This window comes from Manis pentadactyla, chromosome Y (genome assembly GCF_030020395.1).
Source record: "Manis pentadactyla isolate mManPen7 chromosome Y, mManPen7.hap1, whole genome shotgun sequence".
Taxonomy (NCBI): Eukaryota; Metazoa; Chordata; class Mammalia; order Pholidota; family Manidae; genus Manis; species Manis pentadactyla.
This window is the reverse complement of record NC_080039.1, coordinates 7903598-7968122: the sequence shown is the minus strand read 5'-3', so window position 1 is coordinate 7968122 and position 64525 is coordinate 7903598. Positions and strand designations below refer to the sequence as shown.

Below are 64525 nucleotides of genomic sequence, written 5' to 3'. Positions count from 1 at the left end.
AACTGACAAAAAGAATAAATCACATGAACTATATCCTTGGTTTAGATATTACATACCATATTAAACCATGAAAAGTGCAACAACTGCTTTTTTATGAAACCAAGAGCATTTGCTTCTGGGTAACTAGCAGTATTGAATTCTTTCTTAATTGTCTGAACTGAGTTGTGTTCTGTGATAACCATATCAAAGGCACATAGTGCTGTGCTTTAGATTTATCCCATATGCTCTGTTTAATACTGGATTTATGTAAGTGTTCTACTGCACACTACTGAATTGGTGTTCTTTGCAGTTAGCAGTGAATAAAATTTGCATTTAAAATTGCTAAAATTAGTGTGATTTTCATTTCACTTTTTCCTGGCAGCAAAGAGTAACAGACATTTGATTGTTCCAGTATATTTTCTTCCACTCTACTTTGGTTGCAAAACAACAAATTTATGGCAAGAATTGATGGGACCAGTTGAAATGTTATTTGATCGTAAGATACTGCAATGCTTGTACTACCATATCTGGTTGTTTTCCCTTGAGAATGTTTCTTTTTAGGTTGCATTTATTTAAGTCTGTTTACTTCCTTCTGGAACTTTGATCCAGACTTACTTTTTCATTGTCCTGTACTTCCAGTTGTTGTTATTATCTTTCTGTTTTTGTTTTTAGACTTGTGTCTCTCCAGGCCTGCCTTGTCTCTGACTTTGTGAGATGTATTTCATCAGCCTTTCTGCCTTCTCCCTTTCATCTACCTAAAGACCAGAAGATTCTTCTGAGTCAGTTCTCTGAGGACTAATTGATCACGAATGCTTTGCAGTTTCTCACCTGACAAACATCTATTTAAAGTGTATTCTTTGCCACAAAAGTTATTTATATTGTCTTAACATTTATAAAGTCTTTATGTTAAGATCATTAATGCTTGTCCTTTCCAACCTTGAGTTACACCCCAGGCAAAAAATATGGAGACTTTGGGACTTGAGCTGCTGTAACAGCTGAAATAACTGGACTGGAATCCATTTCAAAAAAGGTATCATATCTTCAATGTGCTGTTCTCGAGATGAATGATATTAATGAGTTCCAAATCAGTGACCTAGTTAAGGCTTGTGCTTCATAAGACACGGAACTGGTTGTGTTTTGTTTTTGCATCCTTGATCTTAAATCCTTGTTGTACAAGTATGTGACAACTTTAGTAAAGAAAGATGGAAGGCAGTGAGTGTACTGGCTTCATAACAATTTGTCTATTAGTGTTTTAGCTTCTCTGCTAATCTCCTGTTTTATACAGGTACAAATTGTTTTATGTTTTAAGCGAAGATTTACTTTCGTCAAGCTTAAAACATGGAGCAGTCTCTGTCTAACATTTTAGTATGCTAATGTTTCTGAAATACACATTATTCTCAACAAGTGAATTGTCCTGTAGCTTCAACTGTCAGTGATTCACTAAATTAGCTTCTAAGGGGTGTTTTAGATGGTTGTAGTCTTGTCTTGAGAACGTGGGCCTGGAAACTGGTTTTAAGACAGGCACACTTGTCTTTGGCTTCCACTTGGTTTGTTTTTAATTTTAAACTTGTAGGTTGCTGTGGTCTGTTACTAATTATTGCAATTTGATGAAATCCTTGTTAAATTAAAAACCAGGGATCAGTGGTGTTTACTAGATCAGCTTAATTGTTACTGTCACCTGTGTTGAAGTCACCAGTTAAATCATACAAGTATAGTCTACACTTGTTTATGTATTACAGTCTTCTCAGAGAAATAATCAAGGAGTATACACTGATCCTTTTATTGTCTTGGGGGTAGGGAAGATGGAGGTAATCTGTTGTCTTGCCAGTGGGTTTCATCCCTGGGTAAGTTCACTATGGATTCAGTGTGACCAAAGAAACTGACAGCAAAACGTTCTCTGGGGTGAAAGGGTTTATTACCCGGCTTGTTCTCTGGTGGTAGGTCGAGCACTAGCGTCTCTGCCTCCACCCAGAGCACTGGGCCAAGTTCTCTATGTAACGCAATGATAGCTTACTGTCTAAAGGTATGGAAGCAGCAGCCCAGCAACAGGCCAGTTACATCATCAGTTGTTTTGAATACTAAAAATTAAACATAAGATTTTAGAGAGGGTGACATGAAATGTCTATAGGTAGGTACCTTCTTAATATATCTGGGGGTTAAGGCAACCCTATGCTGTAGGCAGCTATTGGTAAATTCTGTAATTCTCAAGAATATTCACTACATACAGGTAAAAATTAATTTTTTTTAATCCATGACATTTATTTGTAGTTAAAACTAATTGAAGTGAGCAAACCATTTTAGGTTTTACTGCTTCATTGTGTTTTCTAATCGCCACCACTCTGAGTTCACTTTTCTCCTAATGTTGCCAGACTAGAGCTTGGAAACCAAGAAATCTTTTACTGTTGAACTGCTTTTTTTTTTTATTTTAACTCTTTCCTGGTAGGTGGCTCTTGCCACTGGCTAAACCTTTTGTGAAAATGGAGTGATTTCAACAATATTAAAGTTAAACTGAATAAATTCTTATGAATTCAGGCCAGTCAATAAAAATGTTAAGATCTATTTTAGCCAGATATTACTGATTAACAATATTGTTTTATTGGGGTTAAGTGAGTGGTCAGTCCTTGTACCTAATCAACAGGCAGATCTTTTCTTGGAGACCTTTTGACTTTTTCAAACTATGTAATACAGGCTTTTCACATTGTTTACAGAATTATAGAAAAGTTTCTGTCCTAGTAATGGGGCAGTAAAGTTTTAGACTTAAAAAAAAAAACTAATGTGTTTTGCAACACCATGGATGAATATGGAGGGTATTATGCTCAGTTAAATAAGCCAGGTAGAGGAAGACAAATACCACAGGATTTCACTTACTTGTGGAGTATAACTCCCAACAGAGCAAAACAGAAGAAAAAAAATACCAGTAGGCTAATAGACACCAAGAAGGGACTAATGGTTACCAAATGGGAGGGGTTGGGGATCATGGGGGTGTGGTTGAAGGGAGGGGTCTAAGGGGCACTATAGTCCACAATCATAATATAGGTTGGTCACAGGAACAGTAGTACAGCATGGAGAATACAATGAATGATTCTGTAATGTTTTTCAGTGTTGATGAATAGCGATTGCACTAGAGGGGATGAGGACTTGATAACATGGGTAAATGTCGAACCACTGTGTTGTGTATTTGAAACTAACATAAGATTGTATGTCAGTGATACTTTAGTAAACAAAAAAACTAATGTTTTGCTTCCTTGTTGGTATATTAGCCTGATCAAAGTGACGATTTTTATCCTGATAAATTTCATTTATGTAAGATGAATAAGTTCTAGAGATTTGCTGTACAACTTTGTGTCTATAGATAACAATACAGTATTACACTTCAAAATATGTTAAGAGGGTAGCTCTCATGGTATGTGTTCTTAGCACAATAGAAATAAAATGTTCTATCACATGTATAGCCCTACCAAAAAGAACTCCACCATTTTATAGTCAATTGTTTTGCTTACTTCTGCAGTTGAACTTTGTTTCAATTTTCTTTCATTCTTTTAGCTCTGCTGAAATAGTTTCAGCTACCCAAAAAGTTTTCCTCCTGGTTGTTTTGAAGCATAATGTAGATTTGGCTTTTGTTAACCTAGTTCTTTTCCTTTGCTCACTGCTTATTTTCCAGTGTTTAATTTTGAAAAAATTTAAACATAATAGGAAGTTGAAATAATTGTGCAATGAGCATCTGTATATCCACCACCTAGATTCTACAATTAACATTTATTATACCTGCCTTATAAATCCTTATTTTTGATGCATTACAAAGAAAATTGCAAACTTAAGTACAGTTCACCCTTAAATATTTCAGCATGCGTCTTGTTAACTAGAAGTCAGTGTTAAAAAGTTTTTTTTTTTGCTGTTGTAAAGTTTCCACGCACTGCAATGCATGAATAGGTGTTTGATGCAGTGAATTTTGACAAATGACACATCTGTGAAACTCAAGCTCTTATCAAGGTAACATTTCCATAACTCAAGAAAATTTCCCCATGCTCCTTCCCAATTCCTGCTTCCCTGATCCCCACCCCTATTCAACCACTGTTCTTCTGATATATCCCCCATCATAGATTAGTTTCTATTTTTCACAGTGTATGTAAATGAATCAGACTATGTGTACATTTGCATAAGGCTTCTTTCAGCATAATGTATTTGGAATCCCATCAATGTTGTGTCAGTATTTCCCTTTTATTACTGAACAGCATTCATTGTAAAGATATGCCATTGTTTGTCCATTTTGTTGATGGACACCGGGGACATTTCCAGTTTTTAGATATGAATAAAACTGAACCTTTTTGTACAAGTCTTTATTAGCATTTGTTTTCATTCCTCTTGGAATGGAACTGCTTGGTCTTTAAGTTAGGTGTATATTTAGTTTTTTAAGGAACTGCAGAACATTCTTCTAAAGTGGTTGTGCCAGTTTACACTCCCACCAGCAATGTATGACAGTTCCACTTTTCATCCTGGTCAAGATTTGGTGGTGTCATTTTTTTTGGTTTTAGCCGTTCTGGTGGGTGTGTATAAGTGATATATTGTTATGGTTTTAATTTGCATTTCCCTGATTGTGTTTAGCATTTCTTCACTTGTTTATTTGCTAGTTGTATATATTCCCTTTTGAAGTATATTCAAATTGTGTTCTATTATTGAGTTATAGGAGTTCTTTGTGTATGTTGGTTACAGAGCTTTTTCAGATATTAATTTTGAATCGTCCTGAATTATCTAACCAATATATAAATGTTGCATACCCAATCATGCTTAAAAGAAATTAGGCAAGGACTTGGAAGTGAGTTATTTGACTGAAAGGGAAATAAGCTATTCTGGTATGCCTACCAGTGCTCTGGTGGCCTAAAAGTTAATATTGATTAGTAAAATATAAGACAGTATAACGTAAGGAGTCTAAATTAACGAGGGGAAAGCTAATTGCTGAAAAGTCTATTACTACAAAATCTTAAAAGGAAATGTCAACTGATACTTGAGGAAATATTGCCCAAATGTACCCAGATTATACTAGTTTAATAATGATCCGCTTGATCCAGTTTACATGTGTTCTCACCCACAGATTCAAACTGTTCTGTATAACATGTGTCATATTTGGGGTACTCTTTTAAGAAATTTCCAGGAGAAGGCCTGTAAGTTTTCTCCGTGTTGTAAGCTATAGCTTTATAGCTGTATTGGTCCTGTCATATCATCATCTCCAAGTTCTTTATAAATGCTATTCAATGCTTAAATGTTCAATAGTCACAGCTTGGTTTAATGGGAAACACAAGTTAGAATGATACTTATTTTCAATCATGTATTTTTTCAAATATATTGGAATGGGGAGGTCTCCTTTAAGTGTTTCTGCTGTTTCAATGATAGTGTAAAATGCATTGTTTATAAGTGTTTATTAATAATAGGTGGCTATAAATGATTACATTGGAAAAGGAACAAAACAGCTTAATCTGAGCAGCCGTACATTTCAGGGGAAAAAATGAAATGCTCTATTTCTGTTTATACTGAAGCTAAAAATACACAAAATCATTTTATTGAACAAGATATTTTTGAACAAATTTAAGGATGACACTGAATTTGCACTTTTTACAGAAAGTATTTAAAGTTATAGTTACTCAAGGAGGTTTTAGTTTTCAAAATGGTATTCTGCAAAGCCAAAGTGTGATTTACACAACTACATTTGAAATTTTCCATGTTCATGGTTAAGCTCAGGAGATACAATTTTAGCCTTAAGTTTGATGCAAACATTTTCTGTATGGTGATTTGTGATTGAGGTCTCCAGCTAGGCTAAGAAAGTGAATGAAACACCACTGATTTTCTACTCTTCTTTATCGTCTATCAAATGTTACCTCCAAACTACATTGTTTGTTTCAAATAGGAAGAAACTCTTCATCCTCAATTTCATCCCTGTGGAGAAATATTTGAAACAATCCTGTGAAAAGTTTAAATACTGATATTTTCTTGAATACTGCCGCTGGTGCACACTCTTATAAGAAGGACAAAATTCTTTCACTTGAGAAGGGTGTGTCTGTTTATCCTTGTCTGAATTAAAATTTCCTTGAAAAAGTCTTTGTGTTTAGGTTGAAATAAGAGAACATACAGCTTTACTTTTACTATCCTAAAAGAGTAATTCGAACAGTTAAAAATTTTTAAATGAATGACTTGTCAAATTGGATTGCCTTTAACATTAAAACCACAGACTAATTAATGTGTTAACCCTTTGGGTTTCGAGGTTTCCTCATGAACTGACACAGCATTCATTTTAAGTGCCATTGGTTCCATTGGTCCTATCGGACACTTGAGAATTCTGCCTCTCTTGACCAAGTATACTAAATACAGTTACCACTCTCCTTGTTGGGACTACAGGCTACATTGCTTTAGCTATTTAAATTGATCACTTAATACATGTTGTAAAAGGAAATCCTACAAGGTGTGACCACAGAGTGATCAAGCTGTACTTTCATGTGACTAGATCGTATACAGGAAATACCTCGTCCAAACGTGATTTTCAAATGACCTGAAAATTCAGCTGCTGCCGTCCTCCTACTAGAGTAGCAGCCTACTTCTGCTACCAAAGATTCCTGAGTCCAAAACTCTCCCTTCCATTTTTCTTTCACAGCTGGGCTTTTCTTCCTGCTGGAGTCTAGTCACACAGTGTCATTCCTTATGGATCAAATAAGCTTTGGGTTGCCAATTCTGGGTTTGTTTACATTAGCCTTTGAAACTGGGAATGTGTTTTACTGTTAAACACAGATGTTTCAAGGGTTCACTCAGGGTCTTTCACAAATCAGTGGAGGTTCTATACCTAAATACCATGTTTTCTCATGTCTCCTCCTTGGGAGGCTATAAACTTACTCTGGTAAGGCTCCCACATTTCAAGCATGTTTGATACTAGCTAGATTCCAGACTGCAAAGAGGAACAAGGACTCTTAAGGGTGTTGGAAATTTTTGTATTGTGATTTTTGTGGTGATCCCAGGGATATATATAACTGAAAATTCAGTGAATTATACCCTTTTAAATGGGTAATAGTAATTGTAACCAGTAAAGTTAAATAAGTTGATTTCTCAATATTAAGTTGAGAAAAAAAGGACTGGATGTCTCACTGTTTTATAGTGGTGCCTATCAAAATGCCTTTTGTGTATTATCACTTGAGCCAGAAAAAGTAGAACTCATTTTGATCACCCAATTTTTTACCTAATATGGATCTAAAATTACTTTTGAACATTTCTAGAAAGTTAATCATATAAGATGATGATTTTCTACCATGGAGGATATTCAGAGGTTATACTGTGGATTTTGAAAGTCCTTCCAAAAGCAGAAGTCCATGGTGATTTGACTAACGCCAGAATTTGAATATGGGTACAGCTTCAGGTAAACTGCTCTAAATAACAACGTTCATCTGGGTGTGTAAATTCTGGCATGTTTATGAAAGTATCAGTCCCATTTATACCCTCACTTCATGTGTTTGTTTCAAATATGTGAGGCTAAAATATGACACCAGATGTAGAATCTAGATTTCTCTCATACCAACCAATTTTCCCTTTTGTTTCCTCTCATAAAGTTTGGGAAAATTCATTTATTAGATAAAACTTGGAGAAAACAATCCTTCCAGTAATTGCTCAAATGTGCATATTTAGAAAAGCCAGTCAATATTTCATAGTTTAAAATGTAATCGTATTATGTGTCTAATGTGTTCAACTAAGGAATATGTGATCACTAGGGGAGAACTTGCTATGATATGAAATTCAACCTAAATATTAACAATTCATAGCTAGTTTTCATATACTGTTACACTTCTGAGTTTTGTTGAGGGGGAAAATGATGTTGATAGTGTTTTAATCCAGAAACATTTTTTCCCCGTGGGAAGCTCCATGTCATTTTGGTCAGCTAAAATGTTTGACAGTTTGGTGGCCTTATGTTTTAAAGTGCCTATCCGTGCTTGTCCTTACTTTGAAAGCTTTTCTGTTTCCTTGCTACCACCATGTAAGTACCTCAAGTTTATCCCACAAACATCCAAAGGCTCTTTTTTACCTTGTCTTCCAAAGGTTAGTTTTAAAGGTTGATTAAGACCAGAGAACTGCCAAGAGGGTTTCTAGGTTGCAAGGGAACCTGTGGCAGTGAGTATTTTGGGAATATAATGAACTTTGTGGGAAAAGACATAAAATGGCCCAGCCTTTCTTAAATGTATGTGCAAGTGGTTGGCCACTTCATGCTAAAATAAAAGTCACACTGCCATACAGTCATTCAAGTGCCACTAAGGGCGATGCCTTTGTATGTGTGTGTGCATGTGCTGAGGTACAGCTCCTGGGATGTTAGGTTGCCTTGAAAACTGCTCATAGATAAAGTCAAAGGGAAAAATATGCTGCTAATTAGTGAAAATGACCTTCACACTGCAGGCCATTGTTACCTCTTCATCTTTTTTGGCACTGCAAGGTTGTTTGGAATTGTAAAGTCTTTTTGACAGTAAGTGATGAGGCTAAGGCAGATGTGCAACAATCATGGATTTATGAAGGTTGATTATAATGGTCAAAAGTTGCAGGCACATTCTGTTATTACATAAATTGTTTGCCTTTCATTTGTGTAATAACAGGAAGCTTCTACAGAGCTTTCACAACTTTTCACAGGTAAGGAAACTACCTTTTGGTATAAGGGCATTTCACTTAACTTAATATTTAAACAATTATTAATATGTTCATGTCTCAAGTACCATAAGCACTGATGGTATAGTTTCAGAAAAAGACCGCAACTTACAGACAATAAATGAAAACATATACAAATCCACTCTAGAGTGGGAATAAAACAAATATAATGAGCTTGAAAATCCTAGAACATGGAGGAGCCAAGATGGCGACATGAGTAGGGCAGTGGAAATCTCCTCCCAAAACCATATGTATTTTTGAAAATACAACAAATACAACTATTCCTAAAAGAGGCGCCAGAGAATACAGTACAACAGCCAGGCTACATCTACATCTGTGAGAACTTGGCATCTCAGGAAGCGGGTAAGATACAAGCTGCGGCTGGCGGGACCCAAGCGCTTCCCCAACCCCAGCTCCCTGGCGGGAGGGGAGGAGTCAGAGCAGGAAGGGAGTGGAAGCCCAGGACTGCTCAATAACCAGGCCTAGTAATCCACACCGGGAGCACAGACACACATTGCATGGTGCGCTGGATACTGGGGAAACGGGATAGTAAAATCTGCGAGCGGGTCCCTGCAGCCGGCTCCCCTGGGACAAAAGAAAAGCAAGTGATTTTTGAAAGTCTTAAAGGGACAGGGGCCTCACAGCTGGATGGAAATGTCACGGCACACTTGGCCCAGCAGGCTGGGAATCCTGAGGAACTCCAGGCACCCCAGCCCCCTGGGAGGCAACGCAGCCCCGAAGCCCCTCACGGCAAAAGCAGCCTGCTGTTCATTCCCCCTCCGGCTGGCCCCACCACAGCGGCTGAGCAGCCTGAGAGCAGCTGTGCCCACAGCAGCCGCCCAGGCCAGTCCCAGGGCTGCCAGTGGCGAGCAGCTTCTTGGCACAGAGGCACGAAGGGGTGCCATTCTTGCAGGAGAGCACACTTGGCGTGCCTCCTCTCCCTGCAGGGCTCTGGGCTACCCAGAGGGCTGCTCCCAGTGTGCGGGGAACCAACACAGGCAGCAGAGAGGGGCAGGGCGGCCAGCAAGCAGGAAGGGACTTTGTTCTCCCAGCTAACACATGCACAACCTGCCTACGACTACCTCTATCGCCATGAAAAGGCAGAAGAATTTGGTGAGTCCAGAATCACCCAGACAACCCCTGAGAGAGGAGGGCCTGGGGAGACATATAACCAATCTTCCTGAAAAAGAATGCAAAATGAAGGTCATAACCATGCTGATGGACCTGCATAGAAATATGCAAGAGCTAAAGGAACAAGTTAGGAGGAAGAATACAGAAATAAAAGACTCTCTGGAAGGACTTTTAAGAGCAGACTGGATGAGGTGCAAGAGACCATTAATGGAATTGAAATCAGACAACAGGAATACAGAGAAGCTGAGGCAGAGAGAGATACTAGGATTTCGAGGAATGAAAGAATATTAAGAGAACTGTGTGACCAATCCAAACGGAACAATATTCACATAATAGGGGTACCAGAAGAATAAGAGAGAGAAAAAGGAATAGAAAGTATCTTTGAAAAAATAATTGCTGAAAACTTCCCCAAACTGGGGGAGGAAATAGTCTCTCAGACCATGGAAGCTCTCAGATCTCCCAACCAAGGGACCCAAGAAGGACAACACCAAGACATAATAATTAAAATGGCAAAGATCCAAGACAAGAAAAGGGTATTAAAGGCAGCCACAGACAGAGAAAAGTTCACCTACAAAGGAAAACCCATCAGGCTATCATCAGACTTCTCAGCAGAAACCTTACAGGCCAGAAGAGAATGGCATGATGTATTTAATGCAATGAAACAGAAGGGCCTTGAAACAAGGATACTGTATCCAGCATGATTATCATTTAAATATTAAGAAGGGATGAAATAGTTCCCAGACAGGCAAAAGTTGGAGGGATTTGCCTCCCACTAACCACGTCTACAGGATATTTTAAAGGGACTGGTCTAGATGGAAGCACTCCTAAGGCTAAATAGATTTCACCAGAGAAAATAAACTCACAGCAAAGAGAGGATCAACCAAATACTAACTAAAGGCAAAAAAATAAAATCAACTATTCACAAAAGCAATCAAAGGGAACACGAAGAGAACAGAATAAAACACATAACATAAAGAATGCAGGAGGAGGATTAGTAAAGGAGAAAATAAAGAATCATCAGACTGTGTTTCTAATATCTTAGTAAGAGAGTTAAATTAGATGGTTAGATAGTAAAGAAACCACCCTTGAACCAAATTCAAAAATACATCAATGTATACATTGATACACCATGATCAAATGGGATTCATCTCACAGATGTAAGGATGGTAGAACATTCGAAAATCCATCAATGTCATCCACCACATTAACAAAAAGTAGGGCAAAAACCACATGACCACCCATGATCATCTCTATAGCTGCTGAAAAAGAACTCAACAAAATTCAACATCCATTTGTAATAAAAAACTCAACAAAATGGGTATAGAGGGCAAGTACCTCAAGATAATAAAGGCCATATATGATAAACCCACAGCCATCACCATACTTAACAGCGAGAAGCTGAAAGCTTTTCCTGTGAGATCAGGAACAAGACAGGGATGCCCACTCTCCCCACTGTTACTCAACATAGTACTGGAGGTCCTAGCCATGGAAATTAGACAAAACAAAGAAATACAAGGCATCTAAATTGGTAAAGAAGACATCAAACTGACATAATTTGCAGAAGACATGATATTGTACATAAGAAAAACCCTAAAGACTTCAGTCCAAAACTACTAGAATATCTGAATTCGGCAAAGTTGCAGGATATAAAATTAATACACAGAAATCTGTGGGTTCCTATACACTAATGAAATAGCAGAAAGAGAAACCAGGAAAACAATTCCATTCACAATTGCATCAAAAAGAATAAAATACTTAGGAATAAGTCTAACCAAGGAAGTAAAAGCCCTATACCCTGAAAACTACACGACAGTCTTAAGAGAAATTAAAGAGGACACTAACAAATGGAAACTCATGCTATGCTCTTGGCTAGGAAGAATTAATATTGTCAAAATGGCCATCCTGCCTAAGGCAATCTACAGATTCAATGCAATGCCTATCAAAATACTGACAGCATTCTTCAATGAGCTGTATTCTTCAACAAACTGGAATAGTTTTAAAATTCATATGGACCCAAAAAAGACCCCAAATCACCAAAGTGATCCTGAGAAGGAAGAATAAAGCAGGGGTGATCTTGCTTCCCAAATTCAAACTCTACTATAAAGCCACAGTAATTAAGAAAATCTGGTACTGTCACCAGAACAGACACACAGATCAGTGGAACAGAATAGAAAGTACCAAAATTAAACCCAACATATGGTCAGTTAATATATGATAAAGCAGCCATGGGCATACAACGGGGAAATGACAGTCTGTTCAACAGATGGTGCTGGCAAAACTAGACAGCTACATGTAAGAGAATGAAACTTGATCACTGTATGACCCCATACACAAAAGTAAATTCAAAATGGATTAAAGACCTGAATGCAAGTCATGAAACCATAAAACTCTTAGAAAAAAACATAGGCAAAAATCTCTTGGACATAAACATGAGCAACTTCTTCATGAACATATCTCCCTGGGCAAGGAGAACAAAAGCATAAATGAAAAAGTGGGACTATATCAAGCTGAAAAGCTTCTATACAGCAATGGACACCACCAATAGAACAAAAAGGCATCCTAAAGTATGGGAGAATATATTCATAAACGACAATCCGATAAAGGGTTGACATACAAAATATATAAAGAGCTCACACAAATCAACAAAAATAAAAGAAATTAATCCAATTTAAAGATGGTCAGAGGATCTGAACAGACACTTCTCCAAAGAAGAAATTCAGATGGCCAAAAGACACATGAAATGGTGCTGCACATCGCTAGTCATCAGAGAATTGCAAATTAAAACCGCAATGAGATATCACCTCACACCAGTAAGGATGGCCACCATCCAAAAGACAAACAACAACAAATGGTGAGGTTGTGGAGAAAGGGGAACCATCCTACACTGCTGGTGGGAATGTAAATTTGTTCAACCATTGTGGAAAGCAGTATGGAGGTTCCTCAAAATGCTCAAAATAGAAATACCATTTGCCCCAGGAATTCCACTGCTCAGAATTTACCCTATTAATGCAGCAGCCCAGTTTGAAAAAGACATATGCACCCCTATGTTTATTACAGCAATATTTACAATAGCCAAGAAATGGAAGCAACCCAAGTGTCCATCAGTAGATGAATGAATAAAGAAGATGTGGTTCATATACACAATGGAATATTATTCAGCCATAAGAAGAAACAAATCCTACCATTTGCAACAACATGGATAGAGCTAGAGGGTATTATGCTCAGTGAAATAAGCCAGGAGGACAAAGACAAGTATCAAATTATTTCATTCTTCTGTGGAGTATAAGAACAAAGAAAAAAACTGAAGGAGCAAAACAGCAGCAAAATCACAGAACCCAAGAATGGACTAACAAGTTACCAAAGGGAAAGGGACTAGGGGGTAATGGGTGGGAAGGAAGGGATAAGGAGGTGGGGAAGGAAGGGGCAGCATGATTAGCATGTGTAATGTGGCAGGGGACACGGGGAAGGCTGTACAATACAGAGAAGACAAGCAGTGATTCTACAGCATCTTACTACACTGATGGACAGTGACTGTAATGGGGTATGTGAAGGGGCGTTGGTGATGGGGGAGTCTAGTAAAATGTTCCTCATGTAATTGTAGATTCATAGTATCAAGAAAAAGTACGAGAACATCCTGGTGTGCTGCCTGAATCATTCCATCAATTAACTCCTTTACTTCTTGAACATTCCATTTTTAAAAATCATTGCAGCAATAACTCTTTTTCTTCTTGAACATTCCATTTTCAAAACCCCCTACCAGCTCCTTTTTCTCTGGACCACCATGCAGCATACAGATAGAAATCCTAGGCCACATATCAGCATACATACCGTAATATCTCAAGTATGCAGTAAGCCTAAACTATGCAGACTTAATTCTCCAAAAATATTTATATTTTTACAGGTAGGTTCTTCTGACCTAAATGGTCATTTTATCTTCAAACCAGGTACCCCAAGTCCTGTGAACTCTCAATATTAGCATTGCAATTGTGCCACAGGGGACGCTGTAATGACAATTCATTTTAGCAAATCCTCACATCTTGTGAAGTTTCTTTCCATTGAAGTTATTCCTGCTCCTGCTCCCTTCAAAATGATTTTGTAGTTACCAAAAGTTATGAAGGGCCATGGCCAGAGCAACCAAATTCTATCAAGTTTCATTGGATGAGTTCTCACCTCTACAAATATCCTCCAAAAATCTATGCAAACCAAATCCCACAACTGTTGGAAAAGTTGATGGAAAAGATCACCAGAAATACAGTGAAGATAGCATTTATCTGTACTAAAGTATGTCCACATTGAATTGGGGTATTGGGTATTTGGTTCCCAATGGCTGGTTCTATACCAACAAAATTGATTTTTTGGAACAAATTTCTAGATAAAGCAAGCCAAGGAAACCATCTAAAATGCCTATAAATTTGAGGCCCAGACACAGGGCGTGGATTGGAGGGAGCTGACAAGTAGGTATAATGAGGTTATTTAAATGATGTGAACAATCACATCAGCTTCTATTGGCTATGTCTATACAAGCAATGTTTATTAGCACTGTTCTGAAAACTCTGTCACCAAAATAATATCAATTTTTCTTATGTCCTTTTTAACAGGAAAAATACATCTGCTCTTAAGTACTTTTTACCAGATGAGCTAACAATCTAAGGTCTGGGCCACTTAATACCACTTGAGTTAGTCAAACCATTTGAGTCTCACCCACAAGGCAATATGAACATCAAATGATTTTATTTTCTTGCTAATGTATCAACTTAATTTTCACCAAAATTCTCAGCTTTGCAGGAGAGGTTTTGCACTGTAATAAGAATTATAAAGTCCTTATTGAAAGAGTATTTGATTATTATTTAAGTCATTCAAAAGGCAGAGGGTCTAGTTTTTTGTAAGTTGTTTAATCAAATTGTGGAGATACTTAGATGTTTAGGACTTCATTGAAATAGAGTAAATTAGGTCAGAGTGGAATGAAAAATGAATATGGGAAGCAGAAAATTTCCAAGATTCCCATATAACCGGACAGAAGTATAACCTGGAGTGTTTATCTCCCTGTAAAGTTTGGCATCTTCCAAAAATGATTTTGAGTTTGCAGTCTTTCCCTTGTGTTCCACAGGACTTAAAAGTAGAGGAGATATTTTAACAATGGCCATTTTCTAATATAATTAAGACATTTTCTTTGTAGCATTTTTACCTTTACTAATTATCAGGGAGACTTTGATGAAGCAAATGAATACAGGTGTCTAGGAGTGATAAAGCCAACAGTAATGGAGGTGAACCATGTTATATTCATTTAGACAAAGAGTAAATAATTTTTGTGCCACTTACCATTATATTTGGTGGAGTACATTTTTAATTTTGCATTTAAATGCATATGTCATTTTGAAATTTGTGCATTTCACAGCATTTGGGAAAATGAACAAAAATATATGTGTTGGTCATCCCATTTCCACATCTGCTATGTACAACATATATATGCTTACTAATGTATAAGTTTATGGTATAGAAGATTTGGATTTATTGGCAGCTGTGTGACTTGAGCAAGTCATTATGCTTTTCTGGGTGTGTTGTTTTTCCTATTTGTAAAAGAAGAGGTTAAATAGAGTAGATCCTCTTAAGGTTCTCTTTTAGCTCTAATTTTTTGTTTATATAAATTTACTCTCAACATGGCTCATACTCTTTCTGGGGTCAGAGGACATACTTAAGCATTGGATTTGAAATACCTTTCTTGATAGTAGCTGATCCAGAGGGTGGAGAGTGGAACAGAAATCTCTTTCCCTTCCTATGTTTTACTGAGTTAGAGTTAATAAAAATGTTGGTGTCACCAACATAGAAGTTAGGGCAATAGCTGTTCAGCTTTAACAAATAACTGGCCCAGTCCCCAACATAGCTAGTCCTCCACACAGCTAGTGACGTTTTAAGCCCAAGGTACAAAGATAACCCTGAGAAGATCTGAAAAGGAATGTACTGCCCATGAAATAGGGCACTTATTTCTTTGAGTAGTAGAGACTGGCTGCTGTGATTCGTACACATTCTCTCTTTAGAACATAACTGGGAGGTGACTGTCTAGACCCTCTGCCTTTTGAATCACTTAATAATCAAATACTTTTTCAATAAGGACTTTACAATTCTTATTATAGAAGTTAGGACAGTAGCTGTTCAGCTTTAACAACTAACTGGCCCAGTCCCCAACATAGCTAGACCTCCACACAGCTAGTGAAGTTTTAAGCCCAAGTTACAAAGATAACCCTGAGAAGATCTGAAAAGGAATGTACTGCCCATGAAATATGGAACTGCTTTCTTTCAGTAGTAGAGATTGGCTGCTGTGATTTGTATACATTCTCTCTTTAGAACATAACTGGGAGCATGACTATACCTAGCTACCCTTTTCTGACAGGTTGATAAGCTGCCAGAACAATTATACTTAGGTTATCATAAGTATATTGCATTCAGGAGAAAGACTCATCTTTCTCTTGTGATGAAATAGGGCCATGTATTAGGTTTTGGTGCCATCAATATTAGAAATATAATCCAGATTCTATTTATTATTCAGAGTGAATTTGCCCATTGGAAAAGTTGGATCTGTTACTTTAGAAAACTTCCTTCTGGAAAGCAATCTGTTTTTTATGTCAGGGAAATTTATGATAGCAGTACTTAGCAAAGCAAGAGAAAAGTTGTATTTTTGAATAAATGATCATTCAGATATGAGCAAGAAATTATTTTGGGACCATGTCTTGCCAAATGGGTCTTGATTCAGCTTGTTCTCTTAATAACTTTTCCCTGGATAGATCTGAGCTTTATTTTTCAACTCCCTCTCTTCTCCGACCCCTGCCCAATTTGTCTCTTTTTCATGTGGACTATTTTGACCATCAGTCGATGAAGCTAGGCTGGAAATGAGAATCAATTCAAATAACAGAAACTACACTGTCAAAAAATATGTTTTGGGGGCATATTTACATTGTTTTAAAATGATTCATTTCACTCTCTTACTAGAAAGTAAACATGAATTTAGATGGATTTCTATAGCTGTTGACATTTACAAGAACAGAGTGACACTAGCTTTCCTACTCTTCTCAGCTTTACACTATTAATTTAATCTCCAGAATGCAGACTTAGGGCTGTTTCAGGTCAAATGTTAGAGTGTAAATTGGGGATACTTTTCTGCTAATGTTGGAAAAGCCACCCCTGTTCAGTAGGTTATCACACAGTTGTTATTAGGTCTAATGTGATGGCCATACACATTACAGACTTCATTTCTAACCTGCATTTTTATATAATGATGAGGTACTCTTAAGCTGTATAAAACAATTTGTTTGGATGTATAAATGCAGAATTCTTTGAAGACTGAATTTGGTTCATGTTTATAGTTCTAAACATGGCTTTAGAACTATAGGGTTCTTTGTTGTCTGGGCCACTTAATACCACTTGAGTTAGTCAAACCATTGGAGTCTCACCCACAAGGCAATATGAACATAGGGTTCTTTGTTGTCATATATGTAACATAAGTTTACACATGCAATTCCACTGTCTCCAATGAATATTAGAAGTGCAACCTCAATCAGGTTATCTAGATGTAAAATTGTTTTGTTGCTTTTATCAGAAAGCAATTAATTAAAATGAAGGTGCTCTTTTTATATTTCAATACCTCAACAGGATGTTATTTTTCTTATAAAAAATTTCAAGTCCAGGCTTTTAGAAATGCTTTTGAAAGCAATAATGATTAAAACTATCAACAGTAGATAGGACCCTATAAATATATCAGCTAGTTATTTTTTCTTGCCAATATATGAAATGTAGTGACTATTCATTAGAGTACAGAAGTTTTTAAAAACAGTACACATCCTAAATACTAATCTCAATGCTATCAAAATGTAAAATGTAAGTTAACTGAAATACAGAAACACACAGATTCTCATTGTCCAGTTTCTTGGCTTTTTCTCTTTGTCCAGTTCTTTTTCATCTCCTTTTCTGGTGACTTAAGCAGCTTTAAAGAAAAACAAATTTATTTTTATTTTGAAGGGTGGAACACTCTCGTCTGACTCCATCAAAAAGAACAGTATACTAAATATTCTAAATTTAGGCTATTGAAGGCCTTTATCTCTGCAGGTACTCAAACTTTCAGGTGAACAACTAGTGCACAAGAGCACTAAAAGGATGCTGCTAATGTGAAAGTGTTACCCACTCAAATGAAGAGGTTTAATCACTTTGTGGCAATAGGATCAAGGCTCCTTTGGCTTGAAATGCACTAACCTTCAAGTGAACCAGTGCACACTTCCATGTATGCCTTCTGTACCAAGGCAACATGTTTCTATAACTTGATGCAAAAATATACCACAAATTTAAAAGGGTAGGCAGGTCACTACTGTGAGATTGTTTTTATGTTGTACTTGAAATGACAAATACCTTGGTCATCAAAGGAGTGATCCATTGCAAGAATAATTCTGCCTTGAGCCTGAGAGTAACATACTTATGATGGCACAATTGTACTATTAGAGGTGAACAGCAAGAATTACTTGGCATTTGGTTTAAAAATTAAAATACCTCATACAATGGAACAGTGAAGTCCCATCTGTACTGAGCAGGAACTCTATTCAGTGTCATAAAGATATGACAGAATGCAATTCCAAAGTAAATATGGTTTACAAAGTCCAAATTGCTAAGAAACATTTTCTCACACTACTGCTATAAATCTCTCTAGAACACCCCCTAGTGTTGGATATTCAGAGAGATTCTTAGGCAAAATCAAAGAATTTCATGTCTCAGAGTGAAGGCTTCATACATACATAGGCTCATCTCAGGGTGAAGGCTTCACACGAGTCACCAAGCAAAAGGCAAATCACACAAGACTTAAGCACGAGGTGTTTCAGCACAGCCGCTGCAAATGACAAGTCCAACACTAAGAAAGCACCATTGTAAAGTGAGGCTACCATGTTCAGGTTTCACTGGAAGTGTTCTTATTTCTCTAATGGACATCTTTGTTAGAAGCCAAGGTGCTCATTACGCTAATAAGAACTTTAATGAACATCTGTAGCACAGCTGTCTCTACCTCCTGTCTTGCTATGGTTAAGAATAGCAAGTCAGGTCACTTGTGGCACGGCAGACAGAGCGACTGCTAGAAAGAATTAAATGGGAACCTCCACACCCTGCCACCAATGAGTCCTGGAGAGCCTTGGGGAACCCTAGCCACATAAACTATATTCTGAGATGGTAGGAGACCCTGTTACCATCTCTGTGGCACATTTTCTTTCTCTGACATGGTAGGTCTTAGTACTACACCAGGAAATTTTTTGGAGCAAGAGCTGCCTAAGCCATGCCCTCAGAAGGGAAGCAGTAAGGCTGGGAGCTTTCTACAAGTTTTTCCCTTCCTAAGTGCAATGCATTAATCACAGTCTGCTGCTCACAGATTCCCAGGTAGATGCAAGAACATAATGGGGGGAATCGTGAGAAGGGAAAGCAGGGAATGCAGGATATTTCTCCCTAGTATTCCCACAGGGAGGCTAGTTATGGTAGGCACATAAACAGAAGACAAAGAGCTATGTATGCATGGTTGTCCTCTAACTGTCTATTGGTGAAGCTTCTGGGTACACAGCATATCAGGAAGTCATCTGGGCTTTCTCTAAATTAAAAATTTACAGCAGTTAAGCTTTAAGAAGCCTCAAGTCAGTCTGAATGGGTTTTCTACAGGTAAGACTACCATCAACACCAAAAGGGTTTAACGAAGACCTGGGTGTGAGGCATGATTGTAGGTGGTCTGTATCATGTACTTGGTCCTTACATTTTTCTGATTCACAGCTTGTAACAGGAACCTGTGAACCTGAAGACAGTGGAAAACAAACAGATGAGGCAACTTCATGTATCAAATATGAAGGAAAAGCTGAATAAAAACCTGTAATTCATGCCGGCCAGCCCTAAGCCTTTATTTATGAAGAATAGAGAACAATAATCCAAAAAGTGAGTATCTTCAATGGTAAAAATAATACAGATCTGCACCGAATATGTAAACTACAAAATCCTTTAAAATTATCTTAAACTAAAAAAAAAGAATGTTATAGGAAAGATTTCTATTGGTTTACCTCCCCCTCCCAAAAAGACAAAACCAAAACCAAAACACTATTTACACCAACACAAGGTGCATGCGTATATAAAGAAGTAAATACATGCAATTTTCAGCAACATGCATTCACTTTAAGTTATTTTCATAACTTAATCTTTGGTTCATCATTTAAATTGTCCCTTTCTGGAACACTATCTTCCTTAACTTTTCTCTATCTTTCCTTTTTTGTTTCTCTTCTTCTTTCCAGTTTATCCTCTCTTCTTCTCTTTGTCTTTCTCTTTCTATTTCTTGTCTCCTCCTTTCTTCTTTTTTTCTCTCATTCTCTAGAAAGAAATATCAACACAAGCCTTCAAACAAGATAATCATCACCAAAAACTCAATCCCAAAGGTATGATGTGCACCCACTAAAATGGATCATCTTTCCTTCCTGTGTTCTACAAGTGGCATTCTATCTCCTTTACCCCCTCCCCACCCCATTCAGAACATGAGAGAGAATTAAGACCAAGGCCTGCTAGTGGCAGAGTCTCCTACTGCTGCCTTGTGCTATTTCCAGAAATTTTCAAAAAATCAAGAGAGTGGACTCTCTGGGTTTGCAGAGTGAATCCCTGGTCCAACAACCAGAGTGAAGGAAAAGGCCAGAGAGTGAAGCCAATGAGCTAAATCTTTACAGAATAATGGTAGAAAAAGAAACTATTTATCCTATAGTATCCCAATGCTCTTACATTTACAGAATGCAAACAATATATAAAAGTATTGAGAAAACTATAAAAACAAAAGGTTTACCTACTTGTCTTTTCAGGAAACTCAAAAGTGGGGTTGTCTTTTTAGCTACATAAATGTAAACATATTATTAATAATACTTATCAACCCCTAGAAAGGATTCCATTTTCTGACATTCCCTGACAACCACCAAGGTGGGAAAATAAGACCCCTTAACAGAAAGTTCACAGCTATACTGTCAAACAGATGTCTTACAGTATTCTATTTCAATTGTGAAGGTTTAAAATACTTCTGAAAAAGTGAAGAAATTCAAATGAAAACAGTACAATTATTTCAAAAGAGAAATTCCCAGTGTCAGTGAGAGTTAAGCACAAAAGATATTCTATTTTTTTCATATGTCACTATAAATTTGTTCAACTGGGAAGAAATTGGAAGAAGGGACTAAAATATCCTTTTGACACCTATTTCCATTTCTGTAAATTCATTGTAACATTAGAGATAAGCTTATACTATGCATCCATTAATAAAAACCAAGTTTTAGAATAATATTTATTTCATTTTTCAATATTCTGAACAATGCTATTTAGTCTCAGAGCTAGCGTTTTGAAAACACACTTCCTTTGGATGAATTCCTAGGAGTACAAATCCTGTGTCAGAGGCTATGCTTAGGTTTAGAGCTGATACATTAGCAACAGTGTATTAGAAACCAACATCCAAACTAGAATTTCTTAAGTGGTTTTCAATTTTGCAGTACCTCATTTCATTTTTTGATATTTTCAGGTCAAGAAAAAATTTTTAGGAATGTGAGTTTATTAGAAGAAAACACCAATTGATGTTCAAAGGCTTACCAAAATCTAAAGGTCCCGTGAGTCTCTTAACTTTTTATACTTATGTTCATTTGTGTGGCACTAAATTAAGGTCACAGAGAATTTCTCCCCTCTTACCAATGCATTCTCATCCTGTGAGGCTGGTATTATCATTCTCATTTTACAGTAGAAGAAACACAGTTTCAAGGAACTTAGTGCCTTCCCAGTGGCCACACAGCTAAGCTAGGATGGAAGTGGGAGTCACACAGGTCTTCTGAGGAAAAAGAATGCTTTAACTCCTCCTGCCCACTTACCTATTAATTCTCTATTTTTTGCTTCCATTTCCTCTAGCAGTGTCTCTGGAGTAGATGTTATTTTCTCATTATCTGCAACATAACATTCCAAAAATGTTCTATATTCTGGATCTAAATAATTGTTTTAAGTAAACAAAATAGGAAATATTACCTAGGATGTTTATCAAAGGTGGTAATTTTCTACTTCACTGAAGATTGAAAACCAACCTAACCATACCCAAAAGATAAACCTTTTAGAGCTTTACTGGTCACTTAACTCTCAGAACTCCTGATATCCACTAAGGGAGTGTGGGACTAACATGGGGTCAGGGAAAATGAGACACAGCACATTAAAACAGAACTTCCAGGGTTGTTAGTTGGCTTTTAAAATGCACTATTCCTACTAATCAGTCACACTTATGGGAGAACTGAAAGTCAGTTATGGGAACTTCAGAGGGTACTATGTATAAGCATGTAGCAATTCCTGTATGGGTATATCTCAGTTTAAGTGAACTCAACAAATGCAACTCAGTTGTTCAGCAAAAAGATAAATTGGGTGTATGTCCTAGCTGTGGCACTGGAGGTGATGTTAATTCCTGGAGTTCTTTCCTAGATATGTCTGACATCAGAAAGGGTAACAAACCCGAGTCACCCTATTGCTTATACTTGGGAGTTTCTATGCACTCTGGAGCATGTTACTTGATCTGGTCTTCCAGGCCTGAATCTGTGATACAACCAATAAGCAATGGTGTCTTGAGTCTTTTGTTTTTTCTACAAAATAACCATTATAGTAGTAAATAACAAAAATAAAATTAGATGATTCTAAAATAGCAGTGTGATACAAAAAATACTGCAGCTAAGTCCTTATCCAACATAACAAATTATGGAGAGCTCAGAATCTGGATCCAGTTTACCTTAAAAGGCAATTATTAGTTTTTCAGTTCCTGTATTTCAGTTAAATGTAATTCCTAGGCATGCAGTTAACTGCATATTTAAAACAGAGAAAATAGGACTGGCCACTTCATCTACTTTATGTTAACTTACTTGAGTACAGAACATTTTCTATCACAGCTCTCAATGGTAATTCCTCCTCTTTATAAGAATAATGGAAACCAGAAGTCAAAAATATTATCATAAAAATGGTAATAAAAGGCGTTAAGGAGTTGCTATACTTTGAAACATCTGAATTTTTCCACTGTGTTCTAATCAAAATACCTAAGCTGATTTACTGCTCAAAAGACAGCAATAGATTGCTTAATTGTGGAGGAATGAAATGCTACCAGCCAAAGAGAGTGGAAATTATAGAGGAACCCCACCTACATTCTAACAATTAAGCAAAGTTTTCATCAGTGAATTACATTTCTCATGAACTTTATTCCATGTTTCACTATTTAAAAGACTGGAGTCCAATTAATTCCCACAAAGGTAATGTATTTTCAAAACCCAATGCAATAGCTTTACATAACTAGAACTATACTGTACCATCATCGATAGTCCCAACTTTGGTAACTCTTTTCTTAGTCTTCTTTTTTTGCAGCTTTTTGGAAAGGTGCAAATTCTACTATAGCAGGATATTCCTGACCTGTTTAGAAAAAATACCACACTTGCTACAACAAAGAAAATATCAAAGGTGGATACAAGAGTCAACCCACTGTTTTTCAGGCCTCTTTGGTGGTGGTCATCTTAATAGGACTTCTCCACAGACATAAATAACACTCACATAATTAAAATAAGCATATTACCAAAGGAAGTCCAAGTTCATACTGATAACATAATGAAAAGATACGGCAGGGAAGTAAAATATTCATTTAAGTTGAACTTTGAAAGCATGATATTTTGATACATAGGGGAAAAACTACAAATTAATTTTAATTTAAAAATATATCAGAAATCTCTAGAATAGGCAAATCTATGTAGATAGAATGTGGATTAGTTAGAGCTGGGGGTAGTGTTGGTGAGAATGAGGAGTGACAGCTAATAGGTATAGGGTTTCTCTTTGGAGTGACACATGTTCTTAAATTAGAGTGGTGAGAGTTGCACAACACGGCGAATATACTAAAAAATACTGCACTGTACACTTTAAAAGGGTGAATTTTGTGGCATATGAATTGTATCTCAATAAAACTGTTATTAAAACATGCACTAGGAGCCACTAAAAGCATGGGCAACAAAAATAGATAAATTGGACTATATCAAAAATAAAAACTTCTGTGCATGTAAAGACACAATCAACTGAGTGAAAAGAAAACCTACAAAACAGGAGAAAATATTTGTGAATCACATATCTGATAAAGGTCAATATACAGAATATATAAAGAACTAGAACAACAAAATACCTACTTAAAAAATGTTCAAAGGACTTGAATAGATATGTTTCCAAATATAGTATACAAGTAGCCAAAAAGCATAAGAAAAGATGGTCATATGCTCAAGCATACGCTAAGATTAAAATATTACTTCACTAATCATTAGGGAAGTGCAAATCAAAACCACAATGAGCTATCCCCTCACACCCATCAGAATGTTTACTATTGAAGGAAAAAAAGCAACAAGTGCTGGTGAGGACTTGGAGAAATTAGGGTAAATTAGAACCCTCATGCATTACACTGTGTGGGAATGCAAAATGGTGCAGCTGCTCTAGAAAATAGAATGCTGCTTCCATACAAAATTAAAAACAATTTACCATATGACCTAGCAATTCCACTTTTGGGCAATGTTCAAAAGATGAACAGATGTTTGTACACCCACACGCATAGCACCATTATTCACAACAGCCAAGAGGTAGAAGCAACCCAAGTGTCCACTGATGGTTGAATATACAAAATATAGTATATACATACAGTGGAATATTACTTAGCCTTAAAATGTAAATCCTAACACATGCTACAGGATGGATCAACCTTGAAGACATTATACTAAGTGAAATAAGCCAGTCCCATAAAGCCAAATACTAATGAGTCCACTTACATGAAGTACCTAGAATGGTCAACTTCATAGAGAGAGAATGGTAGTTCACAGGTAGAATGGTAGTTGTCAGGGGATGGGAGGAAGAGGAAATGGGAAGTTGTTGAATGGGTATAGTTTCAGTCTTGCAAGATGAAAAGGTTCTAGAGATTGGTTATACAACAATGTGAAATGTACTCACCACTACTAAACTGTACACTTAAAAATAGTTAAGATGGTAATTTGTGTATTTCACCACAATTTTTAAAAATGCAAATAAAAGGGAATGAGGTAATGACACATGCTATATAAAATGGATGAAACCTGAAAACATGCCAAGTAAATGGGGCAGTCACAAAAGGCCACACGTTGTATGATTCAGCTTATATGAAATGTCCAGAATCCACAGCTAGATTAGGATCTACTGAAGCTGTAAGTGGAGGAAAGAAGGGGAGATGACTGCTAATGGATGTAGAATTCTTTTTTGAGTGATGAAAACACTCTGGAATTATATAGTGGTGATGGTGGCACAACTTTGTGAAAGCACTAAAAACCACTGAGTTGTATGATATGTGAGTTGTATCTCAATTTTAAAAAGTGACTACTGGAAAAAATACACCAGATCGCTGCTATAGAGTAATGTCATACAAGATATGAAACGCTATGGTCAGATCATTGGCATACAGAATAAGTCACAATAAAATAAGTAGAATTGACCAGAAGGTATCAGAAGGCAGTCATGGAAGAAACATGATTTTGGAAATTCTAGTGAATGCAGAATCAGATTAGCTTAATAACTGATATACGTGAGAAGAAATAGATAAACCAAACTGAATCAGAAGAAAACAGTGGAAGATAAGCTGAGAAAACAAAAGTGAGGCCAAACTGTGGAGCCTTCTGCCTAGCAAGCTAGGAAGGAGTTTGGATATTTTTCCCACAACTGTTATATTTAATGAGTATTTCAAAAAGACTAATTTCATGGCAATTTAATGGACTGAATTACGTTGAAATGGAAAAATTGAAAATCCCGTAAGCTTAGATACAGTGGTTATTAATCATTAGGTGATGACAATATTAAGTGAAAGTTTTGGTAAGCCTAGGTGAACAAGATATTAAAAAACAATAAGATGAAAAGATTCATTATTTGTTTAATGTGAAGAGGAAAAAGTTAAACACAGCTCAGAATACCAGGAAATCACTGTCTACTGGAATAAAGTCTGAGTGGAGAAGTTGGTAGTTTGGGGAAACTGGCGGGGGGGGAGGATTAATAAAAGCTGGATAAACACAGTGGCAATCCTTCAACTTTTATTGACATGTTTCCTGACAAAGATTTCATTTTTACAAACTCTGAATTGATACTGAAAAAAACAACAAAAAGACACATCATTCACCTATGATTGCAAAGCCAAAAGAAAAGTGGAAAAATGCAGTTTAGACATTCTCTGGCTAAATGTTGTAAGCAGCAGATAATAAATAAAAGGAGTTGGGCCATACCCTTCAGACTCCTGGACACAAAGTGGGAGATCACCAGGTTCAGTGTTTTAATGAGGTACAACAAAATGTTAAACAGTATTCCACCTGGGAACTATTGGCTTAAAGGATTTGAATTGAGTTAACAAATGTTGATCCTTGAACCAAGATGAGAATTATACATTTAAAATTTGTCATACAAGTTTAGAGAGTCATTTATCAGTATTATTGCTGAAACTAGTAAACAGATCACCTAATCCAGGGCAAAAAAATTGTCATAGAAGAGAAAAGAGCAGCAATTTCATTCAGTTGATCAAACTACAGAAATAGCAGGTTAATAAAAGTACTGGACGGCTTCATATCTTAGAAAAGATATGAAAGCATTAAGAAAAAACTGTGAAACACTGTAATGCAATGTTAAAACATACAAATGATAAACTCCCCTTCAGTTTCAAAGACACACCTTTATTGTCAAGGAATACATAACCGTCAAAGCGATCCCTGAACAAAATAATGTCCTCCTGGTTTTTAAAGTTCATGTATGCTCTGGTGTACATATGAGGATAAAGACAGCAGAGAGGAAAGCAATTCTGTAAATGTGCTCGCAGGTACCTGGCTGAATTACAAGTATACATACATTAAAGAGACAGGCTCAAAAATCAAATGTAAAACGGGATAAAAAAGAATGGGAGAAACTATTTTTCATTTACCCTCTTCCCTCTTTTATTTATTTATTTTACGTAGTATCATTAGGAAAAAAACTCAAAGTAATCATGCTCGGGCAGAGGCTGAAGATGTTCCTGAAGGTGCTCCTTGGTCAAACTGGGAGGTAATCTCCGAATTACCACCTTAAAACTGTGTCAGGAAAATAAAATTAGTACAAAGCAATTTTCTGTCATACCTGAAAGAAAGAAATCACCACCCCTGAAGAAGTCTGGGCTTTAAAAGATTATGAGATCATTTATACAAACCTAGGACAAAATATTCTTTTAATGCTCAAAACTAGTCAAACATAACAGTAACGTGGTTTTTAAAAACTCTTAGAAACGAGAACTGCACGGAGAAAGGAAAATTTCAGGTTCAGTTAACCCGAAGCCCCGCAGTTAACTAGGTTTTCGCATTTTCTGTCGCTCATCTTTCAATAAATACTAGTAGTGTTAAGAAATTAGTAGACCAACCCTGGTCTTTTGAGGATGCCACGAGTTCTTGATTATTTCCCCTCCACCTCCAACACATCCGAAAACAAAATCCTTCCTCTCATTCAGCATAAAGAACTCAAAACTCTAAGGAATACCAAATTCCCTTATTGCTCCCGAAACAGGATGCACCCTATCTGGCCCCAGACCATTAATCCCACCACACTCCCTCGGCCCGCCGCCATTAATATGCACACAAACCAGTCCCACCTGATGGCCCCTTCACTGCTTAGTAATTCTCCCCAGCTAACCTTTCAATTTCTCGTCCTCTTCACCCAGTGCTTCCCCGGCCCATTGGCCATCTCAGAGCTGTGACCTAAACCTTCTCGTCTGGGATTCCCCCGTTTTCCTCACACCCACGCAGGGGCTTCCCCCATTTCGGGCAAGTGGATGGGACAGGGTGATGCGGTTCTCACTCAGGTGAAGGAACAAGAGGGGGAAGCTGGGTGGGAAAGAGGACAGCCCCACTCCCAACCTTCCTCCACGGGTTTGGGACCTGTCCCGCCCTTTCCTGGGCCAACAGCCAGTCCAGAACCTTGCTCAGCGCCTCTTCTCCTTGTTTCGATCCTGCTTGTCTTCCCCTTTTGTGCTCTTCCCCGAAGCCCTTCCGCCTGCGTGTGGCCCGCGGGGGATTCAAGAGGGTTACTCGCTTCTCCTTAGGCCCGTGGTCCTTCTCCGCCTTCACTGCTACGGCTCTCTGCTCTCAACGCCGGCAGACGCGCCTAAATGTAGCTCGCGGCCCACTCGTGCGCCCCCAAGCAGCGCCCCTAGTTCTAAGCTGGGGCCAGTGTTCCATTGGGCCCAGCCAGGACCTCGCGAGACTTCTAGGCGCCCAGGCTTCCCTCTGTGGAAAGGTTCTAATTTCTGGTCTTAACCTCCCGCCTCCCGTATCGCACTGCCCAATCCGCTCGCGGCCCGGAGTTCAGGGCCCGCTCTTCGGACGTCCTTAGTCACTCAGCCATCTCGATTAGGGTGACGCTTTCGCGAACCCCAAATCCCGGAATACAAAGCAGTAACCCATTTCGGGCCGGGCCTTCTGGAGTTGTAGATACCTCCATTTGTAAGCAAATGGAATTCTGAATCTTGGAAGTTTAGTATTTTTCCGATCAAAAGATACATTTTGCGGGCTTCATTTTCCTCAGATAAACCCGATGTTTATCCAAAGTTTTGCCTCACCAGGGAAACAACTAATATTTTTTATCGTTTGTGAAAGTGTGCTTTCAGAAGCTTTAGAATTTATTTTCCTTCCATGGATTAGAATTCACAGATTTTTTAGTTAACAACTTTCACAGATACTTAAAGGGGTGATAATAACCAAAATATATGAGATTTGTTTTCATCACCCCTTTTTTAAGTAAAAGCATTCTATCATGGTAGTGATACCCCACAGGGAGGAGACAATAAAACCTAACTTGGGTTTAGATGGGATCACTCTCCTTCCTGCTTTAAAAGGGACAATTATACATTATTTAAAATAGTCCCAAACTTTACAATCCAAATCTGTCAATGGGCAAATGAATAAACAAAATGTGATACATCCATAGAATTAAATACTACTCAGCAATAAAAATGAACTGATATGTCCATCAATGAGAATTAATCTCAGAATGATTATGCTGAGTGAAAGAATTCAGACACAAGGAGAATATACACTGTGCAATATCATTGCATAAAATTCTACAAAAGGTAAAACTATTTGATGGAAAGCAGAATAAATGATTGCTAGGGGACTGGATGAGGAGAAGCAAGTGACTTCAGAGAAGCTCCAGGGAACTTGCAGCCATGAAAATGTTCTCACCATGATTATGATGGTGGTTGCATGACTGCACACATTCATGTAAACTCATTGAGTTGTACACTTAAAATTGGTGAGTAGAATTTTGTGTAAATTTATACTTCAGTAAAAGCCAGCCCCCCAATTTATAAAATGCAAAATTTGAAAAATATTGCCTTAAATTATAGAGCATTTGTATTTCATCAACTCTAAGATACAATTGAATCTAATGTCACCATTATTTTATATACAAAGAAAGAAAGAAATGATGCCAATTACTCTTTGATACACCATCAATTTCAAGATGTATCCTGATTTCAGAGGTCTTAATATGTGAAAAAAAATCTATTTGAATTAATTGAACATATTATTTCTTTGCTTTTGTATCACATGCAATTAAGAAAAAAGGAAGAGAAATGGGAAAAGAGGGCAAGTGATAAGTAGAGAACTATAGATACAACCACAGAGGTTAGTACCAAGTTAAGGATGCAATAGAAGCCCAAGGAAGAAGGCTGGCTCAGGTCCCCAGTCTCATTTGGTTGACAGCTAGAATGCATTATCCAGACTTTGTACTTTTCTCACCTTTATTGCCAAGCATATGCTTGGGTTAGTTCCTAATTCCTGTTCCCAAGACCAGTCCGCTGTATTTGGGTCTATCACTCACTGTTGCCTCCAATACCTGCCTGTTCTTACAAGACTAGCTTAAGTATCTGCCTCTGACCTGCCATTTGGCTCTGTATTTACATCTTGGTGTATGCCTCGTTTTTGGAGTGCTTGTTAGCTTTTAACCACTGACAATATGTCGGTCATCAGAGTTGCGTGGTGGAAAAGTAAAAGGATTCTGTCTTGGTACTGATGCCCTACTGGGAGGACAAAATAAAACTCAACTTTCATTAGATGGGATCACTCTTCTTCTTGCTTTAGAAAGGAGCAATTATATATTATTTAAAATAGTCCCAAACTGGAAACAATCCAAATATTTGTCAGTGGGCAAATGGATAAACAAATGTGGTACATGCATGGAATGAAATACTACCCAAAGTAAGGTCCAAGGCTCAGTCCTTAGACAAGCTCTTTTCTATCTACAATTACTTCTTTTTTAATCTTACTCATTCTTTTCACTATTCTCTCTTTGCAAAAATTTCAATATTTATACCTCCAGCCCATAGCTCTTCCCAAAATTTCAGGCTCATATTTCCACCTGCCTACTTGACATCTCCACTTAGATATCTAACACATTCAGATTCCTTGAACACATCGAAAACTGAACATTTCACCATTCCCCACACCAACTGTACTAGTTTCCTACTGCTGCATTAAGAAATTACCCAAATTTTATGGGTTAAAATAACAAGTTTATTATCTTAAGGTTCTGAAGGTTTAAAGTCCAACAACGTGTCTCACTGGTCTAAAATCAAAGGACTGACTTCCTTCCTGGAGACTCCAGGAAAGAATCAAGTTCCTTGTCTTTTTTAGACTTTGAGGCTGCTTGTATTCCTTGGCTGGTGGTCGCTTCCTACATCTTCAAAGTGAGCAATGTAGCACCTAATTCTTTCCATGCTTCATCTGTGTCTCTATTTCACTCTCTCTTCTGACTCAACTTTTTACTTCTGAAGACCCCTGTGATTATACTGTGCTGAACTGGATAATCCAGAATACTCTCCCTTTGTTTATGTGAGGTGATTAGCAAACTTAATTCCCTTTGACATAAAATTTATGTCAAAAAACAAAATTTGAAATGGGTAAATTTGAAGATCTAATTGGCTTTATTAAGTGGGCAGCGTGCCATTCAGCAATCAGATGTTCCAATGAGCTATAAAAAAATGGAAGGATTTTATTGGCAGGAGTGTGGGGCAAGGAAATGATTAGCAAAAGAAAATAAAGGATTGTTTGAGGCCAGGACATCTTCTATTATGGGATGGGGGTGGATGGCAGGGATTTTTTTTTGGTATAATTAATCTTCAATTAAATGAGGAACATTACATTTACGAGACTGCCCACATCACCAAGTCCCCCACACAAACCCCATTAAAGTCACTGTCCATCAGTGTAGTAACATGCCATAGAATCACTACTAGTTTTCTTCTCTGTGTCACGCAGCCCTCCTGTTCCCCGCACATTATACATGCTATTTGTAATGCCCCCTTTCTTACACCCCCCATTATCACTCCCTCCCCACCCATCCTCCCCAGTCCCATTCCCTTTGGTAACTGTTAGTCCATTCTTGGTTTCTGTGTTTCTGCTGCTGTTTTGTAACTTCGGTTTTTTCTTTGTTGTTATACTCCACATATGAGTGAAATCATTTTGTGTTTGCCTTCTCTGCCTGGCTTATTTCACTGAGGATAATGCCCTCTAGTTCCATCAATGTTGTTTCAAATGGTAGGATTTTTTTCTTCTTATGGCTGAATAATATTCCATTATATGTATGTACCACATCTTCTTTATCCATTCATCTACTGATGGACACTTAGGTTGCTTCCATTCCTTGGGTATTGTAAATAGTGTTGCAATAAAGATAGGGGTGCATCTCTTTTTTCAAACTGGGATGCTTCATTCTTACGGTAAATTCCTAGAAGTGGAATTTCTGGGTCAAATGGTATTTCTATTTTGAGCATTTGGAGGAATATTCATACTGTTTTCCACAATGGTTGAACTAGTTTACATTCCCACCAGCAGTGCAGGAAGGTTTCTATTTCTCTACAACTTCGCCAACATTTGTTTTTGTTTCTCTTTTGGATGGTGGCCATCCTTATGGTGTGATGTGATATCTCATTGTGGTTTTAATTTGCATTTCTCTGATGACTAGCGATGTGGAGCATATTTTCATGTGTCTGTTGGCCATCTGAATTTCTTCCTTGGAGAAATGTCTGTTTATCACTTCTGCCCATTTTTTAATAGGATGATTTGCTTTTAGTTTGTTGAGATGAGTGAGCTCTTTATATATTTTGGATGTCAACCCTTTATCAGATCTTTCCTTTATGGGTATGTTCTCCCAGACTGTAGGATGCCTTTTTCTTCTGTTGGTGGTGTCCTTTGCTGTACAAAAGATATTCAACTTGATATCCTCCCACTGGTTCATTTTTGCTTTTGATTCCCTTTCCCAGGGAGATATGTTCATAAAGAAGTCACTCATGTTTATGTCTAACACATTTTTTCCTGTATTTTCCTCCAAGAGTTTTATCGTTTCATGACTTACATTCAGGGCTTTGATCCATTTAGGATTTACTTTTGTGTATGGGGTTAGACAGTGATCTGGTTTCATTCTGTTACATTTAGCTGCCCAGTTTTGCCAACGTCAGGTGTTGAAGAGGCTGTCATTTCCGCATTGTATGTCCATGGCTCCTATATCATATATTAATTGACGGTGTATGTTTGGGTTAATATCTGAACTCTCTATTCTGTTTCACTGATCTGTGGCTCTGTTCTTTTTCCAGTACCAGATTGTCTTGATTACTGTGGCTTTGTAGTAGAGTTTGAAGTTGGGGAGTGAGATACCGCCTGTTTTATTCTTCCTTCTCAGGGTTGCTTTGCTATCTGGGGTCTTTTGTGGTTTTATATGAATTTTAAAACTTTTTTTCCAGTTTGTTAAAGAAAGTTGTTGGTAATTTAATAGACATGGCATTTAATCCGTAGATTGCTTTAGGCAGAATGGCCTTTTTGACAATATTAATTCTTCCTATCCAGGAGCATGGAATGAGTTTCCATTTGTTAGTGTCCTCTCTAATTTATCTTCAGAGTTTCTTGTAGTTTTCAGGGTATAGGTCTCTCACTTCCTTGGCTAGATTTATTCCTATGCATTTTTTCTTCTTCATGCAATTGTGGATGGAATTGTTTTCCTGATTTATCTTTCTGTTAATTCATCACTAGTGTATAGGAAAGTAACAGATTTCTATGTATTAATTTGGTGTCCTGCAAATTCACTGAATTCTGATATTAGGTCTAGTAGTATTGGAACGGAGTCTTTACAGTTTTCTAGGTAAAATATCATGTCATCTGCAAATAGTGACAGTTTGACTTCTTCTCTTCTATGAATCTGGATGCATTTTATTTCTTTCTTTTCTCTGAGATCTGTGTCTAGGTCCTCCAGTACTATATTGAATAACAGTACAGAGAGTGGGCAGCTCTGTCTTGTTCCCAATCTTAGAGGAAAACCTTTCAGCTTCTCACTGTTAAGTACAATGTTGACTGTGGGTTTTTCATATATTACTTTTATTATGTTGAGGTACTAGGCCTCTATACCCATTATGTTGAGAGTTTTTATCATGAATGGATGTTGAATCTTGTCGAATGCTTATTCAGCATTTATGGAGATGATCATGTGATTTCTGTCCTTCTTTTTGTTGATGTGGTGGATGATGTTGATAGATCGTCCAATGTTGGGGTATGTTACATCCTTGCATCCCTGAGATGAATCCCACTTGATCATGGTGTATGATCCACTTGATGTATTTTTTAATTCGGTTTGCTAATATTTTGTTGAGTATTTTTACATCTATGTTCAGCAGGGATATTAGTCTGTAATTTTCTTTTTTGGTGGGGTCTTTGCCTGCTTTATTTATTAGGGTGATTCTGGGTTCATGGAATGAGTTTGGAAGTATTCCCTCCCCTTCTATTTTTTGGAAAACTTTAAGGATAATGGGTATTATGTTTTCTCTATAAGTCTGAAAAAAATTCAGCCATGAATCCATTTGGCCCAGGGATTTTATTCTTGGGTAGGTTTTTGATTATCGCTTCAATTTCTTTGCTTCTAATTGGTGTGTTTAGACTTTCTGTTTCATCCTTGGTCAGTCTTGGGAGGTTCTATTTTTCTAGGAAGTCGTCCATTTTTTCTAGGTTTTCCTGCTTTTTAGCATAGAGAATCTCATAGTATTCTATAATAATTATTTGTATTTCTGTGGGATCCATCATGATTTTTCCTTCCCATTTGTTATTCTGTTGATGTGTGTAGCTTCTTTTTTTCTCTTAATAATTCTGGCTAGGGGCTTATCTATTTTGTTTATCTTCTCAAAGAACCAGCCCTTGGTTTCATTGTTTTTTTCTATTGTTTTATTCTGCTCAGTTTCTTTATTTCTTCTCTGATCTTTATTATGTCCCTACTTTTGCTGACTTGAGGCCTCATTTGTTCTTCTTTTTCCAGTTTCAATAATTGTGACTTTAGACTATTCATTTGGGATTTTTCTTCCTTCTTTAGATAGGCCTGTATTGCTGTATACTTTCCTCTTAGAACTGCCTTTGCTGCACCCCACAGAATTTGCGGCTTTATGCTGTCAGTGTCATTTGTCACCGTGAAAGGAAAAATCATGACAGATCCCACACAAATACAAATAATTATTATAGAATACTATGACATTCTATATGTTTGATCTCTGGTTTAATTTGGACATTGATCAATTGATTATCAGGGAGCATGTTGTTTAGCCTCGATGTGTTTGAGTCTTTTTGTTTTCTTTGTACAATTAATTTCTAGTTTTATGCCTTTGTGGTCTGAGAAGTTCGTTGGTAGAATTCCAATCTTTTTGAATTAGTGAGGCTCTTTTTGTGGCCCAGTATGTGATATATTCTGGAGAATGTTCCATGTGCCCTTGAGGATAATGTGTATCCTGCTGCTTTTGGATGTAGAGTTCTATAGATGTCTATTAGGTCCATCTATTCCAGTGTGTTGTTCAGTGCCTCTGTGTCCTTATTTATTTTCTGCCTGCTACATCTGTCCTTTGGAGTGAGTGGTGTGTTGAAGTCTCCTGAATGAATACATTGTATTCTATTTCCTCCTTTAATTCTTTTAATATTTCATTCACATATATTAGTGCTCCTGCATTGGGTACATATTTATTTATAATGGTTATATTATCTTGTTGGGCTGACCTCTTTATTATTATGTAATGTCCTTTATCTCTTGTTACTTTCTTTGTTTTGAAGTCTATTTTGTCTCTTACCAGTACTGCTACACCTGCTTATTTCTCTCTATTTTTTACATGAAATATCTTTTTCCATCCGTCGACTTTTAACCTGTATATGTCTTTGGGTTTGAGGTGAGTCTCTTGTAAGCAGCATAAAGATGGGTCTTACTTTTTTATCTATTCTCTTACTCTGTGTCTTTTGATTGGTGCATTTAGTCTCGTCACATTTAGTGTGATTATTAAAAGATCGGTACTTATTGCCATTTCAGGATTTAGATTTGTAGTTACCAAATGTTCAAGATTCGCTTCTTTACCATGTAACTGTCTAACATAACTCACTATTAAGCTATTGTAAGCACAGTCTGATGATTCTTATTTCTCTCCCTTCTTATTCCACCTCCTCCATTCTTTATATGTTAGGTGTTTTTTATGTGTTCTTCTGTGTTTCCTTTAACTGGTCTTGTTAGTAGTTGATTTTATTTTTGCCTTTAGTTAGTATTTGGCTGGTCTGCTTTCTTTGCTGTGATGTTGTTCTCTCTGGTGATACGTATTTAGCCTGAGGAGTGCTCCCATCTAGAGCTCCCTCTAAAATACCCTGTAGAGGTGGTTTGTGGGAGGCAAATTCCCTCAACTTTTGCTTCTCTGGGAATTGTTTAATCCCTCCTTCATATTTAAATGATAATCATGTTGGATACAGTATTCTTGGTTCAAGGCCCTTCTGTTTCATTGAATTAAATATATCATGCCATTCTCATCTGGCCTGTTAGGGTTCAGTTGAGAAGTCTGATGATAGCCTAATGGGTTTTCCTTTATAAGTGATCTTTTTTCTCTCTCTGGCTGCCTTTAATACTCTGTCCTTGTCTTTGATCTTTGCCATTTTAATTATTATATGTCTTGGTGTTGTCCTCCTAGGGTCCCTTCTGTTGGGAGTTCTGTGGGCCTCCATGATCTGAGAGACTATTTCCTCCCCCAGTTTGGGGAAGTTTTCAGCAGTTATTTCTTCAAAGACAGTTTCTATACCTTTTATTCTCTCTCCCTTTTCTGGGACCTGTATAATGTGAATATTATTCCATTTGGTTTTGTCACACAGATATCTTAATATTATTTCATTCTTGGAGATTCTTTTATCTCTCTCCGCCTCAGCTACTCTGTGTATCTGTTTTCTGATTTCCATTCCATTAAAGACTTCTTACACCTCATCCAGTCTGTGCTTAAGTCCTTCTAGCAATTGTTTTATATTTGTATTCTCCCCCCTTACTTGCTCCTTTAACTCTTGCATATTTTTCTGAAGATCCATCAGCATGGTCATGACCTTTATTTTGAATTCTTTTTTTGTGGGGATTGGTTAATTCTATATCCCCAGGCCCTCTCTTGGGTGTTTTCTGTGTAATTCTGGACTGGCCCAAATTCTTCTGCCCTTCATAGCAATTTAGGTAGCTGTAGGCAGGTAGCACATGTGTCAGCTGTGGAACAACGTCCTTTCCTGTTTTCTGGGCACCTTGCCTTCTCCAATGCCTGAGTTGGTTACCCACACTCCTGGAGTAGCCTCCGGCTTAGTCCCCCAAGCTGCTGTGGGCCCTAGAATGAACCTCAATAAATGTAAAAGGATTGAGAGAATACAAAGTATGTTCTCTGCCCACTGAGGAATGGAATTAGAAATCAATAAATAGAAGAAAATTGGAAAACTTACCAATATATGGAAATCAATATGCTCCAGAACAATCAACAAAGAGGAAATCAAATGGAAAATTAGAAAATACTCAGAGATGAATGAAAATGAAGACAGAACATACCAAAACTGAGGATTCACTGCAAAAGCCATGCTTAGAGGGAAATGTAGAGCCACAAACTATTACATAAAAAAAAGAACCATAGATGGGTGGAATCAAGATGGTGATGTGAGTAGGGCAGTGGAAATCTCCGCGCAAGACCATATATATTTTGAAAATACAACAAACACAACTCCTCCTAAAAGAGAGACCAGAGGATACAGTACAACAGCCAGACAACATCTACATCTGTGAGAACTCAGCATCTTATGAAGAGGGTAAGATACAAGCCACAGACCAGCGAGACATGTGCACTTTCCCCACCCCAGCTCACCAGCAGGAGGAAAGGATTCAGAGGGGGAGGGATTGGAAGTGCAGAACTGCTACATAACCTGCCCCAGTAATTTGCACTGGGAGCACAGACACACATTGCATGGTGTACTGGATTAGAAAAATGGAAAAGTAAAATATGTGAGTGCATCCCTGCATCTGCCTCCCCCAGGACAAAAGAAAATTAAATGATTTTTGAAAGTCTTAAAGGGACAGTGACCTCACAGCTGGATGGAGTCATCCTGACACACTCAACTGAGCAGGCTGGGAATGTTGAGGAACTTCAGGACCCCCAATCACCTGGGTGGCAATGCAACCTTGAAGCCCCTCACAGTGATAAGCAGCCTACCATTTGTTCCCCACAGGAGTGGCTCCACCACAGCAGCCGAGGATCAGGAGAGTGGCCGAGTCCACAGCAGCTGCCCAGAGTCTCCTGTCTGCATGCAGCTGCCGGGGAAAGACCCAGAGGTTGCTGCCAGTGTGCAGATGCTCCACATAGATGAGGCTGGTGCAAGGCATGAAGGAGAGCACCCCTGATGCACCTGAAACTCCCTGCAGTGCCCTGAGCTGCCCCAAAGGCTGTCCCACATGAGGTGGCTAAAAGGATTTACCTAATTGCTATTCCCAGTGTGTGGGTAATCACAGGAAGCAGAGAAGGGCAAGGCAACCAACTATTAGGTAGTGACTTTGTTCTCCCAGCTGATAAACATGCCACCTGCCTGTGACTATCTCCAATGTCTTGAAAGGGTAGAAGAATTTTGTCCAGTCCAAAATTACCCAGGCAACTTCTGAGAGAGAATCTGGGGAGATCAATGTAACCAAACTTCCTGAAAAAGAATTCAAATCATTAGATTAAATATATCATGCCATTCTCTTCTGGCCTGTAAGGTTTCTTTTGAGAAGTCTGATGTTAGCCTGATGGGTTTTCCTTTATAAGTGACCTTTTCTCTCTCTCTAGCTGCCTTTAATACTCTGTCCTTGTCCTTAATCTTTGCCGTTTTAATTATGATGTGTCTCGGTGTTGTCCACTTTGAGTCCCATCCCTTGGGAGTTCTCTGTGCTTCTGTAGTCTGAGAAACTATTTCTGCCCCCAGTAGGGGGAAGTTCTCAGCAATTATTTATTCAAAGACATTTTCTATCCATTTTTCTCTCTCTGTTCTTCTTCTGGTACCCCTATAATGCGGATATTGTTCCTTTAGGATTGGTCACACCGTTCTCTTAATATTGTTTCATTCCTGGAGATCCTTTTATCTCTCTGTGGATCAGCTTCTATTTGTTCCTGTTCTCTGGTTTCTATTCCATTAATGGCCTCTTGCATCTTATCCATTCTGCTTGTAAATCCTTCCAGAGTTTGTTTCACTTCTGTAATCTCCCTCCAGATGTCTGAAATCTCCCTCTGGACGTCATCACATAGCTCTTTCATATTTCTCTGCAGCTCTGTCAGCATGTTTATGATGATTATTTTGAATTCTTTTTCAGGGAGACTGGTTAGGTCTGTCTCTGCAGCTCCTCTCTCCAGTGTTGTCTGAACTATCTCAGACTGGAGTGTATTTTTTTGCCTTTTCATGATGATAGCGGTGGCTGTAGGCAGGTTGTGGTGTGTTAGCTGGGAGAAAAAAGTCCTTTCCTGCTTTCTGGATGCCTTGCCCTTCTCCACTGCCTGTGTTGGTTACCCGCACTCCTGGAGCAGCCACCGGGTTAATCCCCTAAGCTGCTGTGGGCGGGGTCTCTGTCAGAGCAGCACGGAGCCCTGCCGGGAGTGGCAGGCATGCCAGGTGCGCTCCTCTGTGAAAGCAGCACCCCTGTCTAGCAGCTCTGTGCCAGCAGTGGCCTTTGGGTCTGGCCCGGGTGGCTATGCATTGGGCTGGGATTCCGGTCGGCTGCTGGGAGCATGCCTGCTCCCTCTGGCACCACTGCAGGTGTGCACAGGGCTCTCCTGCATGAACCTCTCCCAGGCTCGTCTGTCTCTGCTGCTGCTGGTGCACACATGCCACACCTGGGCTGTTCTGTCGCCACTGCTATGGGCTCACGCAACTCTCTACCTGTCCCCTCTGGTGCCTTTGGCGCACACATCTGCTCCCAGTCCCTTCCAGTGCTGCTGCCTCCGGAACATGCTGCCACTCTCCTGCTACTGGCTCAGTGTTTTGGGGTCCGTGCTGGTTGGAGGAATGACGGGCAGGTTGCTTATAGTGCCATGAGGGGCTTCATAACTGTGCTGCCTCCCTGGGGTTTATGCTGCCTAAAGTTTCCCAGGATTCCCAGCTGCTGGCTAAGTGTGCTGGGATGACTTTGCCCAGCTGTGGGGTCCCTGTCTCTTTAAGACTTGCAGAAAGCACTCACTTTTCTTTTGTCTCAGGGGCACCGGTTGCGGGGACCTGCCCACAGGTTTTGCTTTTCCTTTTCTCTAATATCTAGCACACTGTGCACCTTGTGTCTGCACTCTGGGTTCGGATTTCTAGAGCTGGTTGTTTAGCAGTTCTGAGCTTTCACTCCTTCCTGGTCCCAACTCCTTTCATCCTACTGGTTTCTGGGGTGGGGGAGCGTTTGGGTCCCACCTGGCCGCGGCTTGTATCTTACCCCTTTCTTGTGATGTTGAGTTCTCACAGATGTACATGTATCCTGGCTGTTGTACTGCATCCACTGGTGTCTCTTTTAGGAATAGTTGTATTTATTGTATTTTCATAAATATATATGTTTTTGGGAGATTTCCTCTCAACTACTCCAGCCGCCATCTTCCTGTGATTCCTACTGTATAATTTTTAAAAATAAATATGATTGTATTTAAAAGAAGTAAAAAATGTGAAGTTGTTTTCAACCTCAAAATTTATTTCTGCTCTATGTCTGCTTTGTTAATGGTGGTAGCAGGGAGGTACTGAAGATGATAACTGATTCAAAGATTTATCAGAGAAACAATATTAGAAATGCTGCCAGTTGTCAAGAAAAACCATTTCAATTGAGCCATTAATTTTAGAAGTCAAAATTGCCAGTGAACTCAAACCTGAAGAGTTGGTATTATTAGTTTCCCCTTTCATACTTCAGATTACTCTTGAAGTTTAAAAAAGCTGTCATAATTTTATTTGGTTACATAAAATTTTCACACCCACTTAAGCTTTAAACTCAGGTCTGATTTTTAAACCCAGTCAACTAATTTTATCCAGCAACTTGACTGGTTTGTAGGATCAATTCATAACATGTCTTTGAAGATACATATGATAAATGATAAATGTATTTCACAGTATTTCTTCAGTTTCTCATAGCATATCCTATTCATTGTCATAAAGGTAAAACATCAAAATGTAACATGATCCAATAGCAGTATGTATCAGACAGATAGTAACATTATGGAACAAGATGCTAATTAGTTTCTGTATCACATAATTTTTGCAGTTCTCAGCAAATGAGAGACTAGGTATTTTTAGGTTGAGTATAAATGTTTTGAATAAGTCACTGTGAAAGGTGGCTTTGTGTTCATTATTATTTAGTCATCTATTTGTAAATGTAGATAGATCATGAAGTTTAAAATTCTATTGCTTAATATTTTATTTGGATTATAAAAACATGCATTTATATTCTCTGTTTCTTGTAGATTGATACAGTAAAGTGCTTGCTAATGTAAAAATAACCTCCTGTTCTTGCTATCCAATTTAAACGATTTGGCTCTGACTGGGAAAGAGACTGTACAGTTAAATTCAATAATTACTTTGAATTTCCACAAAAACTGGATATGGAACCTTACACAGTACCGGTGTTGCAAAGCTGGAAAGAGATAATACCCAGAGAGTCAACTGATAAAACAGTATGTGCGGTCTGAAAGTGAGACACAGTAAGCGCAAAATACAGACATGTGGGTGTGCTTGTACACAGTGGTCAAACAAGTGTTGGAATTATTCTTTTTTACTTCTTTTAAATTTTTTTTCTTTTTTTTTCTTCTTTTTACTTCTTTTAAATACAATCATATTTATTTTTAAAAATTATACAGTAGGAATCACGGGAAGATGGCGGCTGGAGTAGTTGAGAGGAAATCTCCTCCCAATAACATATATATTTATGAAAATACAATAAATACAACTATTCCTAAAAGAGACACCAGTGGATGCAGTACAACAGCCAAGATTCATCTACATCTGTGAGAACTCAACATCACAAGAAGGGGGCAAGATACAAGCCGTGGCCAGGCGGTAACCAAACAGAGGAATGATAAAGATGAGACAAATTGCTGGTATAAATTTGATGAAGGAAATGTAACAGTGTAAAATGGATGATGATGAAGAAATGAAAAATGAGTGCTTTGGTGGAGAATACGTCAGACAAGTATTTGATCATATGACGAAATGCGTGTCATTCAGGCAGCAGAAAAGGTGGTGGAATGCTTATGTACTTGTTTATAAACGAATGGACACAATAGACCAAGATGATGAAATGATAAGATACATATCAGAGCTCACATGATCACATCAGATTATGTCACCAGCCATTGAGAGAAGTGTATGGAAGCAAAATGTGCAATTCATGCATAACCAAATGCAGTACAGTGTAGAGTATTTTTAGTTTATAAAAAACTACTTACATGTAATGGTATTTACTTAATTAAGCTGTGCTCCAGGTAAGTCAGGCATTTAGCTTCTTACTAGTAAAGAATACTTTTTATTTCACTTTTAGGATTTCTTATCAGGTATCGATATGTGTTTAATATTTTTGTTTCATTTTACCTTTTTTTCCCATAAAATCATTAATCTCATTTCATCTTAAATATGTGAGCATATTCAGTTCCAGTTACTTCAGAGTCAAATATTTAAGTGGTCATACATTTGAATTGTGTCTATCAGTATCTACAAATACAAAACAGCTTTTATTTTGAATAGTTCTTTTTGTTACAAAAGGATTGCTTTGAAATATGATTTTTTGAAGTGCTAAGATAAGCAATAAAGATTACAAAATTTTATGTAAGACGTTTTAAACATAGAGCATTTATTTAAACAAAAATTTGTTTATATATGTGTGTTACGTTTAAGGACAAGATTGCTTGTTGCCTGAAGCACAAGAAATAACTATGACTAGTATTCAACTTGCAGCTAAATTCTTCGTCCCCAATAGGTTTCACACAAAGAAAATAGTCCATGGCCCTGCCAGTGATTGGTATATAGCTATTCATTTTATTCATATTAGACTTAAGAGTTGGTTTGTTTCATTACTGTAGTGCTTTTTTTTTCCCTATTATTGGAATCCTTTTTCAAATTTCCAATATAGAATAAAAATCTTAGTAGGAATATTGAGAGAAAATCAGAATAAAATTGCTTGATGTGCTTTTAATATTCAGAAATTGGCTCCTGTTTCTATTTCATCTTTTGTGTATTTTATCATGAAAGCATTAAGCTTTAATCTTTGTTGATGGAATTCTGTGTTTAATGAAGATACAAGATCTTAAAATTGTTATACTCTTCAGGTTAAGATTCTGATTGCAAAAATAATGGGGACATTAAGATATCTTGATTTCACAACTATTTTCAGCATCTTTCAGAATACTTGTTAAGGAAATATCACTGAATCAGGAAGAGGCTGATGATAGATTTGCATCTACCTACACATGTTTTCATTTAATTCATTTCTGTAATCGTGGGACTAGACTAAGTCTCAGGCCTAATTAATCCTAAAGAACATCTTTTTGGTTCACAGAAACCTGTTGATTTACTTGAGCCATCAAAATAGAAGCATGTCAATAAAAGTGATACTCGTATATTTTTCTGTCTTAGGTATGATGCACTGTGCATTTTACTCCATCACTGCAAGAATGTACATTTTTGGGCTCAATATGTTCTTGTTAATATTCTGAATCCCTTCTCTGAATATCTTCTGGAGTGCCCTAGTACCGAAGTGAGGGGTGCGTTTGCAAAACCTGTAGTATTTATTGCACATTTTTCATTGCAAGATGGGCCTTGCCCTTCATCTTTTACAACTCTGGGGCCTTCCAGTCAGGTAATTGAAAGCTTTTCACTAATAATGCAATAAGAATAAAGTCTCTTTTTATCAAGATCAAAGAAGTAAACATATTCATTTATTTAACATAATACATGCCTGTATTACTGAGTTGATTAAAAGTATTTCATGTTAATGAATAATGATTATTGGGCAACTTAAAACATAAGGAAAGTTTCTTCTGTTTATTCAGTTATTTGCTGTTATATAGTCAGGTTTCCGACTGTATGTTCAGTTAAGGTTTACTTTTATAATGGCTAATTTTAAATCTTCAAGTCAGCTTTTATTCACATGGGGTATTTTTTGCAGTTTCAACATCATAAAGCTTCTATAGTGAAATCCTCAGTTCTTCATTCCCTTCTGAGATTATATTTAATAATTTTTCTCTTGACATTTCTAAGTAATGCAGCTTTATATATATATATATATATGAGCTTGTTGCCAATAAAATATTTTGTCTTTTACAGGCATGTGAAAACGTAAGCCTGAGTGACCACTTACTAAGAGCAGTCTTAAATCTCCTGAGAAGGGAAGTTTCAGAGCATGGCCATCATTTACAGCAGTATTTCATTCTATTGTAGTGCATGCCAATTTAGGTAAGAACTTCTCACTCGGTTTACTGTATTATTTCATATTTGATGAAAGCATTTAATTGAAGTGATGAGATCTAATATATTCTAGACAGAAGTGGTATTCCATACTTAAAATTTTTTAACCCATTTCATACTTTCTATATAACTCTTTAATGGCACTTCGCATCTTGTACAGTAAAGTATTTTGGTATACTTTTTCCCTTGATAATTGTTCTAACCTTAGTTCAGAAACTGTCTTCCTCTTATTTTTATCTCTTAATGCCATTTTAAAATCTACTGATTTCCAGGCCACATCCCACACATATAAATAAAAATTCCTAGAGCTAAGGAAAGATATGTGTATTTTTTAAAAAGATCCTACTTTTTTGTGCTTGTCAGGCATGAAGTTGGCCTGTACATATGTTTTGCTAAAATTAAGATAAATTAAAATCACAGATAATGTTACATACATTATTCTCTTAAATTCTTCTGTTGAAACCAGTGTCAGTTAAAAATTATAATTTTCAAAAATACCTTTTTACAGGAACCTGCTTTTTCTCACAGCATCTGTGCATTTCTTCTCTGTGGTTTCAGATGCTTACCTAAAAAATTACCCTGCGTTATGCTGTTATACCATTGTATTTTGGTAGTTTTAAGTACTTTTGTCTTCCTCTCCAACTAGACTGCAAAATTCTGTGATCAGGAGTTGGCATAGTAGTACTCATTCACAGCTGAATGAATGAATGGATAGCCAAAAGTGTACATAAGAAATTCTACAGTATTTTCAGTGTTGTTTTAAGTCATTGTTAATTTATTAAAAAAGGAAAGAATAAATGTGTTATAATTGAGTTATAAATTTAACTGTCAGGGATTCAGGTGTTGGTGTCCCAGCAACTCAGAGTTCCAAATTTCTTGAGGTGTAGTCTAGATATGAGGTTTGCAATTAATATTTTAGGTTGTTATGAGGAAATGATTCAAAGAATTAGCATATTTGAAATTTGTTGAAATTTTGAAGAATTAGCATACTGATACATGCCAAATATAAGTAAAATCCTTGTTTTAATCCTTTTTTAATGCAAAACTACAAATTTAAAGATTAAGAAATCCTATTTTATACAGTTTCCATTTTTAATACTGCTTCATAAGCTGCTCACAACTGGCCCCTGATATAATCTAATACCAATTTTCACTTCCATAAGTGAGTATAGATTGAACATCTTAATCTTAAATCCTTATGGCCAGATACAGGTTTGGGTTTCAGAATTTTTTAGATTTTAGGAAGGTAAAACTGCATTTGCCATACATGTGACATCCCCAAAACAGTAAGCATCAGCACCCTACAGTCAATCATATAAATATTTCTGTGATGTATAATGAATTTTCATTCCTGGGCAATCAGTGGTTAATGGATAAGTGAAAAGATAGCCCATGTCTACTCAAGTAGGTTTTTGCCAAAAATGCCATAACTACAACTTTATGAAAAAACTTCATAGAACTTTTTGAATGTCAAATAAATCTTTGTGAATTCTTTTTGTGGTCCTTGGAATACAGCAACATATGAAGAATTTTAATGGATTACGAGTATTACATGATGCAACAGAAAATGCAAAATGCTATGAAATACAAGCGGGGAATATCTGAACTACTCTTAGAGAGTAAGAAAAGACTTGCTAGAGAAAGTGGTGTGGGAATTGGTTGGTAAACAGAGTGAATGGTAGATGGAAAGACCTGGCTCATTGGATTTTGAAAACCATTTTGTGACTGAAAATCGCAGAAGGGACTCGCAAAATCCTATAATCATGCCCTCTCAGCAAGCCTTGTTAGACAGTCTGTGCTTAACCATGAGGGTGTTGAGAACCATTTTAGCATACACTGGTTCCCCTGTATCTGTGGTTTTGAAAGTTTCTGCAATTTTAATTACTGGAAGCCGACCTCAGCCAGGTAAGCCAGTGATTTGATCCTCCTGACGTAGCATCAGAAGGTCAATGGGAAGCATAACACTATGTCATGTGCCTACATCATTCACCTTCATTTCATATCACACAGGCATTTCATTATCTCATATCAAAATAAGAATGAAGAGTACAGTAAAATACTTTGAGAGACCATATTATACAGCTTTTATTACAGTACAATTGTTATGTCCTTTTACTGTTAATCTTTTACTATGTCATATTTACAAATTAAGCTTCATCATAGATATGCATGTATGCATTATATCCACACACACGCACATTTTTGGTTTTTATTTCAGTACTATCCACAGTTTCAAGCACCCACTGAGTGTCTTAAAATTTAACCACCAAGGATGAAAGGGCTACTTTACTAATGAGGTTTACCAAGTCCAAGGTGTGACTTGAAGAATAGCAGGTTAAATTTTGTCAGTGTTGGACATCTAAGAAGACCACAAAACAGTGTGATATCCAAAATTTGAAATCTGCATACAGACACTCATTACTGTAGATTGGGAGTAAGAAGTTTTCAAAAAAGAGAGGTAGAATTAAAATGAGGGCAAGGGAATACAAAGCTAAAGCGTTTCAAGAACAGTAAGGTAGTTAAGTGTGAGAGCTGTTCTTGCACTTCAAACCAACAAGGTTGGGACGCAAATTAAATTGGCATGAGGAAGGGGAAAATAAGGAAAGTACAAATAGTAATCTAGGTGCTTTTTTTCCTCAAAAAGTTTCTTTGATATAAAGGAAGGTGGAGGAAGAGGCAGGTTTACTAAAGATTTTTCTCATTGTATTTAGTTTATTTTTATCACCTTATCTTTCTCTGTTGAGAATTGCTATCATAGCCCCCAACTCTCAGTTCTAAAAAGAGGTACTTTTCCCTTAGGGCTCTGTAATTGGAATGCCAGAGTCATGATCACTACTCCATAGTTAGACTAAGTCAATGTATTTTCTGTTTTTTTCTGCATTCCATCTGCAGCTCTGTAATCTAAATAAATGGGATGAGCTTTAATCATAACAATAGTATGTGGCTATATTAATTACTTTTTTCAGTAATGCAGCACTTTCCATTTTAATTGTTTTTGTTTCTCTGTTTTTCCTATACATTATTTTTCTCCTTTTTTTACAGGTGTGACAGAAAAGACACAGATCCTGAAATTGGATGTACCTGCTACCTTTATGCTTGTGTCTTTAGATGAAGGGCCAGGTTCTCCAATCTAGTATGAATATGCTGAATTAGGCGAGTTATACTCAGTAGTAGCTCAGCTGATCTGCTGTTGCAATGTCTCATCAAGGATGCAGTCTTCAATCAATGGTAAAGTGGAATGTTCCATCCATTCTTCAGTAGTTCAAAAATAATGCTACGTTCCTATATAGCACTTAGTTAAAATTCTGAACATTTACAAAAACGAAAAACAGTGAAGATCCATGCTTTGGGTATATTATATCTTAAACCATTAACTTTCTCACATGTTTAAAAGAGAACCTTTTATAATTTACTAGGATAAAAATTCCTTATTTGTGAAATGGTTGCATTAAGAATCTTAACTAGGTTTTTTCCTTCAATGTCAGCATTTAGTTATGTGTCTTTATCATCTTAACTCTGCCTGATCATTTTATTGTGCTTAGAAATTTAATTTAACTTGCCAGTTTAGAAATAAAATTCAGTATTGTAAGTTTGCAAAGAAGTCAGTTGGCTTTTCATTGATGACAAATCTGTTCTAGGTAATCCTCCTCTTCCCAATCCTTTTGGTGACCCTAATTTATCACAGCCTATAATGCCAACTCAGCAGAATGTTGCGGACATAATATTTGTGAGAACAAGTTACCTGAAGAAAATTATTGAAGATTGTAGTGACTCAGAGGAAACCATCAGCTTGCTTCATTTTTGCTGCTGGGAGAATCCTCAGTTCTCATCTACTGTCCTCAGTGAACTTCTCCGACAGATTCAAGGAAAATAAACATTCAAATGTCTATGATTTGATTCACTCTTCCTTTAAATAAGTAATTCAGTTATACCCATGTTTAGGTTACCTCCTCATACACCTGTGAACTTTGGCCATATTTGGATATGCTTTTGCAGATTTTACCGATTGACGATTCCTGGCAGACTCTCAGGTACACACTCTTTGCTACCAGAGTAAATACACTTTTTATGATTCTAGAAATGAATGAAATTGCCAGTAGAAAAATATATTCTTAATTCTTGAAGCTCTATTAAATGTGTTACCTTTAAAAAAATATGATGACATCATAAAAATGAACGAGGAGTTGCACCCATCCCAATATAAGCACATTTTAAATTCTTTTCTCTTAGTTGTCTCATACTTAATACTAGTTTTTCTCTTTAATTTATTTAAAGAAAACAAATAGTTTTTTTTGTTAAATACTTAAGTTCTATTAATATTGTAGGATTACATTGCACTCATTTTCTTAGTTAGTTATACTAGGTAATACTTGTTTTCTAAAAATAATCCCCAGCATTTTAGTAGTCTAATTAGTATATGAGGAGTTAATATAATATAAGTTTTTAGAACAGTTAGCTTCCTAAAAGGCCTCAGACTTCCTCCTAGAATTCCTCCTATGTGTGTTCATTGTACTAAAATTCAGCCTGCAAGTTTCACTGGTGAAACTAGTTTAATATGGGAAATAAATAGTTTAATATAGGAAACAAATATGTGTACATACTGTTACCTTAGTTATTAGGAAAAACTAAAACAAGTTTTTATAAGAACACAATGCTTAAAAGATAGATCACTAAATTTCAGGGGGACTGGAAATACAAGATTCTTGAATTAATTTGTTTTCAAATTGTTAACTAATTCACCATCATAGATTTCAAGCAAATTAGTATTGTCAAAATAGCATTAACCAAAGTAAAAATTATGGACTATATACTTCATACACATTGTGGGACTGCTTAAGTGACATTTATTAAAACTATATTAACAAGGAAGATAATAGAGACATAATAAAATTTTTAAAATAAGGAAATACATAATTAAACATAAAATTGGTGACAATAATGTATAATTCCCCTCAAAGAATAAAACAAAAACCTAGCCATAAAGTATAGAAAAAAATTTTTAATGAACCATGAATGTATTAGATTACTCCAGAGAAAACAGGACCAGTAAGATTGAGATGCATAAGAAAAAGAGAGAGAGGAGGTAGGGGAGAGAGATTGAAGGTTAAAGAATTGGCTCACACAATTGTAAAGGCTGATAAGGTCAAAATGTGCAGTGTAGGCTGGAGATGCAGGAAGGAGTACACACAGCAATTCAAGTCCAAAGAGAGAGTGGAGGAAGAATTCCCTGCATCTTGGGGGACGTCAATCTTTTCTATTAAGGCCTTCAAAGGATTGAATAAGACTCTTCCACATTACTGGGGGTGGGGGTAACCTCTTTTATTCAAAGTCTTCTGATTTAAATGTTAATCTCATCTAAAAATTACCTTCACAGAAACATCTAGAATACTGTTTGGCCAAATACCTGGATACTGTGACCTAGCCAAGTTGACACATAACATTAACCATAACGGTGACCTGGGGTTGCATACTCTCTAATTTTCTTTCTAAATTATTTCCTATGTTTTCCAAATACCTGATAATGATAATTTACTTTTATGATGGAAAAAGACCTGTAAACGCACTTTAAAACACAGCTCCCTTGGAGTCAGCCCCAAGCCCCAGTGCTCTTCCCGGGGCTCTCAGTGCCCCTTGGAGGGCTCCCACAGCACTTCTCACCTGGGTCCTCTATCACTGCTATCTGTGTCCACCATGTGGCTTCCTCTGCTAAATGTCAAACTCTTAAGAGGTCAGAAGCCCAGTCTTACCCCTTCTTGACTCTCCTTACAGCATGGGAAACTCTTTTCTCAATTAACTGTCCAGTTGGACTGTATTAAAAACTTCAAATATTTCCTTCTTTAGGAGCATCTTCAAAGGAGTTTTAGAAACTAGGATTTTAGTGAACTAAGGAAGATGTGGAGGCAGTGGGAACCTGTGTGAAGGCATTAAGTTCAGCCCCAGGTTATATGCAGACTCCTAGGTGCACACCCTCCTGAGAGGAGTAGTTGTGTGTGAGTGGATGGCACTTGTATACCAGTTTTTAATAAAATCAGATAAATAAGATTTTTTTACCTCTGTTAAAATTGCCTAAAAGTTATCAGTACTTTGTTTTCTGAAAATTCCCTTGAGTTTTAATTTGTTGCATATGCTTTATCTTTTTAGTTTTTGCTATATGTAATATTGATACATCTGCTTCACTTATTTCTGGTAGGTTCCTCATGGATGGAATGTCTATAGACTAAACCAATCTTGCTTTGATTTTCATGGTTGGAAATAATTTTCCAAAGATGAAATATGCTGCTCTCAAGACATAAATTAAATGTTACTTAAAATGATGTCAACTGCTTGATATATATACGTATTTAAAGTAACATGTGATGAGATTAACTGTAATACTACATTGTGATAAAGAATTTAAATTCCACCATATGTATGAGAAACCTATTTTTGGAACGATAACCAGGGAAGAAAATAAAGATGCACCAAGTATTGTCTGGACCTTAAAAAAATAGCATTAACCAAAACCAGGGCCATGAAACTAAAATTTAAAATTTCTAAGCTACCATTATGTATTACTCAGTACCTATTTCAGTGTTATGAGACAGTTTGATAAGTATTAAGGGATATATTTTAATGAGCTCTTTTTTTTTAAAAGAACTTCTAATCTTACATTGTTTACTGTAACTTATATATGTTTTAAAACTCATCAGTCACACCTGGCTTTCCTTTTTCTACTAAGGAAGTGATAGTAAAAGTATAAATACTGGGTTAATGTGGGAAACAGTGGGCTTTTGGGTACAAATTGACAGGGAATTATGAGCACAAGCTTGAAATGTTTTGTATAACGAATGTTTATTTTATTCAGTAAACCCTATTTAAGAGACATTTACAAACTATCTACTATGTGCCAGACACTGTTACAGGCAACAAAACAAGAAGGGCAAGGCAGAATTTGATTGCAATTTACACGAAAGCAGTTGCACTGATGATACTATGTCAGAAATAGTGAGTTGTCAACTTTGTTATCAACTAAAACTGAAGAATAAAGAAAACTATATACTACATATGTTTCAAAATAAACAGTGCCTATACATGTTACATTTTTTTGTCTGAAATGACTAGGCTGAAAAATCACTGAAATTATCAACGTGCTTGTGGTGAATCAAGACTACCCATACATATACACACATATTTGTTTTGATTGGGAATATAATTATACTCTATTCAGTAAAATTAAAGGATTTTTTTTGTTTAGATAACTTTGTCCAGGTAGTTGCAAAGCAAAAAGTTTTATTTTTTTTTGCCAACAAATGATTTTTAAATTGGCAATGTAAAATGTTATGTTGAGATTTGGCTAGAACTGAGGTGCAATAATTGTCAATGGCAAATAAACCATATTTTACTCTTGCCAGTGAAAATTGCTTTACCCACCATATGTGTATTCTAAGGAAGATAATTCAAGTTAATTTTGTATTCACTTTAATAATCACTAGAAACTCACTTTGCATTCCAAGAAGCAATCTTTCAAAATGATCTGATTCAAAGCAAACAATTCTCAAGCCACAAAGGTGGGACATACTGGTAGATACCTTCAATAAAAATAATGCAGCATTGGTATTCTTATAGCAAAAGCATTTTGGATTGATAACAGTTTGTTAAGACTTCAAATTCTCAGGTCGGACTGGTAGCCAACTAACCAAATTGATTGTAACTCTGGGATATTGGCTGCTTTTTTATTTCTGTACTTGTTTTCTCAACAAGTAAATGAGTTTACTAAAGCTTAAGAGTGTTAAATAGATTAGATCATCACATCCAAAAACGTATGCTGAACAGTGCATAGTAGGCTTCAAATGTTTACTACCTGTCACAAATTTTTATATCTTCCCCTTTTTTAGAATTTGTAATGCTCTTAAAGGAATCCCAGATGATCAAGATGGATTAATTGATATAATAATCAATTGTTCTAAAAATCACTATTAAAAATGAGCATATCAGTGTATAAAATGTGTGGTAGCTCTGTTTAGCCGCTGTCCTGTTGCTCACCAAATGTTAAAGGTGGAAGTCTTTCCTCAAGATTTGTAGTAACTGGAATCATGAAAATTTGGAATTTGCATTTTAAATTAACATTGAAATTATTCTAAATTCTTTTTCATAAATAGTTTTATTTCTTTTGAAGGGTACTGGAGATCTTACAAGAAAGTGAATCTGGGCTGTAGAGTGGCTTGCAGATGAACTTGAAAGAAGACTGTACCCTTGCAACCCTCAATACACTTATAGAAATTGGTCTTATCCAGTGCAAAGCAATAAAACATCATCATGTGGTTATTTATTAGGGAGGTCACATAGTGCTAGGATGACACATGAAAAGGCTTGTGAATTCTGTCCAGAGGAAGTAAAAAAAAAAAAAAAGCCACCAATGGACAGCAAATCGAAATGGAAGAAAATAAAGTAATTTTTTATAGGGCATGTTAATGTGTAAAGAATATGTGTGGCAGTTTGTTGGTTTTAGTGCTTTGTGATGACTGATTTTTTTAAGAAATCAACAGAGCTTAACCTCCTCTGTTCTCATTATTTTGAAGTACTTTCTGCAAAACTATCTAAAAACATATTTAGGATACTCTAAATGTTTTCCTCTAATTGCAGTTTATTTTATCACAGTAAATGAAAAAACATTAAATAAACATGGCAGCATTTAGGATTTTAAAAAATATCTCACTGGTAGATTGAAAATAAATTTAAGTTGCTTTTATAATCAACCTTTTAATCTCTTTTAAATATTTAAAATTAGGATCCACAAGACCAAGATGCCCCAGATGAGCATCAGTCCCCTGCACCAGAAGATGCCCATTACATACTAAGTCATCTGGATCTCACTATCAGCAGGTAAATAGGAGTTGGAGTATTTTTGTTTTTAATTTTTATCACCCAAACCAATTCTTTGTGCTTTACTTAAACAGCATTTATTTTTCTTAACTGTTTTGTAACTTACTAGTTGTGATGTAACATAATAAGGGATTATCTAGAATAGCTTGCCAGGTTGATAAGGAGGTATTGGATTGAAATAGCATGTTTCTATCTGCCCGCACGGTATTCTCTCTGCCAACTACACAGGCCTTAATTAATAAAATTGTGTGATGTTTTACATTAACATAAAATTGACAGCTATCAAACAAATGTTAAGAAAGGGATGTCTTGATTGGTTTGGCTGCAGTATTGAAATTCATAAATTTTTTTTAAATTAAGTTTTTGATTTTTCAATAGATGGTTCACTGAGAAACACAGATGATCAAATGTTCATTTAAAAATAACAATTTTGGGGACAAGTATTATGAGGATGGTTCTGAGTTTAAACCACAAACATGACTAATTCAGATCTTTCAAGACTGTAGTTCTTAAATTTAGAATGCCTCAGAATCACCTACAGGCATTTGTTAGAAATAGAGGTTGCTTCGTCCCACCTTCAATATTTTTCACTCAGTCAGAGTGAGTGTTTTTGCAACACTTTTCATTTCTAACAAGTTTCCCACTGATGTTGATAGTGTTAATCAAGGACCACACTTGGAGGAACCAATGCTCTTAGCAGAGGCATTGGTGAAAAACAGTGTCAAAACACTTCCTTGATGAGGGGAAAATCATATTATATCATAACCTCACAGATTTACGTGTAGCTTTTTCTCAAAACACTGTTTATCATAGTAGTACTTGTAGCAATTCAGGAATTGACTTCTAAGTTATTTCTTAACTACTGCATTTTTTAAAGATAAATTCCTAGAAATAGGAGACATATCTGCTTTTAGACAACCTTCAGCTCATGCATTTTAATTGATTGTGATATGTGAGATGTTTAACCTACAGGTCTCTTTCACCCTCAGAGTAATCATGTGCATGGACAGCCATATACAGGGCCTGCAGCACAAACCTTGAACAACTACTAGCAAACTGGTCAACAAGCACAAGAAAATTATGAAGGCAATGAAAAAGTATCCTTATCTCAAGTGAAGGATCAGTGAAACACCCGTATTTAACTGGTTCCTTTAACCACACACTCAGGCTTTACAGTCCAACTTTTTCTGTGTCTGGCTTCTATTTACAGTCCAAACTTTTACTGTGTCTGGCTTGTATTTAAAACTAGAAAAATTGTTTACCACAGAGGGTATATTCACTGTTTCATTTTCAGAAATTTGCTATGAATATATAAGCCAATTTAAGGGAAAGTGTACAGTCTTTTGTAATAAATAGCTGGTACTAATATGTAAATGGCAAAGGGGTATATGGTATATTAATATTTGTTAATTCTTAGGCAAGAAAAAATTTTGGATTAGGAGTCAACTACAAAAAATATTTTTTCTTACGTCTGCTGCATTCTGCAACCAGTATATCTTCTTCAAAGCAATTGGATCAAAAGAGCTCATCCATATCAATCATGCCAGTAGTATCTTGTTGATTTTTAGTTATTGCAGCTTTGTTAAGGCTGAGAAGTAGCCCTTGAATTAATATGGATAATACTGTAAAAACTGGTATATAACATTGTTTCTGGGTATTTTTCATTGTCCTATTATTCTGTTACTACTTCAATAATTCAAATATGGGTAGTTATGCTAATGGTAACATTTAGCATGTCACACTGTGAGTTTGTGTAGCCACTGAGGACAAAATTACCTGAATGACAGAAATTTACTCCCAAAAGATCTTTTCACCAAGAGTTTTTATGTCTTATGGAAGAAAAAATACAATAAGGGGAGATATGTGACAAACAAGCAGTTTTTGTTATAGATATTCTTTATTTTCAATGTTTGACAGTACATTCTTTTGATGGGATTAAAAAACATGGAAGTTTTAAAAATTGGAATTTTAAGATATTAAAATAAATATGCAAAACTTTGCTCTGTCAGAATGTATGGAACATAATAGGAAACTGTATTTGATGTGTTTTATTTCTGATAGTGATTATTAGGTGAAGGTTCTAAAATTTTGTCTCCACAGGAGACCAGTGAAGTGGATGTCATCAGAATTCCACAGTGTTTTGAAGCAACATTGCACCAAGATGTCTGGCTGATTTTCTAGTCAGTCACAATTTACTTGAGGCAAGAATTGTCCCAGATCCTTTTCCATTCCAAAACTCGATTGTTGTGGAGTTTGAAATATAAACTTCACTTAAGTGTAATTCTGAAGTACTGTTTTAGAATAAACATTTGCCTCGGAATTCCAAGAAACTCAAGTTAATGCTCTATTTTAAAAAGAATTGGTAACTCGTGAATGTGTGTAATATTTTGGAACCAGTTTATAAAACAAATATCCCTGCAAAAAAAGATACATCCCATTCTGTACTATTTAATATTTTTCTGTTTTGTTTTATAGAAATTATTTTGCTTAATTCACAAATAGAATTTGGCTTGAGAATAATTTTGTCCTGTGCTTGGCTTTGGTTCTGGTTATTCTTTTGTTCTTAAGGACTACACAATAAAATTAATTATTTGCAAAATATGCATTGGAATAACAATGAGTTCAGTATTTCAAATACATTGTGCTGTTATGCTAAAAACGGATTCATCCTTTGCCCACGTGTATAAGGATTAAGAGGAAAGAAAACTAAGCACTGATACTTCAAAAATTTCCCACATTAAACAGAATCATACTTTTGGCACATTTTTACAGGCAGTTCTTGTTATTTACATTAGTTATATTCTATAAAGTCATTGTGCACACTGAGTTAGCAAACATTGAACCAGTGCTCATAGGGGAAATACAGGGTTAGATCCTATAAACCTCTGATCATATTTTCATCAGCCTATTGATATATTAACTGGTCTTATATTCATATATGCATGAAGACACCTTACTTCATATCCATTGTTAATCCACATTGAACTCAAGTCTACCAGGCTTATGACTCATCCTTAGTCAATGCTTATCTAAAATGTAATTTCTCCATAAGGCATGACAGAGCCTTCCTATGCTTCAGAATATTAGGCAGCACTTAGTGTTTTGCTTGGGGACCATTAATAGCAAAAGCCCAACAAGAAGCAGGAAGAAAAGGAGTAGAAGTGGCACTCACCAAGAAAAATACATATATATGAAGGTCATTTTCACCTCCCTTAGCTTTGTCTGGGGATATTCATACCAGGCTACTAAAATTTTTGACTGTTTTGTGCACTTCAGTGAATGGCAACACAGTATTGAGTGTGAGATTAAAAGTGAATTTTACTAACCAGACATATTAGTAAATACAGAATCTACAAATGTTAACTATATTTCTGTGAATTTGATGGTATTTTAATGGACAAGGAGGTTTGGCGGTTTTTTGACATAAAGCGTTTGGAACTGAAAAAGTAGAAATACAAATATAAATGGAAGGTATTATTTCCACTATATATAATCACTACTGTACATAACCAATCTCTTATTTTAGGGTTTCTTTGGTACTACAGAAATATAAAGCCAGAGAGATTCTTTTTTTATACATGTGATTAAAAAAGTATTTTATTGGGATATAATATGTCAAAAGCTGTATTTACTTAATGGTGTACAAGACAGTGACTTTCGGAACAAGTATACACCTGTGAAAACATCACCATCAAGGACATAGATTATATCCATCACCGCCCACAGTAACCTCCCACTGTTTTTCCTTGGTATCATTAATCTACAGTTACATGAGGAACATTATGGTTACTAGACGACCCCCATCACCAAGTCCCCACAAATCCCATTACAGTCAGTGTCCTTCACCGTAGTAAGATGCTGTAGACTCACTACTTGTCTTCTCTGTGTTTCAACAGCCCTCCCCGTGCCCTGACCATCACATTATACATGCTATTTGTAATGCCCCCTTTCTTTCCCTCCACTCCCCCTTACTCCTCCCTTCCCACCCATCCTCCCTAGTCCCTTTCCCTTTGGTAACTGTTAGTTCATTCCTGGGTTCTGTGATTCTGCTGTTGTTTTGTTCCTTCAGTTTTTGCTTTGTTCTTATACTCCACATATGAGTGAAATCATTTGGTACTTGTCTTTCTCCGCCTGGCTTAGTTCACTGAGCTTATACCCTCTAGCTCCATCCATGTTGTTGCAAATGGTAGGATTCGTTTCCTTCTTATGGCTGAATAATATTCCATTGTGTATATGTACCACCTCTTCTTTATCCATTCATCTACTTATGGACACTTAGGTTGCTTCCATTTCTTGGCTATTGTAAATAGTGCACAGATAAGACAAGTAGTGATTCTATAGCATCTTACTATGCTGATGGACAGTGTCTTAATAGGGTATGTGGGTGGGCAGACTTGGTGATGGGGAGAGTCTAGTCAGCGTAATGTTCCTCATGTAATTTTAGATTAATCATGCCAAAATAAAAGAAAGTAAAAAAGTTTCTGTTTTTTACTGGCTTACTTGTCAATCGAAATTTAATTTCTCAGTCTTCTCCCTTAGTCACTTATATACAAAAATTAGAAATGCACAAATAATATTTCTTCATGGTTAATTTTTAAAAGTGAATCATAACAATATCTAAACCTAATATTGGTTAAAAAAACACAGAGCAGGAGGCACTTCAATTTGAATTTCAGTGATTAGGGAACATAACTACATATTCAAATAACTAAATTAGAATATCAGAATATGTTTTTCCCCAGTATTTATTAGTATTTTTCCTCTTTCTGCTCACCCATGAGTTACTTTTACTTTATTTGGAAGTTCTATGAATTTCAAATTGAATTTTAAGTACCTGTAAGGACCCAGGTTTCCCCCAAGACGACCCCAAGGTTTGATAATTCACTTGAAAGAGTCGTGTTAACTCAATAAGAGCTATGAAATTGGTTCTTGTTTGTAACCTACTTACATAAAAGGCTACAGATTAGAATAAAATCAGCCAGCTGAAAAGACACATGAGGCAGAGTAGTGGGAGTTAAAATTAGGTCAAAGCTCCTAGTTTCCCTCCCTCCATGAAGTTATGGATAATGCTAAGTAGTTCCACTAGCAATGATGTGTAACAGTATGCATAGAGTATTAACAGGAAAGTGCACATAAACTTTAATGCTGAGTTTTTATTGGCTCAATCTTTTAGATATGAATCTTGATACTGCAATGTAGGCTCCTCAATAAATCTCACTGTGGTAAGTATCAGCTGAAACCCCAAAACAACAGGAAAACAAAGACAGGTTTTATCAGGGAAGACATTCTGAGGCTTAGAGGCTTACCACTGTGCAGGAGGTAGACCCTTTTCTACACAGCCCACCCTCCAGCTGTTCTACATAAAAACTATTTATATTTTGCTGAGCATCTACATTTAGTCTTGCTTTTGTATAGCATATACAGCAATACATTATCAATATAGATATCCCTAACATTTGAAGGAACCAGTATGGGTGGACGTAGATTTTAAAAAATAAATGCTTCCTTTAAATCCTATTACATAGGTTTTCACATTTCTGTACTAATTTGATTACTAATTTTTCCTTTGACCTGCTAAGTATATCTTCAGATGAACTTTTGTAAAACTATTTAGTATAGATGACTAGTTAACACCATTTCTTCCTCAGCCAGTCATTTTCTGTAATATTAACATTTTCTGTAATATTAACATGTAATATTAATATTCAAATCAGTTTCCCAATACATCTCATCAATTCTAGTACTATATACATAAAGTAGTTAAATCTTATCAACTATGCTGGTATCACATTAAGTAAATATACAATTCAGTTTAATTATAGAACTTATCAGTAAGGATTGCAAAGGCATTACTTGCTATGGCTATGTGACAGAATCAGTGCTTGCTCTTATATCCCATATCATTATGGATAGGCATTATTACAGTTCACTGTGATTTCAGTTTTCTCTGGATATCACTTTCCCAAACCTAGCCCAAAAGTCTAAAAGGGTAGAAGAAATTTTCCCATACCCTACAGCATCATGCTAATCCACTTAAACTTTACTGGTCCTATGTTTTGATTCTTCTGTAAGAACATAAAAATAAATGATTTAACAGTGCTTTCTCAGTAAATGCAGGATATCGTTCAGAATGTCCTTAGCTTGCGTTCTTGCTCTCATGTAAAGTCATTATGAGCAGGAAACTGTCGGGAGCCACAGGCCATAGAAACAATGGTCTCGCCCTTTTCGCCTAGGTCTCTATTTTCTCAAGCCTGCCCTGTTTACAAAAGATCAGTTGACCCAGCTTGCGATTAGACCGATTAGACCGCTGGGATAGAGATTAAGCAGCTGCCGTGATAACATCTCCTCCTTAGTAAAACATTCTGTCTTTCCTCAGTAATCCCCCACCCATGATCTTTTCCAGAGAACATTCTTCAGTTAGGTATCCTAGCAACCTAGATAATCCTTGCCACTTCAGCTGGGGCTGTTTCCCCCTCCTAGCTCCTATATAATCTACCTTGTAAGAATAAACTTTGAGACCTTGATCAGACTTTCGACTTGGTCTCCTTCTTTGTGTCTGGTTTGTCCCTCATCCAGGTTAACTTCCCCTCGAGCCCTTGTTGAACTCCCTGCCAGCCGGGGCAGGAAACAACTAGAAAAACCAACAATTTACAGCTTTATTTTAATGTCAGTTTATAGTGATTTGATAAGAACACAGCCATAGGAGCTCTACTAGTACCTCATTATTAACCTCTGGTAAGTAATATGACTCCTATATATTTTGTTTTCATCATGTGTAAAATGAGCAAATGTGTGAGAGTTAAGAAGTAGTATATTCTAAGAGCCTACACAGTACTTAAGATGAATTCCTACATCTTTTCATTATCGAAATTTTTACTACAAAATTAGCTTGAAGACACAGACACTTCTGTTTTATTTCTACAGAAGCCACAAACAATAAATTTCATCCCTTGTATTGTTTTCCATCATTATGACAATCATTTTATTTACTCCTGCAAGATCATAACCACGGGGGAATACAGTGCCAAATAGCTAACATTTCCTTTTCCCTAAGGGTCTTAATACTGCTACTGTTTTTAGAGAAAGTTTGAAATACCCTGTTAGTCTCCCCTAATTTTTTTCATACCTGAATATTTAATTGATTGCATTTAGCCTTTCAAATAATCACTAGCCATCCTGGAAGCAGCTTCTAGGATGCCAACAGCTAGGTCTTCCATGTGTCTTTTCTGGTAACTTTCCCATCCATCAGTGGTTATTTGTGAAAGGAAATAATTTGTTAACCAGTGAGTTTAAATAGAGGCAAGCCCCTTAGTTAATGTGAACCATTGAACATTAATCAGAAATGAAAGCATAGTTAGGGAAGACTCAGGTATTGACAACACTTAAGGAATTTTTTAATCCTGTATATTACTATCACTAATCCAGATTAAAAGAATAGGTAAGAGCCTTTGAGCATTTCTGAAATGTCAATTTGCTGTAAACACTTTACGTATATTACCTCAGTTCTCAAAGCAGCCTTATTTTGGGGGTGGGTGCTTAATTATTCCAAGTTGTAGGTAAGAGTTAGACTTGAAGAGAATAAAGGTCTCAGTAATATGTGATACAGCAGTGATTTGAATTCATTGCATAGTAAGTTCATTGCATAGTACAAATTTCACCATCCTACGATAATAACAAATCTCAGAGGTAAGTTTTGTATCATGGTTTTTCTCACCCAGGGTGGACTTACTCTTTTCAGTCAAAATAATTATAATCTGTATGTGGAAAATTTGGTCCATAAACATTTATTTTTCTAGTTTCATTTTTTAAAGTGCCCAAAAATGAAGAGCAAATTCACTCTTGGTTCTCATAAGCACCAACAAGAAAATCCTGTTATGTGCAAGCAGGTATGTTAAGCACCAACTCTTTAATAGCTAATACTTTATATAGAGACCATCTAGCTCAACTGATTTCCAACACTGACTGCAGATCAGAATTCTGAGTTTAAAAAATAAATAACAAATCCCATCCTGAAACAAACTAAACCTCAAGTTACTTAGGGCTGAGTTTGGGTGCAGTTTGCTTTCAAAGCTCTAAATGTAAAAAATTTTCAGATGCCAGGGCCTATTCTTAAAATATGAGAAAATGTGATTGCCAGATTATCTGTCAACTCAATTTTTTTAAGCTTGCAAGGCATGTTTGAGAACCATGATCTAAAGCTCATACTTCATAAATAGTGTTTTATTATACCACATTATCCTCAGAGTTTCTGAAACAGAAATATGGGAGTAGTTTACTTGGGAGTTTCTGGCTTTGAAGTTTTAGGTTGTTGGCCAGGGATGCAGTCATGTAAACCCTTCACTGAGTTGGAGGAGCCACTTCTTGGAGGTTCAATCACATGGATGTCAAGTTGATGTTCAACATTTGTTGACAGATGATCTTGCTTGCAACCCACATGGAGCTGTCCTAAGGTTTTTCTAAGTGTCCTCAAAACATAGTAACTTCCTTGAAAGAGCAATCCTTGTAAGTCACACCTTGCTACTTTGGCCATATTCTATTTGATAGAAAAATGTTTTCATGTAAAACCTGACTGGGCCACAGTGTACTGAGATATTTGGTCAAGTATCTGGTATTTCTAGGTAAGATCAACATTTGAATGGTAAAATGAGTAAAGCAGATTTTTCTGTCTAGGATAGATAACGTTTTCCAATCAACTGAAGTCCTGAATAGAGCACAAAGGATAATATGGAATTCCTCCTACCTGTTTGAGCCAGGACACTAGTCCTTTTGGCTTTTGGAATCACAGTGAAAATCAGGTCTTCCTGGGTCTCAAGATCAAGGCTGCTGGCTTTCATACTGGGAATTGAGCCACTGGGTCTACACCTTGCTGTATGCAGATAATAGGGCTTGTCAAACTCCATAATTTTGGGTAAAGTAATTCCTTATAGTAATTCTCTTTGCATAAACACATATATACATTCATGTATATTGTTTCTGTTTCTCTGAAGAACTCTAAATAAAAGGAAATCATAAGTCCAGCCTACATTAAAGGTAACAATTGCAAATTTTTCCAACTATCTTACACATCATGCTAACAGGTAAGCTTTTTATCTCCATAATTTTTAAAAATTGCAACAGCAATCAGACCACATGCCTTTTAATCAGAATTAAAAGGCATCCAGATTGGTATGGAAGAAGTTTAACTGTCACTGTTTGCAGATGACATGATATTGTACATAAAAAACCCTAAAGAATCCACTCCATAATTACTAAATGTAATACCTGAATTCAAAGTTTAAGGATACAAAAGTAATACACAGAAATCTGTTGCATTGCTATACACTAGTGATGAACAGGCATAAAGAGAAATCAAGAAAACAATTCCATTCACAACTGTATCAAAAAGAAAAAATACCTAGGAATAAACCTATCCATGGAAGAGAAGACCTTGTGGGTAAAATTGTAATATTTCCAGAATGTCTCACCTGGCTTTGGTGCATTCGAATACCCTCAGGGCTGGAGAGAAATTCATCTCCTTGTCAGTGGGTAATTACCTGGGCAACCATGAGTGTATGAACCTGAGAGGTTAGGGGAAAGAGTTTGCTTGGTTGCTTCTTCCAGAGCAAGGGAAAGAGATGGTGCTGGACTGTAGTTTGTAAGCAATAAACAGATTTTAAACTTTATTTATCCCTTTGATCTCAGTTTTTAGAGATACTTTGCCCTGGGATTTCCTCCCCGTGGACTTACAGACATACACAATGAAAACTACAAGACACCCCTGAGAGAAATGAAAGAAGATACCAATAAATGGAAGCACATGCTGTGTTCAAGGATAGAATTAAAATAGTCAAAATGGCCATCCGGCCTATAACAATCTGCAGATTAAATGCCATCCCTACCAAAATAGCAACAGCATTCCACAATGAGCTAGAGCAAATAGTTCTAAAGTTCATATGGAATACAAAAGACCCCGAATACCCAAAGCAATCCTGAGAAGGAAGAATAAAGCTGGGGGAATTATGCTCCCCAACTTCCAGCTCTATTACAAAGCCATGGTAACCAAGAGAATTTGGTCCTGGCATAAGAAACAGACACATAGACCAATGGAACAGGCTAGGCAGTCCAGATACAAAACCAAGCAAATATGGTCAATTAATATACGATAAAGGAACCATGGATATACAAAGAAGAAATGGCTGCCTCTTCAACAGCTAGTGTTGACAAAAGTGGGCAGCTACATGAAAGAGAATGAAACTGGATTATTGTCTAACCCCATACACAAAACAAAACTCAAAATGGATCAAATACCTGAATATAAGACATGAAACCATAAAACTCTTAGAAGAAAACATATGCAAACATCTCTTAAATATAAACAACTTTTTCCTGAAAGCATTTCCTCAGGCAAGGAAAACAAAAGCAAAAATGAACAATTGGGACTACATCAAGCTAAAAACCTTCTGTACAGTAATGGACACTGTCCATAGAACAAAAAGACATCCTACCGTATGAGAGAATATATTTGTAAAAGATATCTGACAATGGGTTAATATCCAAAATATTGAAGAACTCACACACCTCAAACACCCAATAGAGCAAATAACTCTATTAAAAAATAGGCATAGGACATGAACAGACACTTCTCCAAAGAAGACATTCAGCTGGCCAAAAGGCACATGAAAAGGTGCTCCACGTCACTAATCATCAGGGTAATGCAAAATAAAACCACAAGGAGATATCACCTCACACCAGTTAAGATGGCCAACACAGAGAAGATTAGGTGGGGTAGGAGGAGGGTCCATGCTTAATAAACTGAGGATTTACTGGACGGAACAATGTCAGACGGATTTCTTTGTTGCAGAGCTTTGCAGAATCTTTAATATGTTCATTCAGTCTTCAAAGATCATTACAATGTGCATTACTTATATGGCCAAGGAAGGCTTGCTTTAATGAGTACCTTGCACTTTTGGAAATGTCCCTCTAGACGAACAATCACTTCCATAACTATTGTTATGATTATAAGGGAAGTCAAACTACTACTCTTTATCGAAATGTCATCTTTAAAGACGTAAGAACAAGGATCTGCATCTTCCCATCTTTCCTCCCTTAATTTGGATTTGTAGTTCCATTCCAAGTAATACATTATTAGTGATCATAAAAGATTGCACGTAGGGCACTTTCCACTTCACAGTGAACTTCCCCCCTTCCTCTTTCTGCTCTCAACACATCCTACTCATTAAAGAACTAGAAAGATCTATATTCTCATCTCCATATTAAAAGGATGCAAAAAAAATGAATCCCATAGAAACTGAGCTTCAAAGTCACACTCAGTCAGTGACTGAGCTGGTCCTGGAGAACAAGCTTCCCAACTCTGGACTATACCCATGGCAAAGCCTGTCCCTCTTCTGTCATCACTGGTCCTTCCCTCCCTATCAGGTGCTGCATTTATCTCACTGTGCATCGGAAAGTGGGTGGTAATGCTGTGGACTCCTTTCTGGCTCGATTTGGGCCTTTTCTTTCATCTGCTAATTGAATTATGCACTTCTCTTATAGGAGAGCAGAATCTTCAAAAGGGGCGGAAAAAGACTAGGAACAACAAATGCTGATGAGGATGTGGAGAAAGGGAACCCTCCTAGAGTGCTGGTAGGAAGGTAAACTAGTTCAACCATTGTAGAAAGCAATATGGAGGTTCCTCAAAAATCATAAAATAGAAATACCATCTGACCCAGAAATTCCACTCCTAGAAATTTACACTAGGAATGGAGGATTTCAGATTCAAAAAGATATGCACCCGTGTGTTTACTGCAGCACTATTTACAGTAGTCAAGATAGGGAAGCAAACTAAGTTTCCATCAGTAGATGAATGGATAAAGAAGAGGTGGTACATATACACAATGGAATATTATTCAGCTGTAAGAAACAAACAAATCCTACCATTTGCAACAACATGGATGGAGCTAGAAGGTATAATGCTCAGTGAAATAAGTCAGACAGAGAAAGACAAGTGCCAAATGATTTCCCTCAATTGTGGAGTAGAGCAATGAAGCAAAACTGAAGGAACAAAATACCAGGATACTTGTAGACTCCAA

General features: G+C 36.7%; 1 pseudogene; it reads right to left on the bottom strand.

The window, feature by feature from the left end:
* Window positions 1-19474: 19474 nt before the first annotated feature.
* Window positions 19475-61357, bottom strand: LOC130682201 (regulator of nonsense transcripts 3B-like; annotated as a pseudogene).
* Window positions 61358-64525: the final 3168 nt, after the last annotated feature.